The sequence below is a fragment of the Xenopus laevis genome, chromosome 8L (genome assembly GCF_017654675.1).
Source record: "Xenopus laevis strain J_2021 chromosome 8L, Xenopus_laevis_v10.1, whole genome shotgun sequence".
Taxonomy (NCBI): Eukaryota; Metazoa; Chordata; class Amphibia; order Anura; family Pipidae; genus Xenopus; species Xenopus laevis.
This window is the reverse complement of record NC_054385.1, coordinates 51,413,868-51,474,815: the sequence shown is the minus strand read 5'-3', so window position 1 is coordinate 51,474,815 and position 60,948 is coordinate 51,413,868. Positions and strand designations below refer to the sequence as shown.

General features: G+C 39.0%; 3 protein-coding genes across 8 annotated transcripts; 2 read left to right on the top strand and 1 right to left on the bottom strand.

The window, feature by feature from the left end:
* The first annotated feature begins 210 nt into the window (after nt 1–210).
* Nucleotides 211–36,962, top strand: septin6.L (septin 6 L homeolog). 5 transcript variants are annotated; one of them, XM_041572053.1, is made up of 11 exons: nt 212–555; nt 9,885–9,999; nt 12,963–13,158; nt 13,266–13,452; nt 14,134–14,295; nt 15,227–15,323; nt 16,494–16,662; nt 17,697–17,829; nt 20,094–20,284; nt 21,611–21,648; nt 30,057–31,536. In XM_041572053.1, the coding sequence occupies exons 1-10, from the start codon at nt 526–528 to the stop codon at nt 21,612–21,614; spliced, it is 1,284 nt and encodes a 427-aa protein (XP_041427987.1). In that variant the 5' UTR covers nt 212–525; the 3' UTR covers nt 21,615–21,648; nt 30,057–31,536.
* A 6,752-nt stretch (nt 36,963–43,714) lies between these two features.
* On the top strand, nt 43,715–49,670 carry nkrf.L (NFKB repressing factor L homeolog). The gene is made up of 3 exons (XM_041572766.1): nt 43,715–44,446; nt 46,462–46,580; nt 47,403–49,670. Exons 1-3 carry the CDS (start codon nt 44,247–44,249, stop codon nt 49,445–49,447), a joined length of 2,364 nt encoding a protein of 787 aa, XP_041428700.1. The 5' UTR covers nt 43,715–44,246; the 3' UTR covers nt 49,448–49,670.
* Nucleotides 49,671–52,653: 2,983 nt separating this feature from the next.
* On the bottom strand, nt 52,654–60,620 carry ube2a.L (ubiquitin conjugating enzyme E2 A L homeolog). 2 transcript variants are annotated; one of them, XM_018228749.2, is made up of 6 exons: nt 60,340–60,377; nt 59,772–59,852; nt 57,103–57,128; nt 55,460–55,549; nt 54,147–54,235; nt 52,654–54,050 (listed from the first exon to the last, which is right to left on the bottom strand). In XM_018228749.2, the coding sequence occupies exons 1-6, from the start codon at nt 60,351–60,353 to the stop codon at nt 53,922–53,924; spliced, it is 429 nt and encodes a 142-aa protein (XP_018084238.1). In that variant the 5' UTR covers nt 60,354–60,377; the 3' UTR covers nt 52,654–53,921.
* Between the last annotated feature and the right edge of the window lie 328 nt (nt 60,621–60,948).

Here is a 60,948-nt window from a genome sequence, read left to right as displayed (position 1 = left end):
ATATATGCATAATTCTATTAATGCTGTTCTCTCAAAAGTCTGGATAACAAATATTGGCTCCCAAGTGAAATCCCATTTGAATGTATGCACAGCAGCAGCAGTGTCAGTGAAGCGGAAAGAGGTTGCAGTGGATAATCCCTGAGGTTATACTATATATATATATATATATATACACGCACAACAAGGCACTCGCATGTAGTAGTGTCGTCTCTCATTGCCCCCCATACACAAGCGCCACTCGCTCCATCCACGCCAAGCAAGTGGAATCCTAATGACATTTCATTGAGGGGTAGTGCCATTGATTGTGTGTAGCGCCCGCCCCCCATCTCCTCTCTCACAAACACCCCCAGAGCACAATGCGGCGCATGTTAGGGACAGGAGAGAGCGTTTAGGCAGCTCTTCGTACAAATCTACAGCCTGCTAGACACCGCGGATTCCCCTTCACTCTGACTTGGTATAACCCAGATTGTAACTGTTTCTCTTTGTCGGTCGGATTCCTGTTCAGGTTTCTTTGAGAGACGGACGATGGCGGCTACCGAGATAGTGCGGCAGATGGTGAGTAGAAATGATGGAGGGGGTGGGTGTAATGCCGCTTCGTTTCCCATTTCCAAACGCCGTGTATCCAGCCTGCATGAAGTATACCGCCGCCAGCATCTCTCTGCTCGCGTCCTACTGCTGCTGCTATATGGGCAGACTGACTGCAGCTTCTCCCATTCAATGCACTGGCTCACTAGCACCAGGCAGCTGCTCGTCTGTGGGTGCTGGGGGAGACAAGCAGCAAGTGCAGGGCGTTGGCAGCAAGTGCAAGATTTGCTCTGGGATGTCTTCCCAGCACATATTATATACACATCATTATTTTTCTATTTGGTTTGTGTATGGGAGCTGCCATACTGTTTGCTCTCTACACATAAGAGACATCATCCCTAGAAACAGCCCCATGCAGACCAAATATTGTTAAATATATGAGCCAGCCAGTTAAATTTCTCAGGCTCTGGATTATGTGCAGGTCACTGCTCTGCTTCTTAGTAAATGTGGAAATCTGTAAGGTTAGATTGTAAGCTCTTGTGAGAAGGGATCTCTTACTACTTACAAGGTTCTGGACAACCCCTGAAATTGTAATTCTTAGCCACTTACCAGTGTACATTAAAGGACAACTAAAGTGAACTTAACTGGAGGTGCCAATTTGCTAGGCAGGCCGAGTGAATACTGTTCACCTTAAATTGTCGCAGGTACTTTTCCTACCTCTAAAGAGCTGCCTGTCCTGTGAACCTCTTCAGGTGCAGTAGAGTAAATATCGACATTTAAACTTTAAATTAAAAGAATATTACTTTAGCATGTATGCCGTTGGGACAGTGCTGGGGATCTCTGGGGCATTTAGAAAGACAGAAGTGCAGTAGGAACAGTACCCCAGGTTGGCGGACAAGAATGCCAGCCTGGGGTCTATCGCTAACGAATATATTCACTGGTAGTGCTGATTATGATGGAACCGCTCCAGTGATTTTCGTGAATAAAGTACCCCCTCTTGTAAAATATAAGGATATTAAAAGATACAGAGGAGTTCCATGACCATATAAAAGCACTAGGGCAAAGGCTGAGTGTTTTTATACAGGTCATGGAACTCCGAGGTTACTTCTAAAATACTTATATTTATAACCAAACTTTGTAATTAATGGAAAGTGCTGTGCAACTTACTGAAACTATGTAAATAAATGATGGGGATGATTAATGTATATTTGAAAAGTTGCTTGGAAGTACATTTCCTTTCATTAGGCAACATTATGGGGCATATTTATCAAGGGTCGAAATTTCGAATTTGAAAAACTTCAAAATTCGAATTCAAAAAGGCCAACTGAAATGAAGTCGAAGTTTTTTGTTTTTGGCCAAATAGGTCTGAATTCAGCTGAATTCGAATAGTACGAATCGAAGTAATAGTGCATTCGATCGAATTTGAATCAAAGATTTTCCCAAAAAAACCCTTGATCTTTCAAAATCCACCAATTGACTCCAAGTAGGTTCTAGCAGGTCCCTCATACGCTAAAACAGCAGGTTTTAACCGTCGAATTCTTAAAGAGACAGTACATGATAAATTACGATATTCAAATTTTTTTATTTTTTTCAAATTCAGATCGAATTTGGACTATTCCCTAGTGAAAGTACACAAAAAATAGCTTGAAATTCGATTTTTTTTTTTTTTTCAATTCGAAAATTCACCTTGACCTTTGATAAATCTGCCCCTATATGTCTGGATCATGTTTAAGAAGTGAGTGAGTGCAGCAGAGACTAGCTGTTTTGTTTTTCCCTGACACTGAAACATGAATTCAAAAGGTGGCCTTGCCTTGCCTTATTTCTCTGAAGTATTTCTCTTCAAGTGAATCTTCCTGACAGTGACTGAGTGACAGAGCTGTGAAATTCCCCATCTGATGAACTGAGTTGAGCTCTATTTTCACCCTCTGATTATCATGCCCCAACATTTTTTAAATATAGCATTTGTTCAGCATTGTGTTCTTTAGGAGGGTGCCAGGATGATCGTAATGCAACAGTGTTTTAGGCTCTTCACTTGCCCAAACATTCAGAGCTGGATCACATAGGAAACTTCCACTTACAAACATGCATAACTTCCTTAATATGATGGACCAAGCTGCCCCCCCCAGCTGACCAACGATGGTTGGTACACATGAAAACCTACTTAGCCCGCATGAGATACCTCTACACCAAATGGGGAGCCTCTAAATAATTGAGAATGTCTGGGATCCTGGCTTTTTGTCTAATATCACATCACAAGTGCCAAGACCCACCAATACCACAACTGGGCACCTGCCCAATGGGTACAAATTCAAAGTTACACACCCATTGGTGTTATTCATTGTTATTTTGCTTTATTGTTCATAATACTTTTGTTTTTCTTCACCTATTTTGTATACATTGTTGCTTTATGCTTCGTTTACTACCTATGCTCTACCTGCCTGGGGTAGAATATACCCTAAATTACTGTATTATTGGTAGAGCAACATGTTTACTATGCAACAGTATGTTATTTAATTAAGAAAGGTTATATGATGGACCTGGAAGTTTGCTGGCTGTACAGCCAGTAATCCCCAAACTATAAATGCAAATAAGCACCCCCAGGAAGTTGGGGCCTAAGATTGATGGTGCTTTTTTCTTGCCTGGCAGTATCCCTTTAACAGCAACTGGAGGACTACAGGTTGGGTAACTGTTGTATTTGTGGGGCTACCCAAGGTTGTATTTTGTAGGGTTGGACGTTTGGTCATGAAAAGAGAACATCCTAATGCAGGCCTGTATACCTTAGCCCTGTATAAATCAGTCAGGAGCAATATTCCACACCATGTTACCCACAGTACATTTGTTTGGTCCTGTGCCCTGAACATGGACACAACTATCGTAATGTATTTCAGGTCTTCCTTGTATTAATTTTGTAAGAAAAAAAATATTTTTAAGACTGTGGGAATGCTAGAATCCATATTCAGTATGTGTGGTTGTTCTAGAGATGCTAAACAACAGTGTGTTTTTCCTGGCATAAAGGAAAAGCTGATTTAAAAGTAATAATGACTGCAAGGCTGCAACAATTCTGTCTCACAGAGCATCCAGCATTAGTTGTAAATCTATACCACTGACCTTGCAGTCCTTTCTAATCAGTTTAAAGAGGAGGATCTGGAAGTAGCAATACGCTAGCAATGCCTGGGGAGATATATTGATTTTGTTGACCTTATGTGGAGTTGCCCAGTGGTAAATTCTGCTATATTCCTGGCTGAGAGCAAATGAAGCGCAGGGCCACTGCAGCTATAGATTATAATGGGCTATTATTGTATTAGTGATGCTGTTGTTTAACCCATTCATTACACTGGTTCAATTTGAAAACCTCTGCTCTCGTGGTGCGTTACTTAACTACAATGTTCTTTGAGGAATGGACACCAAGGGGCCCATTTACTTTGCTCAAGTGAAGGAATAGAATAAAAAAAAACTTTGAATTTCGAATGTTTTTTTTGACTACTTCGACCATCGAATTGGCTACTTCGAGCTTTGACTACGACTTTGAATCGATCGATTCAAACTAAAAATCATTCCAATATTCAACCATTCGATAGTCGAAGTACTGTCTCTTTAAAAAAAACTTTGACCCCCTACTTCGCCACCTAAAACCTACCGAAGCTCAATGTTAGCCTGTGTGGAAGGTCCCCATAGGATTTTTGGTCGTAGAAAAATCGTTTGATCGATTGATTAAAATCCTTTGAATCGTTCGATTCGAAGGATTTATTCGTTCGATTCGAAGGATTTATTCGTTCGATTCGAACGATTTTTCGTTTGATCAAACTCTTTGCGGTAACCATATGTAAATCTGTCCCTAAGTGTAGTTAGGTCACAGATATAAAGAATTTGTGTGGCCGGAAACCTAAACAGCAATGCAGAAGACTCCCAGCCAAATACATATATTAGAAGAGTAAGTGTCTTACAAGCATACATATCCGAAACATCATAACCTGACTTCTTGTAGACTAAATCTGACAGTGCTGAAAATTAATATATATCTGCTGGACAAAATTATTATTAGAAAAATATTGTAAATGCTATTGAGTATTGTAGTCAAACAACTTCCAGGGGGGCCTCAGTTTGCCTGTCACAACTACAGATCAGTTTTTGGCTGGATTTCAGAAGAATGTCAGGCAAGCTGTGAAATGACCTACAATTCTGTTTCATCTCAGTCTTGTGCGGATGTGAGATGTGGTAAAACGTTATAATAACCACAGCTAGTTTTATGAGACAGGAACAGTTAGGCTGACATTAATTGTATTGGTGTCTAGGGGCTGCACCTTGTCTAGAAAGGAAACTTTCTTTATGATAAGCAGTCACACAAAATATTTCTTACTTATTTTTGCATGTTCTTTTTACAATGTAGCTCATTACAAGCCTGGCTTCAGTTGTATAACAATATTGTCATATCCTTGGTTTCTTTACTTTTCCTTTTTGATCACTTCCTACCTGTTTATTTGGGGTGGAAGGAGGTAGAATGCAAACGGAAGGACATTTTTAGGCAGTAGATAACATGGGACTGTAGCTGCGGAGCAGTGGTTAATAGGTTAAACATTGCACAGCTGTTTTGATGGTACATTAGACACAGCTGAACCTGCGATAGCAAGTATTAATAAGGTGATCAGATTGGCTAATATAGGTCACATGTAGGCTGTGGTATGGGTATAAATTGCAAGCTCACAGGGCTAAAGGCTCACCTTTTTGGGGAACGGTCTTAAGACGTGATTCACCCACCCATTCAATATTAGGTAAAGTAAGATATTAAAAAAAAGTAGTATTGACGCAGCTTGGAGGTTTTTGGTATGTTTAATTTAAAATGAGATTTGTTACAAATTAAAATGCTCCTGGCCTGGCAATAAGGTTGAGCCAAGAGAGTTAAAAATATTCAAGGCGACTGAAGAATTGTTTATTCTGGATGGCCAGGTTAAGTTACAGTATTGTAATGTATGTTATTCAATAGTAATAATAATAAACAAGCTGATGTATGCACTACGAACATATGAGCGTAAGCTGTATTTAATTAAATCTAAATGCTAATTGGGGTATTAGGACACATCCATCATGATGTGACCAGTTATACTCTCCAGAGCCTAGTTGGTTAGAAATTTCCAAGCACTTACTTGAATGTTTGACTATACCAACACCCCTGCCTTCTGTAGATCAGCCAAATAGAGAACTTTTGTCGAAGCTCCATGCTTTCTATGGCCATGCCATGAGTCACAGGCTGGAGCAGGAGTCTGCTGGGTGCTGTATACTGTTTGGTTAATTAAGCAGTGTAATTCTTGGAGGTACTGAATGGAAGAACTGTGATCAGACTGCTACCCAACAATAACTGCCTTTTCACTTGCAAAAAATAAAAATGTTTTACATGTTGGAAACTTCTCTTACCAAACTTGTTATTTAGACTGTAGCTTTGCGTAGATTAGCTCTTCTGATTTTCTGTCGCTATTTTTTGTTTGTACTCAATGCCAACCTTCCGATGCATATGTTATACAGCAACACTAGTGTAGCTCTGCTAAATTGTTCAACTACCAGGATTTTCCATCATACACATTGGCAGTGGCTGAAGTTGACAAAGCACTGCAGATTTGACCTTAGATATTGTTACAGCTTGTTCTGTGAAATTATTTATGTTGGGTTATATAAATATAACAGTTCTGACGACTTAGAAACAAGCTTTTTATCCTTATTAATGCAGTTGTTTATATTAAAGGACTTGTTCAGCATCCAAACACTTTTTCAGTTCAGTTGTTTTCAGATTGTTCACCAGAAATAAAGACTTTTTTAAAGTACGTTTTCAAGCTTTCCTTTTTCGATTGATTTTCCATAATTGAAATTTAAAGTTGAATGTTGGTGTCTCTGGTGTTTCAGTCTGGCAGCTCAGTAATTCAGGTGCAGATTCTGAACTGTTACAATTTGCTGCATTAGTTGTTACATTTCTCAGAGCATCTGTGGAATATTAGCAACAATTGCATCAATTAGAACAGCTGCCTTTACTTTAGGGATTCAGCTCAGTAGGGCCAAATACAAGAAATGTATCAAACGAATGTATCATTTAGAATAGTTAACAGCAGGGGTGTCCAAACTTTTTGTAACGAGGGCCAGATTTAGCGAGGTGAAAATGTGTGGGGGCCGACCATTCAGCCTGACATTCTTTGAACCATTAAAATCATTTAACTCATTTAAACAAGGAATCACATAACCGTAGCAGTAATATTTGGGCACATTAGTGAAAGGATCTGCCACTTGGTCTATACTGCTACCTGTTGTTGAAGGTGTTAGTAATAGACACTTACTGGCGCATACTTCTTTAGTTTACTGTACTGGCACGTCAGTACGTCTATTGACACCTTCAGCCCTAAAGAAGTATGTGAGAGCGACACACTAATGTGCCCAAATATTACTGCTATGGCTACGTGATTCCTGATTGCACTGTGCTGGAGGGCCGCAGTATTATTAATTTCATGATCGCGGTTGAGGGCTGGTGTAAATTTGAAAATGGGCCGCAATTGGCCCCCGGGCCTGACTTTGGACATGCCTGGTTTACAGAATCGGTGACATTCCCCCCAAACTGCTTTAGAAAGACATAAGAAGGTGAATATGACTTCAGTATTAGAAATACAGTCACAACTAGAAAGTAATTGAAAATAAGTCTTTGTTTCTGGTGAACAATCAAAAAACATCTGAACTGAAAAGGGTTGGTTTGTGAACAACCCCTTTAACTTGTTAAAGGAAAACTATATCCCCAAAATGAACACTTAAGCAACGGATAGTTTACATCATATTAAGTGGCATATTAAAGAATCTTACCAAACTGGTCTAAATATTTAAGTAAATATTGCCCTTTTACATCTGTTGCTTTGAGCCACCATTTTGTGATGGTCTGTGTGCTGCCTCGGAGATCACCTGACCAGAAATACTACAACTCTAACTGTAACAGGAAGAAGTCTGGAAGCAAAAGACATAACTCTGTCTGTTAATTGGCTCATGTGACCTAACATGTATGGTTTGTTTGTGTGCACTGTGAATCGGAGGATCCCATGGGAACTTAAATGGCAATTTTCTATTTATGATTACCCAATGGCACATACTACTAGAAAAGTACATTATTATGAAAATGGTTTATTTACATGAAGCAGGGTTTTACATAGGAGCTGTTTTATGCAATATCTTTTTATAGAGACCTACATTGTTTGGGGGGTATAGTTTTCCTTTAACAAAATTTTTAGATTCTACATTGGCAGGGGAAATTTTGGAGAACATTTATCTTTATTTTCTTGTGGTTTTTGAATTATTCAACATTTTGCTCTATGTCTAGCTATTGTTGGGGACCCCAAAAACCAAATACAGACTTGACTAAAAGTGAATTATTGTAGGCTTTTTACCTTATGTGAACTCAGTCACCGTTCAGGCGTAAGCTAGTGCTGCATTACTTAACCATAACTACTTAGTAGAAGGCATTCAAGATGAAACGCTTAGGCTGACATCACACGCTGCTCCCCCTCTCTTTAGATGTCTGTGAACTGAGACGTGCAGTTAAAGCTTGATGACATACATGCAAATGAGGTTGTCTGTGTAGCATCAATGCAGAACAAATCCACTGCCAAAACCAATATGGTCTGCACAAATATAGCAACAAACAGAGCAAGCTGCTTAAATGAAGATTTGTAGGTTTAATGAATATAGTGGTTCAGATTGGAGGGATGGGTATGGAATATTGCTTGATATTTATCCTACATCCTATACATTATTCTCTTTCTTTGTACAGCAGTTGATGCCATTAACTCCTTGTGGCCTTACGCATACCAATAATTTCCCTCAGGCACCAATACTCCTCGGTCCACCACTATGGAATGTTAAAGTGATAGTAACACTAAAAAACTGCTCTACAATCTATTAATGTACATTACAAGTCACCTATAGGTCATGTTGATAATTTGTTGCCGATAGGTCTGATTTTAGGTGTAATTGTTTCTTGAAGTTCCTAAACATGACTGTTTGACTGTCTCTTCTCATTAGAGTTTCTAATGCTAACAGATTATTGCTGCACAAATATGGCAGCCCACTCAGTGAGGAACATGGGAGGATCAGAAAGGTAATATAAAAGCATTGGGCAAAATTTCTCAAAATTATAAATAGCATGCAAAGACAATGTAATGGTAGATGTAAAAAATAAATTCTGGTGTCAGTATCTCTTCAACTCCACCTCAGGCAGTACTACCCCAAATGAATACTGAAGCACTTGTTGTAGAACCAAATTTTAATGCATGTTAGTTCCATCATTTGGGCTTATTGCAGCCATTGCTGTTATTATTCATGCTCCCCCCTTGCCTGTTGCATGGAGAATAAACCTACTCCATACTGTTGGCCTGGATGTAATGTCATTTGACCTGGAAACGTTTTTGCTGCAGTGGATCACATGGGAAGCCCAGCTGTTCGCAGTAACCTAATTGCTGGACATTAAATTGCAGGGCCACAGAAGTGGCCATTACTGAGCAGCACAAATATTATGGAACATGACCTGGAAGGCTGTGGAAAAGAAGGGGAAAGGAAGATTTCTTTAAGCTTTCTGTATGGCGTTTCAGGAGGAACTGGGATACCCAATATATGTGGTTGTTATACATAACAGTAAAATAATCTCTACAGATAAATTTCTCATTGTAGCTCTCAGTTCTTCCTAAAACTTTGGTTGTCATGATCGTTGAGTCATCCTCTGTAAGAATCAATGCTCAAACTCTGCTTTGAGAACTTATGTTAAATAATATCAGATGGGCAACTATTACTAGCGTGGGTGCTGTTTCTAAAATAACATTTAGTGTTAATCTTTCAGAATTTATAGGGACATTATAGGGATTATTTTTAAAGGTTGTGGGCAAGGTTCAGTTGACAAGCAGAAAATCTGACAGTTTCCAGGTCAGTGCCCAACAGCAACCTCATTGCAAAGGCAGGAACCGGGAAACTGCACAACTAGCTTTCTACTATAGAACACTTATTTTCACATCGACACTGATTGAACAATACTCATTCCTTGTCCATCTACACTATAGATTCACAATTGAAAAAATGTGTGTGAAGCTGTGTATTAAGCAAATATTCAACGTTGTTGCAAAAGATATCCCTGATGTGTGAACTTAGATGAAGAGAAAATTCACACTTAAATATGCCGCATTTTTGCATAACAATATTTATACATGCACATGTATATGCTTATGGAACTGCAGTTTGCAATTTTGCATATACCCAAGTATTGCATACTCTGTGTACTGATGTGTGCAGTGTTCAGCATAACCCATTTGTGAACTTGATGTTCACCTCACCATTGCTTGTTTTTGTTTTAGGGTGAAGGGTGCCGCAGCCTTCCTCTTTCGGCTCATGTGGGATTTGACAGCCTGCCGGACCAACTGGTTACCAAATCAGTTAACCATGGCTTTTGTTTTAACATTCTCTGTGTGGGTGAGTATATACAGACACACTGGCTGTGTCAGGAGAGGCACTGATCCAATGGCCTCTGTGTGTGTTTATGAATAGTTTGGCTGCCATAGTCAAAGGGAAACGATTTCTTTAGTGATACTGAAACTGGAGCCATTCAAAAGCCGGATATAGATGAATACAATGTATTGTAGAAGCTGTTTACAGCCAGCTGCATTGTGCCAAATATATTCTCAAGCTGTGGACTTTTAATGGGAATCTGGGCTGACAGTTTCTTCATTTGAAAAGCAAAATGTTTTGCAGAAATCAGAAAAGATGCTGTTTTTTCACATATATTACTGCTCTTTACATTACTTAAGTACACTGTATAGATAGTCTGTCTTGTATAGGTTTAAATGTATACTGAAAACATTTATGAGGAACAATAAAAAAATGCCTACAAAATGTTGCAGTAAATGAAGTTGTGTGATCTATAGCAAATAAAACTAAAGGATCAGTTGTTTTAATTAAAGCTTTTGTTCTTGCAATGAGTAATGTATTTCTTGATACTTGTGGCCGTGTCTATTTCCTTCCTGTTAAGGCAGAGCTACAAACCCACAGGCCCCAATTCAAACTTTTTTTGCGAGTTCCCAACCACAGACATATATAATCCACAGTTTTTTCTTAATTCTCACCACCAACACTCTATACCTGTCTCAATCCATGCCAAGATGGGGCATTGTGAAATATCGCCTTCATTCTACAATTTTTTTTACACACCTGTGGGTATATATCAGCCCACTACATAACTAATATAGAGGTCACAAGGGTATTTAGGTATTTATCACTAAGGCCACTCCAGGGTACTATGTGCTGGCCTAGGGCATTAGCTATACTTCTTCATGGGCAATGTGCTGGAAGATAAGTGTCTTATTTACTGGCTGGTTAATATATTTCCCTCAGTCTTTCTTTGGAATAGGGTTGTCCCACAGCTGGTATTTCACTAGCCATGCCATTAAAACGCTTGCAAAGGCAGGGGCCTTTAAAAGTTTATATTGCCAGTAAATGTAGGCATTCCTGTAATTACAACCCATGCCTGTCCAGCTACCCTTATGATCCGCCTACAATCCCGAGCCCCCTTAGTTAAAATCTTGCCCCCTTTAAGAAACCAATGTTTTATTTATTTTTTTTTAAAAAAAAGTGGCAAACATGCTGAGCGGGCAGATAGCTGCTGGTTAATGTGGTGTGAGAGCATTAACCAATTTTCTTCTTCTTCAGTGTTAGATGCATTTAGGATCATTGCTACAGGGCCAGTTTATATATGTATATGTACCACAAAATGGTATGTTTTAAAAGTTATACTTCTTACATAAAAGTAGTTTAAAAAGCCAATATATACAATTTCTTACCTACCAAGAGATGCAAGACAGATCCCCAAACCAGCAGATACAATTCATTAGATATCTACAGGCTGCAGCTCAGGCATGCCTTTGAAGCACAATTTGGATCACTATCTCTTGCAATTAAGGTGGTGGGAATCAAAACCACTCTTTACTCTCCCAGCCCTGCCAAACTCCTGTCTAAACTATACAAAGATTTACAGGGTACTGTCAAACCTCCTTTTGATCAACCCATAATCTCTGGTTAGACGCTATCCCTGGTCTCAATCAGGAGCAATGGGAAGAAGCCACTGCCACGGCGAATGATTTCCTGAGATAGGCTTATAAACTATACTATAAGTTCTTCCACCAAACTTATGTAACCCCAGTTAAACTGAAAAGTATGGCCAAGATGCAAAGCGCCGGGAGCAAATTTTATACACATGGTGTGGAATTGTCCTCCAATACAAAAGTTCTGGAGAGACCTGATGGGTACCATAGCTTCTGATTTGGGGACACCACAGGTGGTAAGCCCGGAGCTCTGTCTGCAAGGGGTAATTGAGGATCTAGTTCCTACCAACCCAACCAGAATGTGTTTCCGCACCCTCATGTTTTACGCCAAAAAAACTATAATCATGCACTGGATGGGCCAAACCCTCCCAAATACATCATTTTGGAAAAGACTAGTCGATGGGGCTCTCCCACTGATCAAACTCACCTACGAGACCAGAGGGGCAACCGATGAGTTCGAGAGGGACCCAAAGATGCAAATAACTTAATACCAAACAATTCTACTTGTTCTACATGTTATTCTGCTGTCTAGACTTATGTGCACTGTAAAGAACACCAAACAACGCTGTTTTTGTGTTTATTGTTGTTTATAAAATCAATAAAACATACTTTAAAAAAAAAAAGCCAATATATTTAGTAGGTGTAGCATTTTATTTTTAAAAGTAAGATTGTCTATTTAAGAGTTGTTGAAGTAAAGTTAATCCATCTCAGTGAGATTAGGTTTCATAGGGTGCTGTGCAAGACGGTAAATTGCTTTAACTTTTTATAATATAATCAGCAAATACATCTTCATTGGTTAATGTTTCTATTGTTTTATGGCACGTATTATCATTATTTTTGGTCTGTTTGAGATTATTATCTTACTGTTTATTTGTTGACTAATGGAAACCAGTGTGTTTTGAATCAAAACTTTTTCTCAAGACAATCATCCATTTCTATTATAGTTCATAAACTGTTGCCATATATGGAATCATTCCCAGTGTCAATAGTACATGTCTTGTTCTTGAGACTGAAATCATCCTGATCTACAACCTGTATTTACACATATGCATCACTTTAGGATATCTGACAAATCTTGAATTGTTTGGGTAGACATTATCAGAGAGGCCCTCAATACAGTATCTTATTACTTGTCTTGTTTTGGTCCTGTCACTATTTAGGGGCAATTGATTGTATTCATTTCTATCATTTTTTATAAATAAATACCCATTAATGTAATTTGCAAATTACATTATTTAGTATGAAAACTGAAGAGCAGGACTTAATGTTTATGTATAAGTGTATTGTATGATGTATATAGTAAGTGTGATTGTTATTTGTTTTTGTGTTTTTATATAGGCGAGACCGGCCTTGGTAAATCTACGTTAATGGACACCTTGTTTAACACCAAGTTTGAAAGCGAGCCCAATTCACATTCACAACCTGGGGTGCAGCTAAAATCCAGCACATATGATCTTACAGAGAGTAATGTACTTCTGAAACTGACAGTTGTTAACTCAATTGGTTTTGGGGACCAGATTAACAAAGAAGACAGGTAAGAAATTCAACATTCACCATGCATTACTGCACTGCCTGATTTATAATAAGCAAGAATATTATTAAATTCATATTCGTTTATTTGTCCCCTCTCTCTCCCTAAAGTTACAAACCTATCGTTGAGTTCATTGACTCCCAGTTTGAAGCCTACCTACAGGAGGAACTGAAAATTAAAAGAGTCCTTCATAACTACCATGACTCTCGTATCCATGCTTGTCTCTATTTTATTGCTCCCACGGGTCATTCTCTGAAGTCTCTTGACCTGGTAACAATGAAGAAGCTGGATAGCAAGGTAGATGTACAAGATGGATATATTATTTATTGTAACTATAAATAATAATGTCAATATGCCTTATAACCTCATAATCCAAATTAATGTATATTAATGCACAGAACTGAAATATCCAGCAGTATGATTAGCTAAAAATATGAGTATGGTGGCAAGCATTGATTGCTGTAAAAGTGCTTTGAGTCCCACAGAACTTATTATAAAATTATAAATAATTCCCCATCCTTTTCCTTTCCCTTCATAGTCTAATGCTGTGCACTCTGGATAGGATCTTCTGCCTGGCCCAATTCATATTAGCCATGTAGACATCATGTTATGCCCTTGTATCAGTAAAAAAACTGCTGATTAATGAAAAGCCAGGGTGACAGATGATGTCTGCCTGTATAGGCTAAAGAGTATAATGATACAAATAAAAGCTTTTTTTAGGTCAAAAAATATTTTGATAAGAACTTGCAAAGTAACCTTTAACAGGACTTATGTCTCAGATAAAACATTGTGCTCTTCATCAGGTTTAAATGAACTGTAAGGTAAGTTCCTTTTGCAAGAAAACGTATCATGCTGCTTTCACCATACTTTCTCAGGATTTTGCCAACTTCCATTTGACCATATAAAGGTCTATTAATTTGTGTGCAAGCTAATAATTAAGGTGTAAGAATCTTAAAGTTTTTATTCATCATTATTTAGGTTAATATCATCCCAATCATTGCTAAATCCGATGCCATTTCTAAGAGTGAGCTGACTAAATTCAAGATTAAGATCACAAGTGAGCTGGTTAGCAATGGAGTACAGATCTATCAGTTTCCCACAGATGATGAAACAGTCGCTGAAATAAACGGGACAATGAATGTAAGTGTTGGGTTATATTGGTATATTTAGGATGCACATAATTATTTAAAGCGAGGTATTTGGGTTATGAAATGTTTTATTTGCAGACGGATCCATCTGGTGAGCACAGTGCACCTCTCATTTTAGAGGGGAAAAGGGCTTTAGTATGTTATAGAATGGCCAGTTATTTGCAACTTTTCATTTTTAATGTTTTTTTTATATTTCTGAATTATTTGCCTTCCTCTTTTCATCTTTCAGATGGGGGCTATTGATACTTTAACTTTAGGCTTCTAATGTTCATATTCCAGTCTCTCATTCAAACCACTGCCTGATTGCTAGGATCACTTTGACTCTAGCAACCAGATAGCTGCTGAAATCCCAAACTGGAGAGCTGGTGAACAAAAAGCAAAGTAATTAAAAAAAAACATATAATAATAAATAAAGATTGCAAATTGTCTCAGAATAGCACTCTATATCTACACCATGCTAAAAGTAAACTTAATCAACAACCCCTAAGCCTGTAATGTTACCACCACTCAGCAGCAGGCAAGAGACATCCTATTTTTTTTGTAACAGTTTTATTCAGGTAATGGGCAAAAATCACTTTTGTAAGAAATATTATATTATGGTTTCTGTATGGGGAAATCTGAAACTGAATTAGCAGATTTTTTTTCTCATCAAAGGGCAAGATCGTTTATGGGGTAGGGCCTGTTTGTGGTAGCTTTAGAATTATAATAGAGGATAATGCATTGTGAAAACTGCTGCAAAGCAGATTATGCCAGTTCTGACTTTAGACTTTTTATCTTTGGGTTTTTGGGCCAGATAATACAGTAAATGTATATAAAAATGCATACTTCTGTATGAATTTGTTCTGAATTAATGTGATTTTTTTCCATCAGTCTTACATTTGGCATACTGCATGTTCAATGACTCTATCTTACAATTGTTCCAGGCTCACTTGCCCTTTGCAGTAGTTGGCAGTACAGAGGAGACAAAAATAGGAAACAAAATGATGAAAGTTCGGCAGTATCCTTGGGGAACTGTTCAAGGTGCGCTCAGAAATTACCTGGATTTGCTGTTATCTTACCATTCAGATGCACTGGGTTGATTCTGAAAACTAAATTAGATTGCATAAAACTAATCTTACGTAGTGTGTATTTGAAAGTGGGGGTTATTTTTGCCACAAAGCATTACATCTTACCCCTTTCTATCCAGCTTTGTTTGGCTGCTAGACCTTCTGTGATATAATTTATGGTTCACTGGAGTACTGGCTATTGCCGTGTATTTGCTGTGTCACAAGGTTGATTTTATGATATGCGCAGTCTGATCCATACTATCCGCCTTCTCAATATCTTCACAGGGGCCCCGGCGGCCATTTAGTTGTTGACATGCTGAAACAAATTATTGTTCTTCTTAACATACACAATTTGTTTTCCCAAACGTTTAACATTTTAGTGTCTAGTGCCATACAATTTTAGGCATGGGAATACAAATACAACAGTGCAAACACTGTATGTTCTGTGGTTCAGGGTCTCACTTTGATCTTTGTGCAAAAATCAAACAAGCTGGCTCACAGATAAAGAACAAGGCAAGCCTGTACCCCAAGTCTGCAGAATGTTATAGCAAGCCCCTTTCTTTACCTGATCGTTTAATTACCTTTTCCAAATTAACCTTATTACTCCTGCTGTGCCCTTTGTTAAGATCGCCAATTCAAGCTGAGTCACAGGCACCATTTTACTTTAAGTGATGTCATCAAAATTGCGACACCAAACTATCTGTTTTTCTAGTGATTCATATCATATGCGCATGCTCCAGGGTCTTGGTCTTAGTGAAGTAGAGGTGCATGATGGGTAGATGTATTAGTTAAGTCCGCATTTTTTTCTACTATGAGCCGATTGATCAGAAATAGGTCTTGCAATAGAGGGTATTTAAGAGCACAGATTACACCATTAGCGGTATGCTTTTGAAATGAGATTAACTTGTTATTGGATGTTCCTTTTCCTTTAAACTCATCTTTTACATTTTCATCCTTCCCTTCATCTCCACTGAAAGCAATTCGAGATCATAACATTTACCTGAGTGTTCCTATGGTTTTATAAACTCTGTGTATATCATTAACATTCATTTGTAGGTAAACTTTGCATTGAATGGAGATGTGAGTTTTCTGACACATTCGTGTTTACTTAAGTCACTTGGTAAACACTGTTTTATTTCTCTAGTTGAAAATGAATCTCACTGTGATTTCATCAAGCTGAGAGAGATGCTGATACGGGTGAACATGGAGGATTTACGTGAACAGACGCACACACATCATTATGAACTTTACCGAAGGTGCAAATTGGAGGAAATGGGCTTCAAAGACACAGACCCAGACAGCAAGCCATTCAGGTACCAAAGCAAGTTTTATATAAAATCCTAATTTGTAGTGTTGCATTTACAGAAACAGTTTAGGTTTCCTAAGGATTTCAAGATCACGGTAAACTCTCAATTACAGTTTGTAAAAGTCAAATTACAGGCTGCGTTCTGGTTTCTTTATTCTTAAAGCGCATTAGCAATTATATAGAGTACTGGGTGTAGACTTTTCCTGGCATAGAAAAACATTGTTTTGCAGGCATTACAATATATGTTTGGTGTACAGGTCAAATACATGACTTTCCCAATGGCACGCTTTTTTCCTTTTCTCGCTTTTTTGGACCTACAAACTATATTACTTTAAAAATACTGGATTTGGTCTTACACAAACAATTATATATGTATTACACTGGAATGTGGATTCATATTCTGGATTTCAGTTATTGCAGTATTGCTAATCAAGGAAACAAACTTGCTGTTTACATTATCAAATTATGTTAAATTCTAATATTGGACTACACAGAACATTAGTGCTTTGTATATAACTTCTTCATTTGCTTATATGAAAACTCACATAACTATTTTAAACCACATTTTTAGCCCTCTTTGTCCCATCCAGCTTCAATCGAATGGAAAAAACATGTTGGGACTAAACTGTTTATTAAAGGTTTCATTCTCTTGATAGCTGACTGTCTCACTAAGCCATTCATTTATGGCTGACGCAACAAGTAGCTTAAGCTGTAGTGTCTCCACTATTGGGACCCATTCCTCTTATATTTATATTTTCAGCACTCCCTGCTCTAAATCTTACAGCTGTGGCCCCATTATCTGGCCTGTTGAGCGGACTGCCCAATAATTAGGTGATAGATACACCTATTTATTTACATGTATGGAATAGTAAATATTTGGGTTCAGTTGACAGCCGAAGCTTAAATGTTGGGCACACAGAGCAAAGTTGGTTAAAAAGCAGCTGCTTGTATTGCATTTCACCATTATTTAACTAGTGAGCTGTTATTGTGTTGGCTTAGTCTCTAATTGATCTTGCATTACCATTTAGCTTCTCTTATTAGTTTACAGGAGACATATGAAGCAAAAAGAAATGAATTTCTGGGAGAACTGCAAAAGAAAGAAGAGGAGATGAGGCAGATGTTTGTTCAGAGAGTAAAGGAGAAGGAAGCTGAGCTGAAGGAGGCAGAAAAAGAGGTATTTCCTCTAGAGGCAACATTTTCATGCAGCTTGTACACTATATTAGTAGGATCACCACCAGTTCCGGACTGAGAATTAAAATAGGCCCTGGTATTTCAGGTACATAGAGGCCCAATCAGCCCACACAGAGGCCCAAAAAGCCTCTACCAGCCCACTAAATACTGACTTTCTATGGGACCTTATAGCAGCCCCTCTGGCATTTGCCAGAACCCACAGATTACCAGTCCGGGCCTGATCACCACGAACCACAACTCAGAATTTCCAAATATCTTGATTCAGTAATTCGTTACAAGCTTCAAATTTCTGTACTAAAACAGTTGGATACATTTTTACCTCACATATGGCCATGTTGCACTAATCAGACAGATTGTCACTGGCTTGTCAGTCATTGAATTCAGTGGCAAGTGGCCTGTATACAGGGCTGGCTTTACTAACTAACTGATCCCACAAATATGGTTATCACTTAGGTCAGTTTTCTATTTCATTAAGTATGACAATGAGTGTATCCAACCCAAGTTTGGCTTGTTCCATTTGGTGCAAGGAATGATTTGGTGACTGTAAGGATTTGTGCAGCTCGATTTGCTTTTAGGGTTTGGATTTTCTCTAATTTTGCAGTTTGGGAGAGAAAAGCTGCAACCATCCAGAGATACATTGGGGTGGGGTATAGTACTATCCAGATATAAAGTTATGCACTCTCTCTATAGTAGTAGCACACTCTGTAGTTCTCCCACAGTGTCCCAAAATGTTTTCTAGCTTTTCTTAGTAATGACTAGATTGTGGTTTTGATCTTCTTGCTTCTGTAGTGTTGAAGAAACTTTGTTGGGTCAGCCTAACGGCAAGTGTACGAATGTGTAAAAGAGATAAGGTGGGGTACAAATCAGTTGTTTTGAGACGTGAAGTGCACAGAGCAATTTTGCTGATAACTGACTAAACTGGATGATGGATTAGTGCATTTTTTTGGTGTTTTATTTCCCCTGTGCAAAATTGCTATGTCCTTTTTATGCTAGTTTTAATTTTTGAAGGCCTTCTAAACCCTAAAAATGAACATGGCTAAAAATGCCATATTTTATATTCTGAGCTTATTGCACCAGCCTAAAGTTTCAGCCTCTCAAAAGCAGCAATGATCCAGGGCTTCAAACTTGTCACAGGGGGTCACCATCTTGGAAAGTGTTTGCGACACTCAAATGCTCGGTGGGCTCTGAGGGGCTGTTTTAGCTGAGAATTAGGTTGTCCTGTAATATAAGTAATATAAGCTGATGCTACAAGACTGATTATAAAATTATAAAGATAGTCGAACTGATTTCTATGCTGCCATGTAGTAATTATCTGTATTAATTTCTAAACAGACTTATATTGTAACATTAATCTATGTGTACTGTATATTTTGAGTGGGTCCCTAAACTCAGTAACTGACAGCAGCACAGAGCATGTGCAGTGAATCGGCAGAAAAAAAGATGGGGAGCTACTGGGGCATCTTCAAAGGCACAGATTTTTACTGCTAAAGGCAGTACTGCTAAAAATCCCTTTACTGCTAAAGGGCTGTGGTTGCCTTGGGCTGGTACAAAAACCCAAAACATAATGTACAACATTTCTGGCCTACTTCTTTAGTTGTCATTTAATACATTGACCAGCCTGTTGTTGGGATTCTGTCATGATTTTTATGATGTATTTTTTATTTCTAAATTACACTGTTTACCGTACACTGCGAATAATTCAGTCTACAATATAAAATTAAATTCCTGAACCAGCAAGGTTTTTAGTTATAATATTGGTGTGTAGGCAGCCATCTCAGGTCATATTGCCTGGTCATGTGCTTGCAGTGGGACCTGAATTTTTCTTTTCTACCAGTAAGCTGTTATCTTGTGTTAGGGAGCTGTTATCTGGTTACCTTCCCATTGTTTTTTTGTTAGGGTGGTGGCAGACGGGGAAATTAGTTGCCCAGTGACAAATCTCCTCTACTATGGGCGACTAATTTCATTGTACACGAAATGCAAGAGGGATCGATTTGGATTTCCAAATTCTCGCTTAGTTGCCTCACAAGGCAACTTCAGGCGGGAAGGCAGAACGGGGAGATTAGTCGGCCACAGTAGAGGAGATTTGTTGCTGGGCAACAAATCTCCCCATCTGCCACTTAGGTTTCTGGGGGGGAAAGGGAGTACAGTGAATAATTCTGCAAGAGCAGCACTATTAACTGATACGTTTTGAAAAATAAATTTTTTCCCATGACCGCATCCCTTTAAGTTTACACATTCCTTTTGCAGCTCCATGAAAAGTTTGACCGCTTAAAAAAGTTACATCAAGACGAGAAGAAAAAGCTAGAAGAAAAGAAAAAAAGCCTGGATGATGAGTTGAATGAATTTAAGAAAAGGAAGACTGCCACAGAGTTATTGCAGTCACAAGCACAACAGGCTGGGGGCTCACAGACCTTGAAAAAAGAGAAAGAGAGAAAGAAGTAAGTGGCCATTTTTGTTTCGTTACAAACCTGGAAATATTGTGATTTCGGCTGTTAATATGTTCATTAGGAATAATTTCCCAGCTCAGTTTTAAAAATGCATTACGTTCTAGCTTGCGGTAGATCATTATATATCAGTGTAACTTAAGATGGGCATATATGAGGCAATAATAGCTGCTGGCTCAGCCCAGACAGGCAGGCAGCTACTGGCCTATTACGAGAGCTGCAGCTCATCAAACATGGGGGGAAGGACTATCCAACAGATTGGATCATTTCAATTTGGCCTAGTGCATTGGTGGTCAAGTTGCATAAAGATCTCTTCTTCTGGTGACCTCACAAGACCAGCACTTTTTTAAGTGCGTGGCCAACTTTATGTTCTGTTTTTATGCCACTTTGAGATCAGAGGATATTGTCCTTCAAGAGGAACCATTATATAATATGCTTTTAGCATTCAGATATTGGTAGGATGATTTATGCCAAATAAACTTAAACATTTGCATATCGAAAAAAAATGCACCAAAATGCATTGTGCTACAACAGAATATATGGTGAATACCACTGCCTCTTAACATTGGGTTTCCAGATGTTGATGGACTACAAATATTATCAAGACTAGAGCATCTGGGAGTTGTAGTCCAGCAACATCTAAGGACTTATGGTTAAAACTGTCTTCTACTTTTTTCTGTCTAACTGGCAAAGTAGGAGATTTCTGTTTGCACTGTAACATTGACATCTCAGAGAATGAGGCTTTCAATCGGAGCCCATGAGCAGCATATTCCTGTGCAAGAGAGGAAGTAGTATAAGTCTTGAAGAACACTGATTGCTCCTAAGGAAAAACAAATATAATTTCCTATATTTCACAGTTTGTTTATGAAGGAAAATGTTTATGTACATACATGTAAGAATGCTACAAATATGTTTTCATACTGGAGGATCCTGTGTTTTGGTTTCCCTTTAAACACGGCTGAATAGGTCTGCACAGTTGGACAATCCACTAGCAAGCTTACACTCTAGCGCTTATATATTTATTAAATATTAGCGATTACTACAGAATTGGGGATCTTCTTTAACAAAGGCACTGTTTGATTTCTTACCCTGCATTTGTGCATAGTGAATGCCTATCATAAACCCAGTTCTAACAAGTAACAAATCATTGTGTATTTTTTTCCATTATCACCTTTTGCTTTTTTAATAAATATGTCTTAAACATTTTGTAGATGTCTGTGTTGTTGCACAACAATTTTTGTTGTACTTCTAAGTTCAGTGTGTATTCATATTTGATGCTTCACTCTCATCATTAGTTGTTACCTGTGTACTGTTTTACAGTTAATTCTGCTGTCTGCTGCATGGGGCTCATTGTCCGGGTAAGATTTCTTCACTAGGAGTACTCTACAGGGGGTGGCTATCTGAGCACAAATTCTGTGAGTTCTGTGTAATAGGCATGAGCATAGCGAATGGATGCCTTAGCCTTTGCACCTAAACATGTATGTATCTATCTGTAGTGTTATACGGGCACTTCCTTCTTTATATAACTACTCCACTTCATTTGAAATATGGAAATGTCTTGTACAAACATATGCAGTCTAACTTAAAACTAAATTATTACTATAGCAGGAGTATGAGTTGCCTTCAGTGTCGGATTGGGATGCCAGGGGCCTACCAGAAAACCTTTGTCCATAGGTCTACTATCCAAACTATTTCTCCTCTTCCTCACCTCACTCAACCTCTACTCTTTAAGTCTCTTTTCTTTCTATTCTATTATTTATTATTCTATCTATTTAGCCTCTCTGTTCCCATACAGAAGTAGGTAATGAACATGAAACAGGCCAAATGGCGAGAAGCAGGAGGGCCTTCTGACACTTGGGCCCACCGGGAGTTTTTCTGGTGTCCCGGTGGGCCAATCCGACACTGGTTGCCATATTGCTTTCCTGTCTAATTATCAGAGTACCATAAAACATGCCCTACACGCTCTGCATGACTTCTAGATCCGCTGCAGTGTAGTCTAGTTTGCTGACAGGCCTTTAGTAAGGAAAGCAATGTGGCAGCTCCTACCAATATATTTATGATTGGAAATATGTGCAAATACTCATAATTTAAAAAAGGGATTTTAATTATGAATGTCAATGATTTTTAATGTTATTTGCACAGCTAGTACTGCTGAAACATATAGGGGGTCAGTGGCATAACTAGAGTGTGCGCGCCCCCTGCAAAAAAATCTTCAGGGGAGCCTGGCGCACTCCGATCCCCATTCCCTGCCTACTTCCTGTCCTGCCTCAGCCCCATCCACATCCTGCCTCCGCCCTGTCCACATCTGCCCAGCCCACATCCCCAGACTCCGCCCACTCCCTCCAGACTTGCTTACCCCTTCCTCGCCGGTAAGGAATGGCTGGGGGGAGGGTTTTTTTTTAGGGGAATAGAGGAAGCAAACCTCACAGTCCAGGCCCCCGTGTTTCTGCGGGGTCTGATTCCTCTATAGTTACTCCCCTGTAGGGGGTCATTTATGATGAATGGGGTAAGAAAGGCAAGAGCAGGAAGAGGCACAAGAGTGCACCTCTAATGCTCATTAAACCAACATTTCTGCTCCTGGTCTGGCTGTGCTCTGCACCTTACAACTACAGCATCAGGCGGCTCCTGTCTCTTTCTCCCTCCTCTCCTCCCTGCTGTAATCTGAGCCCAGAGCTATGAAAGAGCAGGGAGAGACTCGGGCAGGAAGTGATGTCACAAGCTAATATGACAGCTGCTATCCTAAACAAACAGAGACCGTGTCTAGAGCTGTTTACTCAGGTATAGTAAATTATTCTACAGAATAAATATAGTCTTATAGTTTGCACTATCGTGGTTAATCTATTGGCAATAAACTGCTTCAGTAGCTTTCCTTCTATTTTAACCCCTGCCATCTAAGACAGGGCCCTGTTGCGGTCTGTGTGCTCTGGTGCTCACTAACTTGCAAGTTACGGAATAGGTGGGGGTTGAAAGCCTGCGTGCCTACTGCAGATCATAAATACAGTGCTGCAAAACACAAGCAGTGTTATGTTAATAGGAGTAGCTGCAGGTCTGTGCACTCTTAAAAGGTCAGGGTAGATATCTAAAATTCAATTTAGATATTCAATTGCAGGAGCCGCCTCAGGCGGCTCCTTCGCCAGAAACGGCGCTGGGCTGCATGGCATTCTCATGGCAATGTACCCATAGCTTGGGCATGTCTTTCCCTAGTCCTTTTATCATCCTTCAAAGGAGAAATTCTTAGATAATATATAGACACAATTATACAAACAGAAAACACTAGCAAATGTATTGCTCGTCCTTTCAACTAGTGCCAGTGCTTTTTGCCCATTAGGAAGAAATGGCACAGGTACACTGAATTCTCCCCTTTCCCATTGATGTTCTCTTTAATTGACCTCATTTCTGTAAACCCTGAGTAAAATACATTGGGCAAAATATGTACATGTATAAACAATTTAAGTTAAAACCAATTAAAGATGGAAAACTATGACTTTTTTTTAGTTTTTCCCAAGATAGAGGAATTAAAATCTCATCTTTACTACAAGAAGTGACATATTCCAGATATTATAACATAATTACATACCATTTGAGGATGATTCAGAGTATCAGGGGAAAGTGTTTTATTACAGATCCATTCTAGTAGTCCATCATGGAAGGATACAGTGCTCTGATTTATATGCAGCTTCTGTAGATGAATTGGAATGATGGCTTTGATTGGGAATGACAGGTTCCATTGGTTTCCCATAAATAAAATAAATGTGACCTTTTTATCTAATTTGACCACATTGGATTTAAATAGCCCAGATCTGTAGTGGAATAAGGTATTGTGTAAAAACAGCCATTAATACAAATACAAATAAAAGCAATAACACATTTCCCTTCACTGCACGCTCCTTTCTTCCTAAGACCATGTCAGGAAAGCTTCCCGTACAACATTCTTCAGGAGAGAAATGGCAAGACTGAAATAAAATTCTTTGTACTGAGTGTATGGCATCATTTCAGCTTGCATGTGTTTTGTTGTAACAATGAGCGAGTGATTCAGCTGACACTTGTCAATGTGGTTGAACCACTATTGGGTCCAAAAAAGCAATATGATCTTTTATAAGTGTTAAATATTATATGGCAATCATCTATCTAGCCCCTTATTAAATACTTTTATGAAATAAATTTGTATGCATTAACACTACCGTAGAATTTCCACATGCATGCCAAATAAGAGCGCATTTTTATGAATCTGCTTAGAGTATGAATCCACAAGAACATTAACCTGTTTTTCTTTCTATTTTATTTTCAGTTCTGGTTTCCTGTAATTTCATTTGTTTTGGCACTTTTCCATTTAGCATGTTACAGTATGCGCTCCATCTGTGTTCATTCCATATCCCTACTGCATGTAAAGCATGGAAATCATCTGGGGGGTTATGTTCTTTCCATTTTGCTGAAGACATCGCCAATAACCTGCTTGGAACCATACTGCCAACCATCTCCTGCCTCCATCCACTTGTGTTTCCTGCATGTTTTACTGACAGACTCCTTTGTATACTGAATATAATGCATGTCCTCTTCCCATCACTGTCATCATATTTGAAATAAATAGTTTGGTTTCTCTATTTGTTTATTTGGTAGCCGCCAGGCTTTTATTTGATTTGTGATCATATGGTACAAATTTACTGTAGGCACTTTGGGCAGGGCAAGAATTTGTTGTCCACTTTTCATCCAGAACCTGACACTCAGGGCAGGCTAGCACTCGTAGTTCATTAACAGTTTCAGATCTGACAATCCACTGATCTCTAGTTCTTTTTAGTGGTATTTAGAACCTCACAATATTACCAAATAAAAGACATTTTCTTTCTCAAAAAAGTCTCCATCCTTTTGTTATGCACCAGACAGGTAATTAGGTAAAGGGCAGCATCGTAATATTTATGTATATACAACACATTGCTTGTTAGGCTTGGAGCCTATAAAGGGGGCAGATGGATGGGAAGCCACCTTGGGGCTCATTTATCAACAGTGGGCAAATTTGTACCTGGGCAGTGACCCATAGCAATCAGTGATTTATTAGATATTTTAAGACAGCTACATGTAAAACAATAAAAGTAATTTCCCAATCTGTTGAATCAGGATACTGCCCTTGTGCAAATTTCCACACTTTTCATATATGAGCACCCCTGATCCTTAAAGGAGAAATTAACCTATTTTTAAAAATAACAACCCCCCCGGGGAGATGCCCCATACTCCATACTTACCCCTCGCAGCAGATTCTTCCAGCAAAGTTCTACGCGTTCATCTTCTGCGTCCTCTGTAAGCTGACTGTGAGAACGGTATTTCTGCGCATGCGCTGATCTCGCAGTCAGCTTACAGAGGACGCAGAAAATGGACGCGTGTAACTTCGCTGGAAGAATCTGCGGCGAGGGGTAAGTATGGAGTATGGGGCATCTCGCCTGGGGGGAGGAGGGAGGTGGGTCTACCTCGGGTGGGGGGTACGGGTTTTTTTCAAAACAGGTTGATTTCTCCTTTAAGGGCAGATACACATGCTCAGATTTGAATATCTCAAATCTCCGCTTCTTCAGGGCGACTAATCTGCCCAAACTGCCTTCCCACCGGCTAGAATCTAAATCGCCGGCGGGATGGCACTCTGAGCGCTTCATTTTTCTCGCAACTTCTGGTGACTTTGGACAACGAGTTGCTCTGAGTGCTATCCCACCGGCGATATATACAGTATTGTAGCCGGCGGTAAGGCAGTTTGGCGAGATTAGTCGCCACGAAGAAGAGGAGATTTATTGCCGGGCGACTAATCTCCCCGAATCTGAGCATGTCTCTGCCCTAAAGGAGAGCTCAACCCCCAAATTATAAAAAGCTCCTACCTATTAAGCAAGATAGCCCCCCCCCCTGCTTCACCTTGCATAGTTCAATAGGTCTGAAAATGTCCCTAAAATGTTTCCCACCTAACATTGCAGAGTAAGCCCAGCGGAGCTTGTGGGTGCCATCTTCTGGATCTTCAAATTTTTTCTGGTACTCCGGCAATTTCTGTCACTTTTAGCACATGCACAGTCGGTGCTCGCTGGAAGACGGCGCATGCGCCAGTACATCGCTTTATAACAGGTGAAGATTCACACTCTGGAAGATGGCGCCCACAAGCTCTGCTGCGCTTACTCGGCACTAGGTGGGAAAATTGTAGGGACATTTTCAGACCTATTGAACTATGTGAGGGGAAGCAGGGAGGGGGGGACTATTTTGCTTACTATGTAGGGGATTTTCTTAATTCTTGGGTTGAGTCACATAGTGGGTGCGGGGATAACCAGAGGTATTTTACAGTGGTAGTACAAGTTCGTTACTGGAAACCTGTTATCCAGAAAGCTCCAAATTACAGAATAGCCATCTCCATAGACTCCATTGTATCCAATTAATCCAAATGTATAAAACAGGTTTCCTTTTTCTCTGTATTAATAAAACAGTACCTTGTACTTGATCACAACTAATATATAATTACAGTAATTCTTATTAGGCTTGTGACACATGGGCCGATTCTGGGAGATTTAGTTGCCTGGCGACTAATCGCCTCTTCTTCTGGGCAAGAATCTCCCCGAAGTACCTTCCCGTGTCTTCCTGTCCGATATAATGAAAAGTTGCCTGCCTAAAGCAAACGCGGCGCTTTGTTTTCCGGTCGCCCGAAGATTCCTCGTGAGGCGACATCGGAAAACGAAGCACCGTGTGTGCTTTAGCACAGGTGACTTTTCATTATAGCGGACAGGACACGCGAAGGCAGTTTGGGGAGATTTGGTCACCTGGCGACTAATCGCCTCTTCTGGGCGAAAATCTCCCCGAACTGCCTTCCCGTGTCTTCCTGTCTGCTATAATGAAAATTCGTCTGCGCTAAATCACACTCGGCGCTTCGTTTTCCGGTCACCCGAAGTTTCCTCGTGAGGCAACTTTGGAAAACGATTAGTCGCCAGGCTACTAAATCTCCCCAAATCTGCCCGTGTGTCACAAGCCTTACAGGCTAAACCAGTAGTAGACTTTAAAGTATGATGATCCAAATTATGAGAGATCCGTTATCTGGAAACCCCCAGGTCCCGAGCATTCTGGATAACAGGTCCCATACCTGTAGTTCACTTCAATTATCACATACAGTCATAGATTGGAGGGCTAGATAGCATGGGCTACTGTTGCCTTTACCAAGTGTGATTTGGGAGGTGTATGGAAAACCCAAGAACCCTTAAGCTGGCCACAGACGCAAAGATCCAATCGTACGAATCAACGTACGATCGGAATTCCCCATCTCCCGACCTGCCACTAACCAAATAAAGTACAAAGTCATCAAATAAAGTACAAAAGAACAGATCTGTTCTGCCCCTGACAGCAATCATACTAAAGTTATGTCCGACCAAAGCTAGTGACAGTCTCCCACTGAAAATCATACGATTGGCAATACACGCAGAGATATCACCTGCAGCCGACAGAAATCTTTTAACCTGTCCAATCGACCAAACGACCGATCTCTGCAGGACGAAAAATGTCGGGACTCTCCGTACACGGTCCGAAAATTGTACGAATCCTCGATTCGTACAATCAGATCTTTGCGTCTGTGGCCAGCTTTATGAACTGTCTATGGGCAGGGACAGTGTTGCTTGCCCATGACAGAGGAAACAAAAGGCTATACTATAGTGTTACAGGGAACTGTAAATGAAAAGCAAGTCGTGAAGTGTGCTCAAACATTAGAAGGCTTGAAACGTCTAGTAATGCGTCTTTTCAGAACCTATCTGCTTACTTCCGGAATAAGCAGATTACTTTACGATTACAGATTACCAGTGACTTCAAATGCTTTCTTCTTGCAACAAAGAACATACTGCACATGAGCCACCTGTTGCTTAAGTGTTCATTTTGGGGGGTATAGTTTTCCTTTAAAAGGAAATTCCACCAAAGCTTTTTTTATTTCATTGATTTAACAGGTGCTTAGTAGATACTGTTTAAAAATGAAGGTTTAATTTTCCCTTTAACTTGTCAAAAGCAGGATAGTCCTGGTGGCTGCACCTTGATTATTGTGGTGCTTTCTCCAGTGCTGTGTTCCTTCCAATGTCCAGTAACAATACTTCATAGCACACACCTGTAACCAGGGGGTTCTGTTCAAGGCAGGCAAATTACATTTTTTGTCCTCTCTCTACCTCTTAGGATTTACCAGGCATCTCTTGAGCACTGCCAACAGCAGGCTGCCATCATCATCTTCCATCATGTTCTGCTTTACTGACACAGTATAGCTTGCACAGACACTGAAACCCCAAAATACCTTTCTACAAGTCTTTCTCTTACCAATTTGTTATATTAGTTTAAGGCATATTGTCATATATGTTAAAAAATATCTGACTGTAATTAAAGCAGAAGTATAGATGAACTGGGTACGAATATTGTTGTGACATTCACACTGTCTATACTTAGAGTTATCTCACTCTCATCTTGAATAGTCTCTGATGTATTTATTAACATTGGAGACAAACATCGCTGGTAATGTTGCCTATAGCAACCAATCAGATCTTTGCTTTTATGTTTCTTAATAATCAGGGTCACTGACACCAGCAACAAGTTTTATTATTTGTTACTTATTATATATCTTTCTGTTCATTTTCCAATCTATCATTCAAACCACTGCCTAGTTGCTAAGATAAACTGAACACTAGCAACCAGCTAGCTGCAGAATTTCCAAAGCCAGGAGCTGCTAAACAAAAAGATCATTCACCAACCACAAAAAATAAAACATGGCCAATTCCAGTTTTTTTTTAATAGAATTTCACTATAGATATCAGGCTAAAACTTAAAGGGCAAGTCAACCCCAAAATAAAAATTTGCCTAATAAAAGAAAGCATTATTCTAAGCAATTTTGCAATATACACTCATTGCAAATTTTCTATGGTGTTTTAGTTATTTGTATGTGTATTGCTATTGAAAGCAGTGTTTGTCCCTTTCTATTCTCTGCACTGATGGTTAAGACAGTTGATACAGTGTAAAGCTGGCCATAGATTTTTAAAAGATCCGATCGTCATCGTGAGACCACGATTATCTCGAAACGATTGTACGAATTGTCCATCAACTAAAAAGACCATTTCAGGCGATATTGCCAGGAAAACAAAGGGGAGCTGCCTGCTTGTCCCTGCAAACATAGATAGATTGTACTGGGACCCATAAAGATTTTTTAACCTGGCCGATCAATTTTCTGAACATGTGCAATGTACTCCCCCTTGTCTGTAAAGCTCTAAACCGCTTATTACAGGTATGGGACCTGTTATCCAGAATGCTCAGGACCTTAGGTTTTCTGGATAAGGGATCATTCCACAATTTGGACCTCCATACCTTTAGTCTATTTAAAATTAATTTAAACATTAAATAATCTCAATAGAATGGTTTTGCAGCAAAGAGTGATTAATTATATCTTAGTTGGGATCAAGTACCAGACAATGTTTTATTATTACAGAAAAAAAGGAAATAATTCTTAATAATTTAAATTTATTTAATTAAAATGGAGTCTATAGGAGATGGTCTTTCCATAAAGCTGAAATATGTATTCTATATGAACCCTATATGGTTTGTGTCGAGTATAGGTGTATATTGCCCATTAAAGATGTCTGTTCCAGCATTCTGCGTGTGGCAGGGTTCTTGCATACATTTACCTGTTATCTTGAAAGTAAATCCTTAGTATTATTTTCTGTGATTTAATTGTAGAAATGATGTCATGTAAAACGATTGTCATATCTTTAACAGTCATTTTTTGCACTTTTCTTTCCAGTAACCCTTGGCTGTGTACTGAGTAGAATTTCTGCTCTGATGGAAGCGACGTACTTAAGTTAACAGCTCTTTTGTGGTGCTTTGTGTTGTGTTATTTCTTACTGTTTAACCACAGAATAGACCTACTGTCTCACACTTTGCACAGAATTAATATCCACCTTATCGGGATCATTGTTTTTCCATGAAATTTAAATGATAAAATTGTTATTTTTCTGACTGACTACTGAAAGCTGTGCATTTCTAAACAAGTGTATTTGTAAACTCATTGTCAAGAGACTTTCCTTAATTATTAAAGTTTAATCAATACGGGAAAGAAAAATCTCATAAAAAGAAATGCTACATGGTCCACAGAGCTACCGTAGACACTTTATCCTGTATGGAGCAGAGATATATCATCTGTCCATTTGGTGCTATTTTGTGCAGTTTGAACATAGTTTTTGTTCTGCCTTAAATTTGGAATTTTGCATCAGAACCCGCCCCTTACATAATACACCAGTATCATACATACAAGCCTAAAAACTAAGAAGTATTAAAACGTGCAATAGATGTCTCCTCAGGGCTGGATTTCCATTTCCTAGGCCCAAGTGTTCTGCTAACTCCTCCCCTCCCTAGCGCAAACAAGGAAGCTATCCAGGACACCACGTGACTGTCTGCCTTATTTGAGATATGATGAGGCCAGCATTGGTATTGGTGCAGTCTTCACACCTAAAAATTTGCTGGCCTGGGTCTTCGTGACCTTACTACAGATCTGGGCCTGGTCATCCTCCATTTAGTGACATGACTAGTATGAAATGCTATTATACTATTATACTACATAAAAAAAAATACCAGGCCTTCCTATATTTTTTGCATTTCCTCTATCAATAACATTAGGATCAAGCTTAATTTATACCGGCCAGGCTGGTGGCAACCCTATACATAAATCCTTAATAATGTTGATGATCTGGCATACTGATAAACTAAAATGGCAAGTTATTTAGCTGCTGGCTCTGCTGAGTAATCTTGTCACATACAGCAAATCACATTTTCTTTAATTGAAGGAATGTTATGTACTGTATATATTTGCAAAAAGGTTTGGCATAGGCTTATCAGCCAGTATGTCAGGTGCTTCTTTACAATCCATTCCAGTTCCTCTGTGGTAACATTCGAGAGCCATTTCTGTACAGAACTATATCAACTGGCTTTATACATTAAGGGAGTGATTTACTAAAACTCAAATTTATCTCATCTTTTTATTAAACCAAGCTCGACCAAACTTCCATCCACAATTTTAACTAATTTATTAAAAAAGATTCGGATTTGATGCCTGAATCGTTCGAATTGTTTGTGTAATCGCCCAAAACCCCTGAATATTTTGGAATATCGGAAGAAACCCAAATTGTAATGTGAACATCTGCCATTGATTCTACATGATCTCGGCAGGTTTGAGAGGGCAGATTTTTCAGATTCTGACTTCGGGGTATATATCTCAAAGTATTTTTTCCCTCTAAACATTCAAGTTTTCCCCTTTAAAACTTCAACCAGAAAAATTTGAGTTTTAGTATATCTAATATAAGTCCAACTGGACTTGCTGAGTAATCATTGAAGATGTTTCACTACTCATCCGAGCAGCTTCTTCAGTTCTAGTAAGTAACCCCCTTTTAGTAAATAACCCCTGTTAGTAAATAACCCCCTTAAATGTGAGGTTTAAAGCATTTGCTATCTCTAGTCCTTAAATTGAGTATGTTTGGAACTGTTCACAAAGCTGTTCACTGTTTGTAGCAGACAATATCTGCATTGTTACCAACCTGTTTTTATTCAGCTAAGTAATTAAAGATGTTTTCAAGGTGCGTCTTTGCCGTTTATTGCCCTAAGCTACCTGAAGCAATTTGGTCATGATTTGGTCATTTTGACCAAATTGCCTGGGCAGCAATAGTTTTTTTCTTGATTAGTAGGTCAACAATTTAGGATCTGGTATGAAACAACTCCAGTACTTTGACTTTCATAAAATAGTTTACCTTTTAAAAACAATTTGTCGAGAGAATGGATTATGTATGGGGAAGCAGTGGCATACAAACTTTACATCACCATGCACAATGCCAAGCATCATCTGGAGTTAAGTAAAGATTGGACTCTAAAGCGGTACAAAGTTCTTGCTTAAGTTCTTTCGATTGATAAATTGTGGTTTACCATCTGGCACTCTGACCGATGAGTGTGGGTTTAGTGGATGCCAGGAGAGTGCTATCATCCTGAATATATGATTACAACTATTTGGTGGAGGAGTTATCATCTGAGGCTTTTTTTCATGCCTCCAGTAACAGAAAAAGTTAATGCTATAGCGTGCAATGACATTATTGACAAATTTCACATTTCCTACTTTGTGCCAAAAGTTTGGGGAAGCCCCTTAACTGTTTCAGCACACCCCTATGCACAAAGCAAAGTCAATACAGATGGGAATGGAAGAACTTGAATGTTCTGCACAGAGCCAGAACCTCAACCTAAATTAAATTCCATAGTATGGATTGGAACACATGACGTGAATGAGGCCTAATCCACCAAAATCACTGATGTCATACTCGCTAATTCTCTTGTGGCCTAATGGAAGAAAAAACCACCAACACTGTTCCAACATCTCCAGGATAGCCTTACCAGAAGAGTAGAGGCTAACAGCATTGAAAAGATCAACTATGTATCAATACTCGGTTTCAAAAAAAGATGTTGGCTAGACAGATGTCTTCTGAACAGATGGTGTAAATATTCCTACTTTATTAGGAAAATAATTGCAGATCTGTGAGCTCCACTTTAATTTTTTCTCATAATCCCAATACAATTGTTATGTGCTGCTAATTACTCTTCTTATTGTGTGTGGCCTCTTCTGTTTTCCTTACCCAATGCCATCTGTTTGTTTGCTGAATTCTTCTCATACTGTTGCTGGTTTTCATTGGCATGTGGCTATCGGCATTATTCTTTAAGGAACTCTAAAGTAGCAGCTATGCAGATCTACTCAGTTTCATTATAGTTCACAACTGCTATCATCTTACTGTTATTTCCTTAGTTACCGTATATTCAGGAGCATTAAAGCTCCTATAATGCTCCAGAAATTAGTATTTAAAAGTCTGTCTGCTATGCAGTGCTCTCTGGTGCATCCATATGTCAGTGGACGCAGTATATTTTATATTATGGCTGTGATTAGTCCCAAAAAAATTCATAACAGGCAGACAGACAATACATAAGCCCATCCAAATGTGCCCATTGTTTGTTCAGTGCCCACAGATGAAACATGCCCAACGTGTTTGCTATCCAACATTGGAGAACAGCACACATTGGACAGATCTGCTTTTTAGGGAAACAGCAGTAATCTAAATTGGGGTGAAAGAGGGTGAAATGCTTTGGTAATAAAATGGCCCGGTATTATATCATATTTCAATTTTTTAATGAATTTTGGATATAAATGTAAATGTATTAGGAAGCGTTCACCTTATTTCTTTCTTAACTTTAAAAACAAAGAAAAAGCCCTGCACCTGCCCTTGTTTTATTATTATTATTATTATTATTATTATTAGGCTATAGGGCTTAATGTACCACTGCTGTGTAACTCCAGATTACCTTTCAAATTGCTATAGCAGGGATTAATTCTTCTTAATCTGGTTTGTTGCCTTGCATATGTACCAGCCCAATGAATATGTGATAAAACACGAGAAGTTTGTTGGAAGAACCAGAACTGAATGTTAGGGCTGCAGTAGCAGATGCATAAGAGAAGCAGTATATCAGACTGTGGCCTAATGCTATCTTAACAAGGGTAGGTAGGCTTGTCACATCTGATAATGTCTGCTCACCAATAATAAAGGAAGTACTCCTATATGGGCAGTTTTTCTAACATGCTCCAAAATGCCTTGCATCAGTGTTATCACAATCGATGCTTACAGCTGTTAAACTCCACATCAATGTAAATACTAAAATTCACCAGTGACGTCTCATTTAACAATGCTTTCTGCTTTCTTTTATGCAATATTTCACCCTGTATGATCTTGGCTTTGCTAAATGAATGTATGTAATCTGATAACTCTCCGTCGCTTAATCCGTTTTCCCATCTCTCTCTTTCTCTCTAGCTTCTTTTAATCTGTTCCCTCACCTGTATGATGGAGAAGAGCACTGTTTGTAGAAGACACAGAGGTCCCTTGTGTTTTTTTGGAATGGGAAAAGTGATAATTAATAAAGGAAAAAAAAACCCTACCACCATTAATAATGTTGAAAGATGTTCTGTGATTGCATGATTGGGTTGTTAGCAAGGCTTTTCATTGGAAGGCACGTGTATGCAGGAGACTAAAGAGCAAACCCTTTATCTTCATGTAAATCTTCATATTCCATCAGTAACAATGTACAAGTAACTGACTTGGCCACTTATTATGTTAAATTATGTATCTATATACTCAGTACAGATAACTGCAGAACTATGCTTCGTCAGTTTTTCAGAAAGCCATCTAAGACTAGTTTCAGGCTATTTTCACTGTACAATGCAGCAGTTCTCTTAAGATCTTTGAGAGTAAAATGAATGAAGCACTTCCCTTCCATCTACCTACATACACCCTGCTAGGTATTGATTTATTTAAATGCTTTCTGCAGTGGACTTGATAATCTGTTTCTAAATTTGCTCCTCTCATTTTATAAAACTGAAATGGGGCAGTTTTTAGTTAGTAACTTGCAAACCATACCTAATATATATAAAAAAAAACCCATGAACATTCTCTTGCTGTAGACTATAAGTTTAACGCCTAGCGTGCCTGTTTATGCATGAGATTGTTCTGTACTACTCCTGCACTGTCTAACTGACAGCAAGATTTACAACTTACAGGCAGTATGCATGAACTTTCATGTTTATCAGTGTATAGCTTAGCAGGGGATTTTACATTTTTCTCTTTAAATGTTGGGACATCAGTAGCAGATACTCCAAATTTGAAAAGCACAGAGGAAAGGCTTGAGAGGTGTGTAGGGCTCTTGTTGGTATTTACTCAGCTCTGTGTTAATGAAATACCACTCAAAGGCACTTCAGCCTTACATCCTTGCCTCACTAGATAAACTGATGTGTGAACTGTTTGACCATCATCAGGGGCGTAACTATAGAGGAAGCAGACCCTGCGGCTGCAGGGGGGCCCAGGAGGTATAGGGGCCCCATGAGGCCCTGATTCATATACAATTTCAATAAATATTGGAGGAACAAGTCAACCTCTAAACATTTTGGGGGCCTGAAAAATAATTTGCTGTGGGGCCCAGTAATATCTAGTTACGCCACTGACCATCATGATTCTTCAATATAGAGCAAGACATTGACTTTACGGCTCTGAACAAGGATAGGTTTTGTCCAGAAAGCCCATCAAGAGTGAGCTCTCATTTATCACACAGAGGAATGTATATAAGTGTCTCAGAAGGCAGAGTAGAAAACAGTTACATTCAGCAACATTTTAATGATACAGTACCTGAATGTTTGCCTTTGTCACACAATTCTTTCTAATTATTCCAAGTCTGAGAATGCAATTTCAGTATCTGCTCGTGTTAATTTCATAACAAAGTCTCCACAGTATGCACGGTGCGAGGTTCCATGCTGTGAAACAGATATGGTAGAAGTTCAGTGAACCAAAGAATCACCTTAACTTCTTGTTCTAGCAAAAGGAACATGGTCAAATGCTTCTATTTTCTTAAACAGGGGAAGGAAGTGAAATTATTTGCGGAGCATGAAGATATTAGGTTAATGACAGTCCAGACAGATTCAAAATACTGACAGCTACACAGAAGCTTAAACAGCTCCCCACTCGCAAAATAATAGTGAGTGTCTATGACATCTTAAAATTAATAGAATTGGCATTCTGCAAGACTTAGAGATTTAGGATTGTTTATGGAAAAATTCTATTAGTCAAATAAAATCTAGTGAGGAACGTGTATTGCCAGTGGCATAACTAGATGTTATTGTGCCCCACAGTAAATTCATTTTAGGGCCCCCTAAATATCCAGAGGTTGTCCTGTTTTACCAATATATATTGAAATGGCTCATATATATCATGGGGCCCCCTATACCTCCTGGGCCGCAGGGTCTGCTTCCTCTGTAGTTACGCCCCTGTGTATTGCTGTGTTTATGCTTAACCCGACCCGAAGGAAAATAAATATTCCAGGACTTAAGTACAATATAATTTTTATGTGCCATGTAAGAAGCCATGAATATTTTGTAGACATCAAACTAGCCTCTGTATTTATTTTCCTGGATCTTCAAGTGTAGAGTAATTATTTTTAAAGGAGAATAAACCACCCATTATCAAGCAGTCTGTCCTCTGCACAGACTTGGCTGCCTCTACCTAACCCAATTATCTGTGCAGGCTCATCACTGAGGAGGAGGATGCAATCTCATCCTAGCTTCCATTGTGCATTTTCCTGATGAGTATTCTCTTCCAGGGAGCCTGGTCACCGGAATGAAAAAGTCAAACATGATGGACGTCAACTCTGATGTGCTGTCCTGCTCTGCGTTTCCCAAACAGATAGAGGGGAAGGGAGACAGATCTCAGCCAAGCAGATGATGCCATTTTGAAAGGGAGAGGTGGTTTTTTGATTAGAGTGGGCTTGAGTTCATTTAGGGTTATTATTCCTTTCCATATTATTATGGTTCAGTGCTGTCCAACTCTTTCCATGTATGGACCAGTTAGGTAACATTCTACATGTTTGTTGGGCTAGATTATAGCAAATGGTGGTATTGTACACAGCAGTCTTTAGACCCCATAAGCTGGCAGGCGCTGTAAAAATTCCCACACTGAATATAAAGTGCATGTAACCTTCCTATTGAATTTTAAATTAACAAGTTTACATTCCATCTTTAAAACCCTGATAAAAGAGAAATAAGTGTACAGTTTATGTTTTTTTTTCTGGTCGGTTACACGTTCTTCAGGGCAAAACTTAAAGTCAATGGGCCACTCAACTTTGCAGTAAAGCAGTACCAAATCAAGTATGTGGAGACAAGCTTGACAAGTTTTTCTTTATTCTGCAGATGGGATTGTTAGAAAGTTAATTTGACATTAAGGGGCATATTTAGCGAGGGTCGAATTTAGAATTGAAAAATCTTCAAAATTCGAATTCAAAAAGACCAACCGAAATTAAGTCTAAGAAAGAAGATGGTCTGTTAAAGTCCCTCATTAACAAACGTGAATGGCCACGTATCCCATGTGTTTAAGTGAAATGCTTGCATTTTTCAAATGTTCAGTCATCCTGCATCAATGGTGACATTTAGTCACTTTACTTCTGCCATATTTGATGAGCAAACACTGTAGTCATTGGAATCTCCATTCCATACCAGAGTCCTCTGAGCAGGGTGTGCTGATGTAATAATACTGGCTTTGCTTTGAAAGATTGTATATAGTATTCATGTACGTATGAAGCCCATAAACAAAAGGATCTTTACTTTAAAGTGGACCTGTCACCCAGACACAAAAATCTGTATAATAAAAGTCCTTTTCAAATTAAACATGAAATCCAATTTCTATTTTTTATTAAAGCATTGATAAAAGCTCATTTAAAAATCTCAGCTGTCAATCAAATATTGTCTGCCTCTCCTCTATGACTTAGGCATAGAGGCAGGGCAGACAATTACTTTTACTTTCCATTCAGCACTTCCTAGATGTCACTGCTCTCCCCACATCCCCCTGTTCTCTTTACCATTTAATTGTGTAGTCAATACATGGGGATGGACATTGGGTCCCCCATTCTGGTACAAAATCAAGATTTTGAGATGATGCAAGGCTTGTCTTAATAAGTGTCCACAAAATGGCTCCTGCCTTCTTGCTATAATTATGAATTCCCAGACTGAAGAAAACAAGATTCAAATAATTTATATAGTGTAAGTAAAGTTCATGTTGCTTGACTAATAAAATAGGATTCTGAATATTTTTTTGGGGTGACAGGTCCCACTTTAACAGGGTCCCTGTAAACAAATCATGGTCCCAACTTCTGCCCCCTCAGTTTCCTCCTTACTCCTATACTCCTACTTGTGAGCACTATAGTAAGCACTTGGCTGGTGAAATACATTGGGTGCTAGTTCGAGCTTTCAGCACATGCACACTATGTAACAGTACAGGAACCTTGAATATTGATTACAATCCAACTTTGGATGATACTGACAGTATATTCACTTATATTCTGCTCCCTGGGCACGTTTAATATCCTCATGACAAGCGTTAAAGCACTGGATGACTTTTGGTTATGGGATTTCGATGATAACGTTTCTCCCCTTAAAGACCAGCTTAACATTTTTATCTTGTATTTCTTGTTTAATGTTATATATATATTATGCAAAGGAAGTGGCTGGGGTCTGCAGGAAAGAATGTATTTAACACTGTTTAGTGAAAACCAGCCCATGCAATTAGTGAAATATATTACTGTATGGAAATCTTGCATATAGAGCTATCTGTGAGCAATGCCTTTTAGTTGTAGAACAGTTCACATTAGCATCCACGCACGCTAAGTTCCCAGGTCATGTTAAAAGTTCATAACTATTAGACATGTTTCTATAAGGCACACTGGATTGAAACCAAAATTACCTCATTCTTACAAGCCACGAGCCTCATTTAATTTCAGAGCACATAGAGAATGAAAGAACAAACACAGTTAATGAAGAGTAAGTATAAATATTTAGGAAGGCCTCCAAGCACATGAATAGTTTCATGGACCTCCTCCCATTTTCAGAAAGAATCGTTCTAATTACCTGTTCTGTTCTAACCAGTTGTGCTTCCTTTTCTTGGCAATGATCCTCTGTTTTTTTGTCATCCTTCCTATGGAAATGAAATGTAAATTATAAAACTAAATGCGTATTTACTTTCACAAAGGACCGGCACCATGTTACTTAATACCTTTCTGTAATTTTTTCAATAAAAATACCCTGATCAGTACGAGGTGTGGATATTGTGTATGTTATATTTGCAAGCTCTGTAAAATGAGGGAGAAAAAACAGAACGTACTAACTAGGGACAAATGCAAATAGTAAAGAACAGTCCTGTGTAGAGGGCGGCCTCTAAGGTCAGCTGTGCTGCATAGCAATAAATACAAACTATAAACATATCCAGAATAGACTGCTCTTTAAGGGCAAGTCAACCCTAAATAAAAGAAAACATATATAATAATTCTAAGCAAATTTCCGATAAACATTCTTTACACAGTTTCAATGTTTTTTTTAAGTTATTTGAATATGTATTGCTATTGAAAGCAGTGTTTGTATCAACAATCTGACCCACCAGGGCAGAGAATAGAAAGGGACACTGTAAGACAAGGCAACAGAGTAGACTAAGACTTTGCAACATTGTTTCAAAACTAACAACCAGGCGTTAAGCAAATGCAGCTTTCAATAGCAATTGTTTTTACAAATAACTTTAAAAGCTAAGAAATATATTTTCTTTTAGTAGGCACATTTTTATTTTGGGGTTGACTTGCCTTTTAAACACGACACTGGGGGCCCCATGAACTTAAAGTTATACCTCTGCTTCAAGCCACAGATATTATTCTTCTCTGGTGAAAGAGCAAATTAGTTGTGCTCATGTGGGCCCCTCAGGGTTTGGGAAAGTACTATGGGGCAAATTCACCTGTGGAAATTTGCCAGCGATGGCTTCGCTTACATCGCCACACGACGTCAGGCAAAAATTCGCCAGGACAACGCTAATTCAATAAAATGCAAAGTTGCGTCCAGGGCCCCGAACGCTGGCGAATTTGCTCTAGCGTTAATTTGGCAAGCAAAGCGAAGTTGTGCTAGCGTTGGCTAATTTGCATATGGCGGAAAGTTAAATCTGAGTCTGAGGTGGCGAAGGCAAGGATGGCGCAAGAGGTAACGTTCATTAAAATTTGCATCTTACTGAATTTGCGTAGTTACGTCCATTCGCCAGAGTGAAAATTCGCCTGGTGTTAGTGTGCGAAGTAGCGCTATAGTCTATCACCTTTGCTAGCGAATTTTCGCCAGCGCCCGTTAGTAAATCAACGAAGTCCCGAAATGACGCCACACGTCGATTTTCGCCAGCCTTGGTCATTTTGCCCTTTAGTAAATTTGCCCCATAATGTGTGTGCGAATGAGAAAATATTAAAATAAAATATTAAAATAAAATATTAAGTCCACTTTGAGGGGTGTATATGGCCAAAGGGTCAGAGTAAATGGGATTCCTCCCCATGTTCCAAGGGCATAACTCACAACAAACAAAAGACAAGTTATGCCATAACGCAAAAATTATTAAAAAATACACATTTTATTCAAAATTCCATATTAAAAGAATGTACAGTACATACAACACAGGCCCCATGATACTCTGCCTACTCCTCTGAGTATCATGGGGTCTGTATGAACATTCTTTTAAAATGAAATTATGAATAAAAAAAAAAAAAGAAAACCCAAAATGACAGTAGGGTGTGGTTATTCAATCACAAGTCTGTTCTCATGCAAGGATCTGCAGTTCCCTGTTAAGTGTGCCTAGCTGGTGGCCACCTGCCTCAGATGGGTATTGGCTAGCATCCTACAGTGCAGATTCAATTGGAACAGCACCACTTAATCATGTTAAATTATAAATGTATTGCAAACTTTTGGGGCATTACAGTGACGTTTCAGGCTTCACATGGCCTTTTATCAAGCTAAACTGACAATCATTACACCACTATTTAAACTCTCACGTGCCATCTAGTGGACAATTAGCAACATATAACAATCACGTGAAACACATTATTCTATCTATTAAACAATGTAACAATTTACAAAAACTGTCCATCCGGAAGTGATTTCAACTGTGCAGGTGAATAGAGTTCACTTGTAGCAAATTTGCAAAAAATCCAGAATAAAAACAGTATATAAAGTCATTTAAAAAGCAGCAAATTTATCTAAAAATCAGTTTGAGGTGATATTCTTTATTTAGACCTAATGGAGTTAATGTCTCCAATCTCCTGATCCAAAAAGGCCTCTCTGTAAAATAAGGTTTTAATTCTATTTCCACCACGACGCTTCGGCTGAACTACTTCAATAATCTGAAACCTCAATTGATTGACATTATGGCCTGCCTCAATAAAATGACCCACAACTGCTTCTTCCTTCTTACCAGTTTTTATTGCTGACTTGTGTTCACAAATACGTTCTGGGTCTGGGAATCCGTATAGGCGTCCCTTTTCTTGGGATGGTATAGGAATTCACCCTGTTGAATATTGGAACAGCAGTTGCAGTTAAAACAAGGAAAAGTACCATTTTACCCCTTTCTTATACTCCTAGCATCCTACAGTGCAACACACTTAGGGGCAGATTTATCAAGAGTTGAAGTGAAAGTTCGTATTCAAATTTTTTTTTATGGCCAAACTGTCAAATTCGACTAGGGAATTGTTAAAATTAGATGAGTTTTTTAAAAAATTTGAATAAAATTTTTGAGATTTATCATATACTGACCCTTTAAGAACTCAAATTTGACTATTCGCCACTTTAAACGTGCCGAATATGGGATCAATTTGGAGTTGTTTGCAGCCTTCCTGACATTCAACTTGAATCGACATCCTATTTACCCGAGTTTTGAAAATTCTATTTTTTTTTATACATTTAGAGAATTTTGAGTTCATCTGAGTTTTTAAAACTCCCATGAACTCAAAATGTAACCTTTGATAAATGTGCCCATAAGTGCCGCTGGATCTCCTGCAAAGCCTGGGAAAGCAATCTGAGTATTAGTCAGAGCAAATCTCTAGCACAGCAGCAAAAACAGCACCTTTCAAAGGTGTGCAAATCAATGGCTATACATAGAGATAGCTTTGACTTTGAAATGCAACTGTACAGAGAGGTGCCAGCCTATGAAACATATGACCGGTGGTAAATATGATGTAGTTATTAACCATATGGGGTTTACCTTGACGTGATATTGTGGCTTGCTAATTTTATATCCAAAAGAAAAAAAACACCAGCACACCCTGACCTCTCGAAGTATATTAGTCCGGTGCTCAGTAAAAAAAAGGGTTCGGCACCCTCAATTACACTTGGGAAAAGAAGAAAATCACCGTCACTCAGGACTTAGTGCAAGTTGGCCAAGCCCTGCGTGTTTATTTGCAGAGTAACGTTTCGGGGGCACGCCCCTTCGTCAGACTAGTTTTACAAGGGGCGTGCCCCCAAAACCTTACTCTGCAAATAAACACGCAGGGCTTGGCCAACTTGCACTAAGTCCTGAGTGCCGGTGATTTGCTAATTTTATGATCATAACTTTGTAACTAACGTCCCATTTTGGAAAATACATGCACTTGCACAGATACTAAATTAGGCCAGGGAATGTGCATTGAACAATCCTATAACTTTCTTATGTTTATTGCTAACTTGGTCAGATCAGTCAGATGCATCAGTGTAATGCAGAGCAGCTTGACATGGGCAGAGAGGGGTATAGGGCCACTGACCCTAAATTTATTTAATTTTACTTACTCAAAAAATAATTGACTGAATTATTAACACATTATATGTATTAACACTAGTTATATGTAGTTATATTATATACTTATTATAGAGTAACATCAACTCTTTATATTGTGATTTACTGAATATATGAGCTAATTCTACAGGAACTTTCCAGTAGTGTAATGACTGGTCCCTTAACTTTGGGAACAAGATATTTTCCATGGACATATATGAAACATATTATCAGTCCCACACCTATAGTTCCTGGACTCCCAAGAGTTGCAGGGTCTGTTACACCTCTGCTTTTCATGCACACGATTTGTACATTTGTATCTTAGTAGCTGTTGCTAAAAAAGAAGAGCCCGAAGTTTCCTTGTGAGGCAACTTTGGAAAATGAAGTGATCCGAGTGCCATCCCAATGGCGATTCACATTCTAGCCGGCAGGAAGGGAAATTAGTCGCCCGAAGAAGAGGAGATTGGTCGCTGGGCAACTAATCTCCCCGGAAGGCTACAGTAAGTATTCCACCATCCTGAGTCTCTCACAGCTGGGTTGGTTGGCCCTTGAAGTGACATCCCCTGAAAACTGCAGTGTGACACTACAGATATGTCAGATGCCTATGCCTTGGTGACATGTGTAAACTACCAACTGGTTGGGGCAGAGCAGCTGCTGTTTACAAAAAGTACAGCCAATCATTGCTGACAATTTTATAACAAGATGTTGAATATGCCTGAGGCAGCATGACAGTCTTTTAGCTCCCATAATGTAGCTTACTTTATTGCTTTGAGAGGGACATATAATCATATTTTGGGCACATTTTCACCTGCATTTGCACTTTAAAGGGGTTTGCTCACCTTTGAGATAACTTTCAGTATAATGTAGAGAGTGATATTCTTTGCAATTTCAGCAATCTGGATGCTGATTTGAATAAGAGACTGGAATATGAATAGCGGCCTGAATAGAAAGATGAGTTTTAAAAAGTAGCAATAACAATAAATGTGTATCCTTAGATCCAGATAGGGTTGCCACCTTTTCTGGAAAAACCTTATATGCAGCCTACCCCAAGTCCGGCAAGTGTTACAATATTGACAAGTGAGTGCGCTCTGTGAAGTCGAAGTGTTTTGCGCACGACCACGCACGCGCGCCCTCGGTTACGCACGAGTACGCACGTACGCCCTCGGTTACGCGCAGTTACGCACGAGTACGCACGTGCGCCCTCGGTTGCGCGCGGTTACGCACGATTACGCACGCGCGCCTTCGGTTGCGCGCGGTTACGCACGCGAGTTCTTGCGCACAGCTGCGACGGGGACCAAAGTTGCCATCGGCCAGCTGGTTGCTTGGGGCAACTGATAGACCCGGCCCAGCACTGGAAAAGCTGCTTAGCATTCGCTATTCTATAAAATAATTTCGAAGACGAACTACCCCTTCTTCTTTTAGCGTAGGATTGGGTGTCCGTGACCTGATTAGTGGCACGTGCCTATAAACTAGCCAATGGCAACAGAATACAGGGCAAACACGCACAAGCAAAACGAGGCAGCACAACGAAGCTGAAGCACTTTAGGGGGCGCTGTCTCCAAAACTCCGGGGAGCGTATCAGCAACAATACTGTTCTTTCCACTTTTTCTGTTGTGGAAAGACGCTCTAGCCTGTGCATCATCTCTATGATGAATGTGCAAGTTCGAGTTGGACGTCACTTTCAGTGAAGGAGAAGCATTGAGCTCTATAGCACTGTGGATTCCACCTCCACCACAGGGAAGTGAAAGGGTTTTGCTGTTGTTTCACGATCTTTGTCGCTGGCAATGGCCTCCTCCGGCAAGTGGGACAATGAGGCGAGTCGGGTGTCACTGGAAGACTTCCGTCAGTATCATGAGACTGATAAACAATGGGCCGGCCGCAGGCAATTCGTGGCGAGGCACCTCCATCTGTACCCGGGGCCCAAGACTGATCAGCTGATCGCCCTGTCTGTGGTGTGGAGCAACATCGTGTTCATTGGCAATCGGTAATGCCTGTCTGGGCGCTGTAGTTTGGCCTGTAACGGTTTCCATCTATGAGGCAATGTCACTGTACAGATGGCACAACCCAGCGTGTAACCTGTTATCCGGCTGCTTTAGTACTTGTGCCGCTGCTGTAATCCTGACCTGAGCAACGTGTGCCTATGGCTTTGCCTCACAATGAGCAGTCTTCTTGGCCTGCACTGTCATTGCAATGTGCCACTTTCCAGCTAGATGTGTTGGCAAATGCACACTTGATTATGCCACAGACTTACTGATATTTTCAGGTCTGCCCATACATAAGGCAGGCACATGCCTCTTACACTTTGCTTTCACCCTAAAAACCTGTTGCTACAGTTGAAGCCCATGCGCTTAGTCAAGTGGTGGTTTCAGCCAGCAAAGATACCCTCTCGCCTCCTCTCATTGACATACATGGAATTCAGTGACATCTGATTTGGTTTTATTGTTCTATTTCATTCTATCCATCAATTGAGTTAAGAGGAGGGTATTGGGTGCTTTTCTGCTGGCTGAAATACACAGGTGGGGAAGTGCTACAAGTGCCATTAGCCCTACAGCTGGAATGTAAGTGTTTGGTTTTACTAATTTATCCCAGATCAGAAATCCTAGTCTGCTTGGGCCCTTTGTAACAACATGTGTGCCCACACAAACATTTCACCAATTTACATGTATCAAACATTTCATCAATTTACATGAAACAAACATTTTGCATCGTTCCACTAATAAGCATTATAGTTTGTACTGCTTATCCCTGTGCTCTGACAGCCTTCCCAAATATCTTCTACTAGTAATCTCTAGCGCCGTGCTCAGGTAGGCACAAAGTACGGAAGCTGCAACTGTTTTTCCTTACGATGGCCTGAAGCTTCATTGAGAAGGAGGCTGCAGCTTTTATACTTTCTGGCAGTCTGAGTATGGAACTGAAGGTTACCTCTGAACAGTACAGCTGGTGGCTGGCAGAACAGCTTTGTAAATTACAGGGAGAAACTGTACAATATAGTGCTTATTACTCTATAGATACATCTTAATAATTACTGCAATAGTGCATTTTTTTTACATGTAAATTGGTGATATGTTGTGTGCGAGGACCTGAAAATGTTTTAAATCTTGCAGACAGTACTGGTTTCCTAGCAGTCATGTAGTATGCACCTGATTACTTGTACTATATCACCACCCTGTAAAGCTAATGTCACAATTCAGATAACTCAGGATGCATGTACATGTATAGAACTACAGTTATCCATTACTAATCACCTAAGACCGCTAGTAAATCTCTTTTGATTCTAAAAGATTACTAATATATATATATATATATATATATATATATATATATATATATATCACTGCTGGCACATGAGAATGTAGGATGCCTGGGTGCATTCCAATTTATTAGTAATTAGGGATGCACCCAATCCGGGATTCAGCCTTTTTCAGCAGGATTCGGCCGGATCTTTCTGCCTGACCAAACCAAATCCTTATTTGCCTTTGCAAATTAGGGGTGGGGAGAGAAATCATGTGACTTTTTGGAACAAAACAAGGAAGTAAAAAAAAATGTTTTCCCCCTCCCACCCCATATGCAAATTAGGATTCAGTTCGGTATTCAGTCGAATCTTTTGCAAAGGATTCAGGGGTTCAGCCAAATCGAAAATAGTGGATTCAGTGCATCCCTAATAGTAACAGATACGCACTTGCAGGTCCCGTGTAGAAACAATTAGGTCATAGTGGAGATGTTTCAGCTACAACAGTAGCGTTTCTCTAAGTGAACAAACAAAAAGAACTTGTGTCTAATTAACATTTAAGGGGGGGGGGGAAGGTGCTAGTTGTGAATTTGTATTACATCACCAATATGAGGCAAGGTGAGCAAGAAACATTTGCATATAAACTTTGCATAATGAAAACTAGACCCAGAAATGTAAATTATAATTGACAAATGAACATTCCATGAGTGCTTGTGACAATTTCACTATATAAATCATATTTTCATCACTCCTTAAATATTTCTACATAGTTATGGAGAGAAACTTACAGAGAAAGTTCACAAGATGGCAGAAGGAATTGATATTGGAGAGATGCCATCCTTTGAGCTTGTTCCTGGTGCCAAAAAAACATCAGGAGGTGCAGATAATGGTAAGTACATTACATTTGTTTCCGTGGATTGTTTTTTTTTTTCTGAATCAAGAAGATTTTGGGGAAAGTTTGGTCTAGACATAGTGTTGAAGGACTGAGAGGTTGCAGCAGAGGGAGGTTATGTATTGCGAGTAGTAGAAGAGAGGCAAATGTCAGAAGATGGTTGAGAGGAATACCTGTTAAGAGTAAGGTGCAGGACACCAAGTTCAGAACCTAATGGAACATCACCTACAGAGAATGGGAGTGAAAACAGGATAATCATGGGGAAAGCAACTTTAAAATAATAAAGAGCAAGGCAATGTTTAAATCGAGAAAGATAAATGTTGTGCCAGTGCCATTGTCAATACAGTACAAAATATTTAAGAGGAGTGCAGCAGTGTAGAAATGGAAAATCACTGGGGGTGGCAGTTTTTCAGGCACTCCCAAGGATTTTAGTTCCGGCCTTCCCTGAGCGAATGCTCCACTTCTTTAAAAAGGGCACCAGCTTGATAAATATGATAAAGGTTTGTCTTTTCTGCCAAAATTGCTTCAAAAACACAAAAATCCCTGGCTCTGCATTTTTAGTTCATTATTTTCAAGAAAATACATTTTCAAAAACGTGTGTTTTGTTGAGTTTAAGATCATGAAATGTCAAAGTTTAGCTATTTTGTGTGATTATTCCTATTTAGCATTATACTAGAAATACTTTAATTATAAATTGTTGACAGTGGGTAATTTTAGCCTGTTGGCTATATTTTGCCAGTAGTCTCAAGAGCATTTCAATTTGCACACCCACGCTTAAATAAAAATTGTTCTTGACATTTCTTTATTCTTGGTTACCAGGTGAGCAACCTCCGAAAAAGTTTGCTTCACGTTTTGGGCCACGTCCAAGGTTTGAACCTGTTCGTTTTGTAGTCAGTAGTACCCAAGAGGACAGTTTTCAAGAAAGTATTAATGGTTCGGACAGTCAGAAGCAAGACCAGCAAGGTGACAGTTTACCTCCAGACGTTTGTACTACTACAAGTGATACTTCTGATCAGGAATATTGTTCAGAAATGGACTCATTTCATTCAGATGCAATGGAGGATGAAGGCAGACATGATTCTGGAAATTTTATGTCTAAAATAGAGCAAAACTATTCAGCCAAATTTAATTCTCACTATTCAACAATGTCAAAAGAATTTTGCAGTAACGTACTTGATATGTGGAAAGGAGTGAACAGGCAGGGAAGGAAGGGCATTGGTTTTGTAAAACCTCCCAAAATGTCTGACAAACTCGGCAAGGAATTCGGAAGAAGTACTTTATCAGGACGCACACTACACAGCCTGGATAAAGCAGCCTTTATCAAGCAGCTTTCTGCTACAATTCTACAAAAAATGTCAAGCCCAAAACAAGTTGATCCAGAGAGAATGAATTACACGTTTATGTTATCGTGCTGTACTCAGCCATTTAAAACAAACCCAGAGTATATTTATGTCCCTCTGAAAGAGATCTCGCCACTCGAACTCCCAAAATACACACAACTTCCAGTCTATGGCTTTGCTTGTGAAGTGAGGTGTCAAGATATTTACTTGGCCACTGGATACTCTGGCAGTAAAAATGGTGCCCGGGAACGAGCTGCTGAGCAGGCTGTGCAGCTATTACAGAGGTCTATAGAAGTCAGAAAGATGAACCGAAGATTTGGACAAACATTTCGTGAGGAATGGGTGGCTTGCCCAATCGACATGCCTGAGAAGGGATTACCACCTGCCCTTAAGCAAGAAGATAGTAGCAACTGTGAAATGTCACCATGTGGACAACAATCTGCTGACCCTGCAAAAGTATCTTTACCTGCCAAGCAATGGACTGACTTTATTCTGACTGAAAATGCCTGTGATGCTATAGGTATTCTAAACAATTCTGCTGATGTTAACAAAATGACAGTTGAATATAAATACACCATGATGTCCAACACTATGTGGAAATGTAGCATTTTTGTGCAAGATCACTGTCTAGCAGAAGCATACGGCAATAAGAAGAGTAGTAAACACGAAGCTGCCAAGGAGGCTGTTAGAATTTTGAAAACTTTCCAGCCTAAGCTACAAAAAACTTGTGAAATAAAAGATTATGTTCAGGCCACCAACAATGGCCCTATAAAAGAGCTGAAAGACATCGTAGTGTATGCAAAATCTACTAATCCTGTCTGTACGCTGAATGACACAGCTCAGTTCAATAATGTAACCGTAGACTACGTCTTTGAGAGGCTGACAGGTGATAAGTGGAAGTGCAAAGTTCTCATGGACAGCCAGTTTCTAGCTGAGGCAGTGGGAATTAAGAAATCATTAAAGCATGATGTTGCTGAGGCCGCTGTACGTGTCCTCAAACAAACACAGCCTGTGGTGGTTAATAACCTGAATAAAGGGACTGCTGAAGATGCCATTTCTAGAAATCAGATCAGTGGATGGTCAAAGGAAGAATCGTTCAAACAAAAAATCAAAGAAGATAATATTGGAAACCAACTCCTAAGGAAGATGGGATGGAAAGGTGGGGGGTTGGGAAAAGAAGGAGGGGGAATATCGGAACCCATATCTGTTAAGGAGCAGTTTAGTCGAGAAGGGCTTGGTCTTACTTCAAACAAAATTAATAAGAGAGACATTGAGAAGATCATCAGAAACTATGCTAATTCCTATAATCAGGATGATCTTACTTTTGCTAAAGAACTTTCCAATGAGGAACGCAAGAACATACACCAGATTTCTCAAAAGTATGGCCTCAGGAGCAAGTCTCACGGACAGGGCACTGAACGCTTCTTAGTAGTCAGCAGGAAGAGAAGTAAACAGGATCTCATACACCAGCTTAGACAAGAAGGGCAGGTGGGATCATATGCACTTCTAATGCCCCAGCAATGAGCTGTCTACTTGCCCTTCATCAGCATAGGTCTCAATTGGTTTTGTTTTGCTGAAAGTATTTGTTCATTGGCTGTTCAGTATTTAAAAGTAGGATTTCCTCTATTGTAAAATATTATACATGCAGGCAGAGTGTAAATGCGTGGGCCTTTAAAAAAAAAAAAAAGGAATTGGAAAATTGCTTCAGGTGCATTTCTAAGAACTTACATTTTTTTTTTTTAAGTTTTTAACCGACAATATACATTTGACATTACTGACATGACATTTGTAAGTTCCTGTAACTGTCCAGTCAAAGAGATGCACCTTAAAGCTGGCCATAGACGCAAAGATCTGATCGTACGAATCGAGGATTCGTACGATTTTCGGAACGTGTGTGGAGAGTCCCGACATTTTTCGTCCGGCGGAGATCGGTCGTTTGGTCGATCGGACAGGTTAGAAAATTTCTGTCGGCTGCTGATAATATCTCTGCGTGTATTGCCGATCGTACGATTTTCAGAGGGAGACATTGCTGATCTCTTCTTTAACTAATCTGACTGGTAAGACTTTGATCTGAATGGTTAGTGGCGGGTCGGGAGATGGGAAAGTCCGATCGTACGATGATTCGTATGATCGGATCTTTGCATCTATGGTAGCTTTAGAAGGAAAACAGAGGAGTATTCTGATATTGTGCTCACGAAGAGGATGGGAAAGGGTATCTAAAGCTTCTAATCTCTTTCCTCAGTACAGCAACATCATCTGTATTCCTTCTGAAGTTATATATTTGATAATGATATTTTGTGAAGTCGCCCAAAATTACCTCGAGACTTCTGAATTCCGAAACTATACGTATGCCATCCCGTCGGTGATTCGTAATTTTTCTGGCAGGAAGGCATTTGGGGAGATTAGTCGCCCACAGTAGAGAAGATATGTCGCTGGGTGACTAATCTCATGTGCCAACTGACCAGCAGGTTACAGATTTTGTTACAAAATTCACTGATGCACAAAGCGTGGTAACATGGGCAGGGTGTTTATCTGTGAAATAACGTTAGAAACGGGGACAGGTTCTTTTTGTCTTCTGCTGTTTTCAGTGTAAAATGCTGCATGTGCCATTAGCATTACTCTGCATTTCACACAATATTCCCAATGCCTCTGTTGTGTTAAAAAAAAGTCTTTGTTTTAAGATACTGTTTACTAAGTTTTTTCACTCAAATATAACCTAATAATTCCATGCAGTGTGCCAGAGAATCCTATTTTCCCCAAGACCAATGGAACAAAGCAGGTATTTATAAGGATGTAGCATGCATTCCCACAACCTCTAATCAACTGGCACAGTCAGAGCTTATCAGCCTCTGTGTATAGTACAAGTGACTATGCTTATCAGTCCAGCAACAAGTCTTGCACTCCTACTCAAAAGAACCACCTAAAGGATCTGACATTTTTTCCCCACTCAATGCATCTGTTTCTTCCCATTTCTGCAGATTTGTTAACAGAATTTAGTATTGTTATTAAAAGTTCATTTTCTGTTTGTATTAAAAGCACATTATACAAAACTTTTTTTTTTTTGCTTTGTACTTTATGTTCTATCAGTTTGCTGCTTACAGAAGGATTTGGCATATTTTATGCTGGGCTTAAGTGTTAATAGGATTGACCCTTTTTTTTTTTTGCGAAAACAGGCAGGGGATGAGGCGATGTCATTCACTTCAGTGTCCTGTCTGGATTTCCTAATTTGGAAATCCGGACAAGAACTTTTCACTCGGGCAGCCCTTCCAAAAATGTGGCTGGTTGAAATCTGGACAGATGGTATGGTGTGTGTATGTATGTATGTATATATATTTTACAGAGCATTTATTTATTTTTTTAGAATTGTCCATCTTTAACATACTAAAAGTTTAAAGGTGAACCAACCTTTAACAATTTGCATGTGGAATAACCTATTGTTCCAGCTATTAGTCAGAGACCTATTAGTCAGTGAAGCACACACTACTCTTGCATTTTCTGATATGGAAGGGACATGTGACACATGCCAGCAGCTTGTACAGCCAATTAGGTTCATTATGTATTGACACGTCACCAGACATGTGCAGCCAAACCCATAATGCAATGCTTTAAGTAGTAAGGTTATATACAGATATATGACCTGATTGGTGGCCTGTGGAGCACAGCATATGGGTGGCCAAATCTTTGTGTATGTCCAGCTTTAGTTAACGGAACAGTAACCCCCCAAAAAATAAAGCATTTTAAAATAATTACAATATACTGTAGTGCTGCCCTGCATTGGTATAAGTTTTGCATTTGTTTTAGAAAGATTACTGTAGTTTATATAAACAAGCTGCTGTGTAGCCCCGGGGCAGCAATGTTCTTATTTTTCCAGGTACCCTCAGCCATGTGATTTATGCTGTAACTTCAGTCACTCTTTACTGCTGCACTGCAAGTTGGCCTGATATCACCCCCCATTCCCCCCAGCAGCCTTTCATCAAAACAATTTGAAATTAACAAGATTACAGCTCCCTGACACCTGCATTGCTAAAAATGCTCCCATGTCTAGTGGTAGATATTACATTAGCACTCAATAGTAAAAAAAAAAAAACAGATGACCTGACCTTAGAGGTCTGCCTACACACCAATATTACAACTACACAAATACATTTGTTGGTCCAAGAATACAATTTAAAGTGAACGATTTGTAATGTAAAAGTCTAATTTAGAAATAAAAAAAGTACGCCATAAATATCATGACAATCATTTTAAGTCCCAGCAATCTATGGCTTCACAAACTCGTTTAATACTTATAGATTTGGCTGAAGGTGGCCATTGATAACTACAGTATATTTGATACAAGTTTTGAGTCAAGTCTCTTCATCCAAACCTAAAAGCCAGCATCTTACAGAACATCTATCACCAAAGCTGGCTTGTATAGGGCCTCTAAAAATCTCTAAATCTGAGGATGAAAAAAAAAAGTTCCAATAAAATGGAGTAGTAGAGCCATTGCATAAGATGCTATGTTGCCACTATTTGGATCCTTTGCTTGCCATTACAGAGACAAAGAGTGTGTGTTTGTCAAGTAAAATGATACAACACTTTATGTAAATATGGCATGTAAATATAAAAAGCGTATTGTTCTATCAATGTGTCATTGTTCAAAAAAAAAAAAAAAAAAAAAGTTACCCCATAAAATTCAACTTTCCATTCAATTTTTGCTGAAGATCAAATAAAAACAAGCAACCACGTAATCTATTTACATAGGAACATAAGTAGGTTATATGTTTATTTACACGTTCAGAATAATGTACAGTTTTACATGGGTTACTTGGAGAAAACACAACCTGTTTGTGCAAAAACAAAATAAGTCAGTGTTAGCCGTCGACCAGAACTACATTAACTGAAGTGTTAATCCCATCCAGCAAACAAAGGAAGTTAAACACTACTAGTCGCTGATGCAAAGAAAAAAAAAAGTAGCACCCTTGAGTTTTAATCAAGCTTCCAATCACAACAAATAGGAATCTGCCATTTCCAAACACTATGTCCACCAAGTCTGTTTCCCACTTTTACAATTAGAAGCTATGTACTTCATACCTCAAGCAGCAAATGACTCCCAAACATTCAGATTGGCCTACATTTGTATTACACAACACCCAATGGTCACAAAATGTAGTGTAGACTTGCTGTTTTCTAAAACACTAGTTATCCACTTGCTACCACATTCCTGATATTCAATGTAAGGTACAGTATCACTAAATGCTTTCTTAATTCATAGCGTTGTCTCCACTAAAGAAAAATTCATGGGCTTCAGTTGATACCATTTGAACGGCCTTCTAAAGAACATGTTGACCCCAGGCATGTCGTGAAGAAATGACCTCAGTGCAATATTTTCTTATTTAATTAGGCCATGAATGGCATCCCCTGTATATTTCTTCAGTTGCTACAGGCCTAAAAGCTCCATTTTATACTAAACAAGGATAATTGTTGCCCCCTCCCTTCTACGGCAAATCCATAAATAAGCATTGTTCAATTTAAAATAGAAAACATATGATATAGTACAACTGCACTTATACAATGCACTTCTTCTGTCATACTAAAACCAAATATAAAAGATTTAACTCCAGCAGCTCATCCTCACGATTATGCCAAAATGCACTATGTTCCGCTATCAATAGTGATATATCCCTTTGTTTTTAATATACAGCGGCTTCATCTGATATGACAGACAATATAACAGCAAGTGATGAAGAACCAATAGGCTGAGGTGAACTGCTTTGAGAAATAAAAATAGAAGATTTTGTTTTGCAAGTAACCCATGTTTAGTACATTTGATTTCAACACGAATGCTCTCGGGTGTCCAAGGGGAAAAGCACCAGCTGGGGCTAAGGAAGGCGGTGACAGCACAATAGCCGGTCAACAATGTAAATGGAAAGATTCTAGTTAACAGGAAGATCACTCAAAACACTTCATATATATATATTTTCCTCCTGATCAGAGTGTTCATAAACTAGGGCAAGGGTCAACAGTCACGCCAGCTCTGTTCTACAATTGCAGAAACCCTCTTTTCGTATTCCCGTTTGTTTTCCTGGTACAGCTGAGCCGCCTGGCTGTTTGCAGGGCTGTTTGGATTTGGTTCATCCAGCAACGACTAAACACAGAAGGACGAAAACCAGTCAAAATGATTTACATTTTAATTCTGAATAAAATTATGTATGCTTTCGTTCACAAAAAGCATGTACCTTACCTGTATGGAAGTTAAAATTGAGGACACGTCATAAGTAGGGCTCCAACGATTTTGAAGAATGTCCAAACATATACTGCCATCAGCATATACTAAAGAAATGGAAGTGGTTAAAAGATGCTGTGAGTATGGAGTTTAGATGTCTCTGGAAACAAGACACGATCAACAGTGTAAATATCTCCACTGACGTTTATGTACAGGTATGGGAACCATTATCCAGAAAGCTCCGAATTATGCCAAGGCTGTCTCCCATAGAATCTATTACAATTAAATAATCCAAATCTTTAAAAATGATTTCCTCTTTCTCTGTAATAATAAAACAGTAGCTTGTACTTGATCCAAACTAAGATACAATAAATCTTTATTGGAAGCAAAACCAGTCTATTGGGTTCATTAAGGGGCAGATTTACCAAGGCTCAAACTGGAAATTCAATTTTTTTTTATGGTCAAAACTGTCAAATTCAGCTAGGGAGTTACTCAAATTCAATTTGAGTTCTTATAAAAATTAGAATTTGGATTTATCATACTCCTTTACATCCTTTAAGAATTCAAATTCGACTATTCACCACCTAAAACCTGCCGAATTACTGTTTAAGTCAATGGGAGAGGTCCAGGGATCAATTTGGAGTTGTTTGCAGCCTTCCTGACATTCTAGTTATTTTCAGAGAAAAAACGTAAATCGATTTTTTAAATATACTATTTTTTTTTAAATAAATTGCGATTGGTCGAATTTATGGGAGTTTAGGGGAGTTTTTAAAAATTCACATGAATTTGACCTTTGATAAATGTGCCTCTTAATGTTTACATGATTTTCTAGTAGATAAAAAGTATCAAGATCCTAATCGCAGAAACATCCATTATCTGGAAAACCCCAGGTCCCAAGCATTCTGGATAACAGGTCCCGTACCTGTACTAGCCATCCAATGTAGAATTTTAAGAAAAAAATTCTTTAAAAAGGCATAATTCGCCATCAATTGTTCCACTGTTATAACCTTTTAACAAAGAATTTTATCTGCTGCTGGTGCTGTTTATTCACAATGAACGCATAAAAACAATTTTTCAGTTAAGATTTATAAATGAAATAGGGAAAACCTGTTTTAAGCAGATAAATGTATTTTCATCAAAATTGATCTTTCCCCTTTAAAATGAACAGCCTTTCCCCTTAAAAATGAACGGACTACATTTGTAACACCGCCATTATTAATGCTCTTATTGGATTCAAATTGAATGTGCCTGTATATTATCCATTCAAAAATACAACCTACCCACAAATATTCAATACAAATCTCAGAATGAAGGGATTAACCTGCACTTACCATTTGGATGAAACATTTTGGACACAAATCTAACTGTTGGTGGTTTATTGGGATACTCTTCTGTAAATTCTATTGTCAGTTTAAAAGTCCCTAGGAAGGAAAAAAGAAAATAAGCAACTTCCAATATGTATTCAACAAACATCACCTGTAGTGAAAAATATGTAATGTATCTATAGTCTGTTTTATCAAGAAAGCAAATAGATTATACAGGTTATCTGGAAAGGTTTGACTAAATGAAAGGGGATACCCCATAGACACAATTTTAATGAAATATTTCAAAATAATAAAACATATTTGCTTTTTCTCTGTAATAAATGATTGTGCCTTGTACTCTATCCCAACTAAGATATAATTAGCCCTTATTAGACACACAACACTCCTATTGGGTTTAATGTTGAAATGATTGCCTGCATATAAACACAGAGAAAAACAGGTGACTCACAAACTTAAGAGCCATGATTTTACTGCATCTATAGGAAAGGCCTTAGTCTGTTTGCACACATTCTTGTGAGTTTCTGTGCCAAAATCCACTCCGTGTGTCTACACAAGACCAACGTTATGCATGTAGATGCAGTGACATCACTGAGCAGATGGGCTGTTTCTCACCTTTTTTTTTTATACACATATATTATGTCTATTTATATTACAGCCTAACAGTGGTGTCTCACTTTTACTACCTAAAGCAAAAATATACTGTGTGCTTGGGACATTTCTATGTACCTAGAGAGTTTACTGGTCTGATGTTACCTTGGGGACATTACATGAAGCCCTCAACAGTTCCAAACTATAAGAGCAGATGAATCCATATATTATTAAGTCAGGGATTCTTAAAACATCAATTTAAACTCATGTACTTGAACTGTATCCCACCCTTTCACCATACTGATCCTCAAGTTGACTAATTTAAATGAATCAAACACTAACTACTGAAGTAGAGCTGCCACATTCCCAAGACAACGTGTGCAACCATAAATGAAATCCACACTGCAGTAAGCGCTGTTGGAGAACAGATGAGATTACCAGAAATGTGGACCACTGTAAATTGCCATATATCTGGGAATATACAATGATATGCACAGTAGCCATGTCTACAAATAAATAGAGGTTTCAGGAAAGCCGAGTGGTTACAGTTATATTTTATTTATAGATAGTGCCACCATATCATGCCTTGCTTTAAATATAGAATGTACATAATTCACATCAGTCCCTGCCTCAGTGGAGCTTACAGTCTAAGGGCCCTACCAGCAAACATATACTAGCTTGAATTGCATAAGGAGACCAATAGGCTACTAATATGCTCCATAACAGGAAAGGACATTATTTTCCTGATATATTGTCCATTGTTGGGGTTGGTGCATCTCACCCTTATTGGGGATCCACAAAATGATCAGTGCCGATGATTCACATTAAATTTTAATATGCTGTTAAGTGTTGGAGGAAAAATGGGAAGACACAGGGAGAAGCAGATAGTCCCCTGATCAGAAATCAAGGCTCCAGCACTGGCTGCACCTTTCAGCATTTGTATCCCATATTATATAAACCAGCTATGAGAATGATTAGCATGCAGAAGTAACCATACTGACCAACAAAACAACATAGGAATCGTACCAAGGAGCAAACAGAAAATCAATCTTTATACTCACCATCTTCAAATGGGGTTCCCTCAGGTCTGTGGGGAAAAAAAAGCTAATTATTATTAGAGTAGAATTATAAATGTAAACATGAGCTCTATGGCATGGCTAATATTTGCAGTACGAACACGGTTTACTTGTGTTTTTTAAAAGTGCCACAAATAATAATGCAAGTGCTAGACTAAGGCAACCTTAGGGAAAATGCTGAGTAGTGTATGTTCAAATATATGTATGGGATCTATTATTTGTAAACCCCCTATTCACAAAGCACTGCAAGTTTTTCTGTAATATAAACAACCTTCTACTTAATATTTAAGCTTGCAGAAATACATATCAGTGGCCAAAAAAAAAAAAAAAAAAAAAAAAAAAAAGGATTACATTTTTCATAGCCTCATATGACAATGATCCCGGGTATAATACATGCTATCACATGTACACACGTCACAGCAAAGAACATACATTATAATAAGCCAAACTCGATGATTAATTAGTATGGCACATTGTTTTGGCTGGACTCATTTGCTGATAAATTTAAAAGGCATGACATGTATTGTAATACAGGCTCTGAAATTCAGAAAAGATAAAGAGCCAGTTGGTTCTGGTAAGTGCAACTTGTGTTGATAATTAAGACAGAGAACTGCATAAAACATTGTCAAAGTAATGGACTAATGTAGTAAAAGTCCAATTATTTTGTGTCTCATAGTAACTAATCAGTGTTAAGCTTTCAAGGGTCTAATTCACAGACAATGAGGGCACATCTGTTATGGCAAAAACAGCAGATTTTTGTCATTTAAAGGGCAAGTCAACCCCAAAATATAAATATGCCTAATAAAATAACTTAATTCTTAGTAACTTTCCAATATACATTAAAACATTCAGTGCTTTTTAAGTTATTTGTAAAAACAATTGCTATTGAAAGCAGCATTTGCTTAATTCAAGGTTGCAAAAGTCTTAGTCTGTTGTCTTGTCTTACATTGTATCAACAGTCTGTGCCATCAGGGCATAGAATATAAAGTGACTAACACTGCTCTCAATAGCAATACATATACAAATAACTTAAAAACATAGAACATTTGTAATTAATGTAAGTCGCTAAGAATTATGTTTTCTTTTATTTGTGAAATTTTCATTTTGGGGTTGACTTGCCTTTAATATAAGTTTATGTAGTATTCAAACAATAGAACGGTACAAGTCTGCTTTTGTCAATGTAATGTTAAATGTGGGCAGTCAGAACAACTACAATTCCACTTAAAATGACATTTAAACTAAAGCTGGCCATAGACGCAAAGATCCTATTGTAAGAATCGAGGATTTGTATGATTTTCGAGCCGTGTGTGGAGAGTCCTGACATGTTTCGTCCGGCGGAGATCGGTCATTTGACTGCGGGTAATAGCTCTGCATGTATTGCCAATCGTACGATATTCAGTGGGAGACTGTCACTAGCTTTGGTCAGACATAACTTTCGTACAATTGCTGTCAGGGGCAGAACATCGGCTGATCTGTTCTTTTACTACTTTATTTGATCTGAATGGTTAATGGCAGGTCGGGAGATGGGGGAAGTCCGATCGTTCGAGGATTCAAACGATCGGATCTTTGCATCTATGGCCAGCTTAATTCCTAAGCGACCGGAGTCACAAGAAGTTAGGGTAACTCGCTAGATCACGCCAGAGTAAGATTACTTAAGTTACCCAGCCAAAATTGCCTCATACACTTAATAGCACAAAAATGAAAGATAAGCAGAGTGTTGCTCTAGGGCAGGGTTTGGCAACCTTTTGTAGACTGAGAGCAGCACTGAAACACCAATAATGCACAGCCTTAAAGGGTTGCCAATGGAATGCTATCAGTTGCTCTTATTTCACCTTTTAGTCTGTAGCAGCTTTTAAAAATACATAGGAGTTTTGTATCTGGATGAATTTCTGCTTTGCTCTAAGCAGGACTAGGCAGTGAGTACCGGTTGACGGGGGCAGCATGAAATAGGGTTGAGAGCAACATATTGTGAAAAACATACAGATGTGTGAAGCTAGCTGCTAGACTTTTGTTACACGCAGTGTTTCTCAATTCCATCATGCATATGAATAGAAACAACGTTTCACTGTTCCCAGCAGGTGGCTTTCACTAGTATCAGTGACAGAAGGCATGGGGGAGTATCAGGTGTATGTCCGCTCAGTGAAATACACCAATGTACAAACATTTCTAGGTCTAACACCAGAGTTTAGTGTAAAAATGTATCCAGTTATTACTGCACCTTTTAACTTAGTTAACCTTTTCTTTGCCCTGACCATAACTATTGTTGTATATGGGAGATCAGAAATATACTGTGTGTACTAAACAAAGGGCCTCACCAGTGCTTTTTATTCCTCTCTCTTGTGCTTATAGTTCTTTCAATATAAGACAATCCTAAGGCCCATTTCTACCGTAATCAGGATTTACATTTCACAAAACAGCCTAGGTCCTTCCAAAATGATCCCAATAAGATTGTAGGTTACATATGTATGCTATTCACTAAATAGAAAAAAAAAACACCTAACTGAACATTTCTTCTTATATGCTCTGATATTTTCCACATTCCCCTTGCAGAGAGGAAATATGCAGCATACAGAACTGAAGAGAAAGAGCTCTACAGGGGATCACACAAGAGAAGGTGGGAGTTTTGACACCCTTTTGGGACAGGATGAACTTACCCAAATATTACTGCATTCCACACCATTATGTTGTTTTCTGAGGGTGCCCCGCTTACCCCTGCAGGAGGATCTTCTTGGAGCCTGTGGAGCATCAAAAAATAAATAAAAAGATATGTTAGTCCAGAGACTGTTTGACTTTTATTTCAAGCACCCCCCCCCACCTCCCTTCCTTGGAGGTCTAACCTTTGCTCAGGGTCCCCCTTACTTTATTGATCAGTGGATCAGCTTAGTTCTAAGAATATCTAGGGCAGCAAATAAATGTTTATCTCAAAGCTCCCTGAACTTCAAACTGGCCTGTGAGGTGCATCAATATAACACCCAAACTGGCCTTTGTACTAAGGACCCCACTGCCTCAATCTCCCCTGGGGAGGGGGCACAGCTCAACAGTTTTTGGGAACAGGAAGGCCAGGCTGTTTCACAAGTACCTTTTGCCTGTGCCCTTCCTACACACGTCACCCACCCTGGAAGCGACCTAAGCAGCTCTCTATCCAAGCTGAGGCCTTCCTGCTGTTCAACTACAACTCTCGAATCAGTCTACAGGGGACGCCGAGTTTAAGTTCTCCAATACCTTAAGGTAACCATCCTCCGCCAAAACCCACACAACCTGCGATGGGTAAAGTGATGTTTCTCCCTCCCAGTTACCTTTTAAAGTCTCTCATCAGACGCCTTCTAGCAGGGGTTGACATTTGTCACCGTCGACGCAAATAAATTAAATCGAAACACTAAATAGGGCTTGGCCTAAACGTTGTCGATTGTAGACGATATTTCTGCCACGAGAGACGATAGGTTGGCTCTAATATAATAACAACAACAATTCAGGAAGGCCGGCAGTACTCTTCCGGGAGCTCCCGACCCTGGCGGAGGGATATGTGATCGAACAGGCGGAGAAAGAAAAACAAGTCCTTTTCCTCAGACCTTCGAAAGTCGCTGCTTTCTGGGGTGGGGTAATGATTTAAGAATTCAACTCTCAATCTGCTTCCGCTGGTATATGAAATAACGCTAGGGTAAAGCGAACACGTTATTCGCTGCGCCCAATAAATGAACTACGCGGAAAGCTGCGCCTGTAAGGCTGAGCTTATGAATGTACACCGTGGTTTAAACCCCCCCACCCTATTCCGAATTTGGTACAATCCCGGTTAGTGTAGTCATTTAACAGCTGCTCCGCATAGGACACGCC

Excerpts from the sequence above, each read along its gene's own strand:
- ube2a.L (XM_018228749.2), bottom strand. Across the intron at positions 55,550-57,102 it reads GGGAACCCCATTTGAAGATG|GGACTTTTAAACTGACAATA; the intron begins GTGAGTATAAAG and ends TTTCCTTCCTAG. Across the intron at positions 54,051-54,146 it reads CAATTTTAACTTCCATACAG|TCGTTGCTGGATGAACCAAA; the intron begins GTAAGGTACATG and ends TTCTGTGTTTAG.
- nkrf.L (XM_041572766.1), top strand. The coding sequence starts at position 44,247 with ATGGCCTCCTCCGGCAAGTGGGACAATGAGGCGAGTCGGGTGTCACTG. Across the intron at positions 44,447-46,461 it reads ATCGTGTTCATTGGCAATCG|TTATGGAGAGAAACTTACAG; the intron begins GTAATGCCTGTC and ends ATTTCTACATAG. Across the intron at positions 46,581-47,402 it reads ATCAGGAGGTGCAGATAATG|GTGAGCAACCTCCGAAAAAG; the intron begins GTAAGTACATTA and ends CTTGGTTACCAG.
- septin6.L (XM_018229008.2), top strand. The coding sequence starts at position 526 with ATGGCGGCTACCGAGATAGTGCGGCAGATG. Across the intron at positions 13,453-14,133 it reads TGAAGAAGCTGGATAGCAAG|GTTAATATCATCCCAATCAT; the intron begins GTAGATGTACAA and ends ATCATTATTTAG. Across the intron at positions 15,324-16,493 it reads TCCTTGGGGAACTGTTCAAG|TTGAAAATGAATCTCACTGT; the intron begins GTGCGCTCAGAA and ends TTATTTCTCTAG.